The 56354-nt window shown below is 35.6% G+C and overlaps 4 protein-coding genes across 5 annotated transcripts; 1 reads left to right on the forward strand and 3 right to left on the reverse strand.

Annotated features, from left to right (window-relative positions):
• Nucleotides 1–969: 969 nt before the first annotated feature.
• Nucleotides 970–40760, reverse strand: LOC6049479 (Y+L amino acid transporter 2). Its single transcript, XM_038258568.1, has 6 exons — nt 40490–40760; nt 16260–16899; nt 13253–13597; nt 13029–13197; nt 1632–1832; nt 970–1568 (listed from the first exon to the last, which is right to left on the reverse strand). The coding sequence occupies exons 2-6, from the start codon at nt 16691–16693 to the stop codon at nt 1173–1175; spliced, it is 1545 nt and encodes a 514-aa protein (XP_038114496.1). The 5' UTR covers nt 16694–16899; nt 40490–40760; the 3' UTR covers nt 970–1172.
• Nucleotides 28315–29582, forward strand: LOC119768570 (probable helicase with zinc finger domain). 2 transcript variants are annotated; one of them, XM_038258574.1, is made up of 3 exons: nt 28315–28328; nt 29174–29483; nt 29558–29582. In XM_038258574.1, exons 2-3 carry the CDS (start codon nt 29194–29196, stop codon nt 29580–29582), a joined length of 315 nt encoding a protein of 104 aa, XP_038114502.1. In that variant the 5' UTR covers nt 28315–28328; nt 29174–29193. The 2 variants fall into 2 exon arrangements, with proteins under 2 accessions (XP_038114502.1, XP_038114510.1); XM_038258582.1 differs by lacking the exon at nt 28315–28328 and having other exon boundaries at nt 29151–29483; nt 29561–29582.
• A 9129-nt stretch (nt 40761–49889) lies between the features above and the next one.
• Nucleotides 49890–50942, reverse strand: LOC6049482. Its single transcript, XM_038266513.1, has one exon. The coding sequence runs from the start codon at nt 50940–50942 to the stop codon at nt 49923–49925; it is 1020 nt and encodes a 339-aa protein (XP_038122441.1). The 3' UTR covers nt 49890–49922.
• Nucleotides 50943–53643: 2701 nt separating this feature from the next.
• LOC6049483 (deubiquitinase OTUD6B) lies at nt 53644–54756 on the reverse strand. The gene is made up of 2 exons (XM_001866201.2): nt 54689–54756; nt 53644–54632 (listed from the first exon to the last, which is right to left on the reverse strand). Exon 2 carries the CDS (start codon nt 54620–54622, stop codon nt 53705–53707), a length of 918 nt encoding a protein of 305 aa, XP_001866236.2. The 5' UTR covers nt 54623–54632; nt 54689–54756; the 3' UTR covers nt 53644–53704.
• Nucleotides 54757–56354: the final 1598 nt, after the last annotated feature.

Below are 56354 nucleotides of genomic sequence, written 5' to 3' on the forward strand. Positions count from 1 at the left end.
TAAAAGAAGTTGGAACCGAGTTTCCAAGTTACCGTCCGATGTAGTTGGAATCCAGCATGCGATCAGCTTGTCTGCTTTTTTGCTTTAAAAAAAAGTGTTAAGCACGTGGTCCAATCACGATGGTTGGCGCAATCGGTGATCAGGTGCCTCACGCAAACCTGTGGGGGATGATGATGTTGAATGGTCTCTTTGGGTTGGGTCGCATTGGATCGTAGTGCGCATACCGGACAGCTTTCAAGTGATCTTTTTTTTAGTAAAGGGTGAGTTTTTGTGGTAGTCGATTGTAGGTCCGGATGAGTTTGAAGTTCTTTGATGTTTGTTCATGATATGTTAAGGGAATTTTCGAACGAAGAACGAAAAAAATTATTAACAAAAAATGGTACTCTTAAACGATTTCACATCTCAAACATGCTTGTAACAGTTTCAGATCTTTTTATTTTTATTGGTTCATTATCTCCTTAAAGCTAGCTTATATATTACACATTAGGCTGCTTCACGTGCATGAAGAAACTCGATTTACATCGTTATTCTCCACACAGATGCCGCTTTTCGAGACGTCGCGGGCTCTTAACTTAAAAAATCTTAAAGCTAGTGCAATTGCCGTTTGTCTGATTTGTTTGTGATAATCTAAACTAAGATCACTGGATGGATAATGTAAATTGTAATGCAATGCAAAGGGGGAAAAATCGTCGCGTTTCTTATAAAGAAACGCAATTCGTTGCTTGTAAACTTATTGATTTTTCGAGGGGAACTAGATGTTCGCCTACTATTTCAGATAAAGATTAAGTACTTTGAAAAGAAATGTCGAGCATTCAAAAGGGTTTATTGTTTTGTGGAGATTGTAGAATAGTGAAAATATTGAAATAAATTTGGCACAATGTGGTCGTTTTGGTTTCGAAAATATATATTATAAAAAGTAACACTTTTGATTGTTGAAAATAAAGGAAAAAAAGCATAAATAATCGTTTGAAAATTTGCACAAAATATTACGTAATGCTTGTCCTTAGGGTAGAATCTCATGAGATGTGAAGTGTTGTAGCTTAACCTAACTTCGCTTCGTCATACCGGATTCCAGTGCGTTCCGTTGCGCTTGGCCTGCGCTTGACCTGACCTCTGTCGTGACCGCGTCACAATATTGTCATCCATAGAAAAAAATCCAACTCAAACTACATTTACTCTTCAACGTCCACCTCCTCCTTCGCCGTCATGAGCATCTTCTGGCAGAACTGCGTCACGCTGCGCAGCGCCCGCTCGAACGATTCCGGCTTGTCCTTCCACGCGACGCCGATCCAGTACACGGGAATGCCGGCCAGCGTAATCAGCACGCCCATGCCGACCTCGTACGGCGCTACGTAGCACGGCACCACGATCAGGAAGGCGCAAATTATCACAAACACCACCGGAATCCACAGCTGCACCTTGATGGGCCGGTTGATGTCGGGCCGGGTGTACCGGAAGTACAGCACGGCACTAACGGAAAGCATGATGAAGAACGACTCGACGATGCTGCTGTAGGTGATGAGCACGTACACGTCGCTGATGAACAGGTAGAACAGGGACAGGATGCACTGAAAAACAGAGAACTCAATTATTCAAAGCCGTTTCTTACAAAAACCTAAAAAGCAACTCACCAGAAACACCAGCGACGGCATCGGCGTGTACCGGTTCACGTTGATGTGCGACAGGATCTCCGGCATGTGGCCGTTCCGGGCGCCCACGAAGCACATCCGCGACGACGTCATGATGTGGACGGAGAGGCCGCCGAAGGCGGAGATGGCCACCAGGATGGGCATCACGAAGGCGCCCCAGCCCATCGCTTTCTGGGCGAAGGTCTGGGTGGAGAGGAAGAATAAAAATAATAATAATTAATTGAATGGATTTTTGAATTATTTTTTTTACTATTTTGTTCAAAAAAGATTCAAACCAATTAGTTGAATAGTATAGTATATAGTCAAAAAATAGTAATTTATGCAACAAGTTGCAAAAAAAGGATTTTTTCCGCACGAGTCGTACATTTATCACAATCAAGTTTTGCAACGAGTTCCATACAACATTTTTTGCAATTCCAAAAAACACCCATTGAGTGAAATTTTAAGTCAAATTTTCTTTTATTTTGTCAATAAATCGTTTAAATCAAAAAAATGTTGAAAAGTGTTACTTTAGGAAACAAGTGCTGAAAAGTTCAACTTTTCAGGACCCATTTAATTTATTTTGAAAAGTGTTGCTATTCGATTCTTTTATTTTTGGTACAGAAAAGTAGGCTATTTCGTCGTTCAAGAATGACAAGAAAAGTAAGTAGTTTCACGACGGAATTGCAAAAATAAATCTAGAGTTTTTTTAAAGGTCCTATAAGCTATTGTCAGGGTGACCACTAAAATCCCATTTTCAAATTCCCGACTTCTACCCGACTTTTCCACAAAGCTCAAATAATAGGCATTTCTTATCTGGAGAATTATTTTAAACAACAAAATTCTTTATAAGAAGAGTCAAAAAGCAAAGTAGTCCACTTTAACGACCCCCGGGTCTTTTGTGGTCTCTGTTGCAAGTTTCTGCTCATTTCAAGGCGTCCGAAGGTTATGTGTGGTGAGTCACCCAAAACCTCTTTTACGCAAAGAAGAAAGAAAAGTCAATACCAACCAAAAAAACTAAAATTTAAAATAATCAAGCTATTGGAAATTTTTGTAAACACAAGAAATTTACAACAAATTCCTAAAAATTACTTTAAAAAATGGATGCTCATTATTTTGATTGAGACTAGAAACATAAACAATTATCTTTGAAAAATAATCGAAATCTCATCAATACTCCCGCCCGTGTGGATCAATCGGACCGCGCACTGGACTCACAGTCCAGAGGTCGCCGGTTCGAATCCCGCGGCCGGCGCTCTAAAATTCTATGTGTAAATATGGGTATTCGGCGCCGTCGCTCCGTGCCATACTTTCATACACTTAGGAGCCCAGGGCGGCGAAGTCCTTGTAGATTAAAAGGAAGACACTAGTGGTTGGTACTAGCAATGGTGGCCGACAGCTATAAAGTCAACTTCGTTTTTTCAATACTTAAAGTTGCAATGTTTATTTTTTATATTGGCAAATGTATAGTTGTTGATACTTCGTTTCAACAGGAAATGACAAAAAGCTAGAGATAATCGAATTTGAAATTTAATTCATAATTTTATTTTATTTTATTTTAAATCAAAGAACGCTTCAACATGGTTGCTGTTTTTATTCCTTCAAAGAATTTAGAAAAATATCTAAGAATTCGTTAAAAAAATGTTTTTTTTTTTAACCAGTAGCTTTTTAAAATTTTGTATTAATGTTGATTTGTCTCGTTGTCAGTATTTAAGGAGCGGTCGTGGCTGAATGGTTACGATGTTCGCTTTATAAGCGAATGGTTCTGGGTTCGATACCCATCTGCTCCCAACGAGAAAGTTCTGGACTCATTAAATTTGGAATTAATGGAAAATCATGAAAAAGCTCACGGCGGGGTTCGATCCCCTATCCTTAGGATTGGCAAGCAAAATGCTTTCCACTTAACCGTGGAGCATTGGTAGCTTGAGGAGGAATTAGACTGGTATAGTTGAATCCAAGAATCGGACAAAAGAATCAAATTGAATGCAAGTTGAACATCAGAACTCAAACAAGATTGCATGCAAGATTGCAAGCGCAGTTGAAATTGAATCTAAAAATACCTCGCTATAAATAGCCTTGGCGACTGATAGAATTCATCCAATAAGAGATGAGAAGAATTGAAAGCATTCCCATTAGAAATGAGAACACACGAAGAATTCGAACAACAATGCAAACGGTCGTTACCACTTGCCTAGGGTGGCTCCTCAGACCATTCACCTTCCCAAAAACCGTCCAACTCCAAGCGAAACTTACTTGAGGATACCGTGGAGATTTTCCCTTAATACTCTGAAAAAAGTGGAGCATCAACACTTCCCGTCTTCCAAATCCCTATCCTTGTCCCTGGTGCGCGGTGGAGATGGGAGCGGCCGGCAATGGACGGCCACCATGGTGGTGAGAATCTGGTTCAGGTGGAATTGGTTCTATTCCCAATTATCGATTCCTAGGCAACTTGGGCTTAGACAATCATCACATCACATGGCGAAAATCCAGTCTGCAATCCGCTAAAATCACCGTCTCCTAGCGAAGCGAAGCGAAGCGATTTGTCTCGTTGTTAGTATTTAACTGATTTATTAAACAAAATTCAATTAAAAATTCAGTTTGATAAGATCCCACTTATTTTGAAAGAAATGTTTGAAAAGACAAATTATTTAAACAATTTTGCAGTAACTCAAAACTTCTTGAAATTATTTTATTGTAATTCAAATATTTTTTTGAGTTTTCAAAATGTAAAAAAGTTTTTCAATTTTTTTATTCAAAACGAACAGCGATTAGATTTTATTCGATCTTAAGTTTTCCGATAACTAAAAATCATGTTTTATCTATAGTAAATTCACATATTCTCACAAAAAAGTTCAGAGCAACATTTTGATTTTGTGTTTTGAAATTACGTTATGTATTTGGCTAAAAAAAATAAAAATACCATTGCCAATCTCAAGTTAGAATCTTTTTTCAAATATTCAATTAATGTGACGAAATGAAACAGTTTTTATTAAGTTTACTTCTTGTTTGATAAGCAAAAATTAAAAAAGATCATTTGATTAATAAAAAATACCATGAAAATTAGTTTTTTAACGGTATCCAATATTTATTTTAAAAGATAAAAAAAAAGAAAAACAAATATTTTTTATGTCTTAAATACCCTTTTCATTCTCAACTTTATTGAAATACAAAATGAAAAGAACCTTAAATTTAAATAAGTTACTTAAAGCAGAATTGTATGAATTTAATTTGAAAATTGTACAAAATATTACGAAATTATTCAAAAGTTGAAAAATATTTTCAAACATGTATGCTTGTAAATCTCGACTTTTTGTCAAAAATCATAAATTCCCGACTTGAGTGGCCACCCTGTTTAATTATTGTGTTTCATAAGTTTATAGGCCCTTTGACAAAACTCTGGAAATTCAAAAAAAAAAGAAGCAAAATTTTATTTATGACCTTTTTATTGCATTTTTAATGTCACAACAAACATTGAAATCTGATTAGGCCGCTGCAAATATTTTATACCACGGTCTGGTTTAGGTCGAGGGGTGGTTGAGCTTAGTTAGAGCGACATTTTTTTAATAATTTGCAAATTATGAAGAGAATTGTTGTGAAAGGATTTTTCTACAATTATCTGTCCGATTTTATTCAATTTTGGTCTACTTGGATCAGATGGCAAACACTCAGTTTTGACATCCTAACATTTAATTTAATTATTGTTGATGTTGAACCACCATTTGTCATTCTTCCTTTTTCATAAATTGTATTAGAATTTTTAAACCCAGGATAGCGGCCAAAATGGCGGTGATGAAATTTTGGAAAAATGTATTTTGTTATTTGATAGGCAATCAACTATTAAAATTCTCTCATGCTCATACTCTTAATAGGCAATCAACTTTTAAAATTTGACTAAAATGGGATCACAGAACTCGAATTTGACGTTAAAAACAAGAAAAGAAAATTGACTATAAGAAAAAATCGGTGATTCTCAATTATCCGAAGTCTCATACAAACCTTCGGATGATCGAACTTCGGATAATCGAGTCAGGACTGTACCGATATTTTTAGCAAATATTATAAAAAATACCTTTTTATTTATTATATTTCTAAGTCATCAGTTTTCAAAAAAAGTCGTTTATGGACGTTCCCAAACTAATCATTTCCTTAATTTTTAGAGTTTTTTTTTTAAAGAATTTTGATTTTTGTGCTTTTTGGGTTGTTGTTGTTAATTCATATAAAAAATTAAAATTTTGTCTTTAAAAAACTCTAAATTCTCCAAAAAAGCAATTTTCCGTCACACATTCGACTATATATGTTTTCATATAAACTTGACGAGTATGCAAATGCTATGTTAATGTTAAATCTGCATCTTGAAAGCAATTTATTGATCGATTTGGTGTCTTCGGCAAAGTTGTAACTGAAGATAACAAAAACTTGAGAAAAATGGGTAAACTAAAGTAAAGAGTTATATTTTTGAAGAGTTTTTTTAGATTTATTTTTCTTACACAAAAAAAAAAAAACGAAATGCGCAAAATACCATGTTTGTTTATTTTATACACGCAAAACGGACATTAGGTATAAATTCCTAATTTTTAGTATTTTTTGAACTTATGTTCTAGCTTGTCAAATTATACCTAAAAATTAGTATTTTTTTCTTCCTAAAATTTAGTATTTTTTTAGAACACTGAAGTACTTCTTCAAAATTCCTAAATTTTAGTATTTTTTAGTTCAAGAATTGTGATTCACGAATTGACATGTCAATGTCAAAATAATTTCGCGGCTGTAAGTTTGTGTTCCATGGTGCTGCTGTTAATTTTCAAACTGTGGTAAGTGGCAAGGTAAGTTTTGTGCTGGGAACCGATCGGGAATGCATTTTGAGTTGGCCGACGAAACTTTCCACGTGGCCACCTGGATCCGGTGCAGCCCCGGCTGGGTCGGTAGAAACGCAAAGCCGTACCCGACCAGCCAAAAGTTGTCGAACAAGTTCAAACAAGTCGAACCGCGGCAGGCGACACTCTGTCCCTCGCAGTGTGCTGGACCCGAACTGGACGCTCCCCTTGCAGAACAGGTTCGGCTCTTCAAAATCCGACGCGTGGCACAGTTCTCCCAGGATGGGACAGAGGTTCCGCCGGGGCATCGCTGGATTTAGTTATGTAGCTTTTATTTTTGTTTAAGGGAACCACTTTTTGAGTGCCAAGGAGAACGGAACCCGGAGCATCTTAATTAGAGGAAGTGTGGCTCGCGTGTTTGTGGAAGAGGAGGAGGAGGACGGAACCTTCAACTCCCGGCGGATTAAAGCCGCGTCTTCCCTCTCCTGCCCTAGAGGACGGATGTTTGCGGAAGAGCTGGAAAGGGGAAGTATAAAGGAACCCCAACCGGGGGAATTGTGCGACCCAAAATTGTATCCAGTTTGAGGTTGGCGGTTTGGTTGGGCGTAGCGGGTGTGTGTCTGTGCGTGTGGGTATGTATGCGTGTGTGAAAGTGCGTTTGTGCTCGTGTGTGTATGAGAGAGTGATAGGGTAGAGGAAGAGAAAGAGAGAGAAAGTGGGAGAGAGAAGAGGAGAGGGAGAGAAAAAGGAGGGAAAGAGACAGAAAGTGGGAAAGGGAGAGAAGGAGAGAGAAAGAGTGAGAGGGAGAGAGAAAGTGGGAAGGAAGATGGACCGAAAATGTGGGAGAGAGAGAGGGAGAGATAGGGTGAGGGTAGAGGAAGAGAGAGAGAGAGAGAGAGAGAGAGAGAGAGAGAGAGAGAGAGAGAGAGAGAGAGAGAGAGAGAGAGAGAGAGAGATAGAAGAAGAGAAAAGAGAGGGGGGGGGGAAAGAGAGAAGGAGAGAATATGTGGTAGAGGGAGAGAGAGGGAAGAGCAAGGGGAGAGGAAGAGAGAGGGTGAGAGAGAGAGAGTAAAAGTAGGATAGAGAAGAGAAAGCAAGCGAGATATAGAGAGGAAGAGGAAGAGAGAGAGATAGAAGGGGGATTTTTAAAAATCTTCAATTTCAAACGTTCTCAAACTAAAAAAATCAAATATTCTGAAATTAAAAATATTTAATGATTTTTATATTGAAGTTGCAAAAATATTCAAATATTAAAATAATAAAATATCAAAAATAAATAAATATGAAAATATTCAAAACCTAAAAAAGTTAATTATTACAACATTAAAATATTAAATTATTAAAATGTTAAAATATTAAAATATTAAAAAATTGAGGTATTTCAATATTAAAATATTAAAATATTAAAATATTAATATATTAAAATGTTAAAATATTCAAATATTAAAATATTAAAATATTAAAATATTAAAATATTAAAATATTAAGATATTAAAATATTAAAATATTAAAATATTAAAATATTAAAATATTAAAATATCAAAATATTAAAATATTAAAAAATTAAAATATTAAAATATTAAAATATTAAACTATTAAAATATTAAAATATTAAAATATTAAAATATTAAAATATTAAAATATTAAAATATTAAAATATTAAAATATTAAAATATTAAAATATTAAAATATTAAAATATTAAAATATTAAAATATTAAAATATTAAAATACTAAAATATTAAAATATTAAAATATTAAAATATTAAAATATTAAAATATTAAAATATTAAAATATTAAAATATTAAAATATTAAAATATTAAAATATTAAAATATTAAAATATTAAAATATTAAAATATTAAAATATTAAAATATTAAAATATTAAAATATTAGAATATTAAAATATTAAGATATTAAAATATTAAAATATTAAAATATTAAAATATTAAAATATTAAAATATCAAAATATTAAAATATTAAAAAATTAAAATATTAAAATATTAAAATATTAAAATATTAAACTATTAAAATATTAAAATATTAAAATATTAAAATATTAAAATATTAAAATATTAAAATATTAAAATATTAAAATATTAAAATATTAAAATATTAAAATATTAAAATATTAAAATATTAAAATATTAAAATATTAAAATATTAAAATATTAAAATATTAAAATATTAAAATATTAAAATATTAAAATATTAAAATATTAAAATACTAAAATATTAAAATATTAAAATATTAAAATATTAAAATATTAAAATATTAAAATATTAAAATATTAAAATATTAAAATATTAAAATATTAAAATATCAAAATATTAAAATATTAAAATATTAAAATATTAAAATATTAAAATATTAAAATATTAAAATATTAAAATATTAAAATATTAAAATATTAAAATATTAAAATATTAAAATATTAAAATATTAAAATATTAAAATATTAAAATATTAAAATATTAAAATATTAAAATATTAAAATATTAAAATATTAAAATATTAAAATATTAAAATATTAAAATATTAAAATATTAAAATATTAAAATATTAAAATATTAAAATATTAAAATATTAAAATATTAAAATATTAAAATATTAAAATATTAAAATATTAAAATATTAAAATATTAAAGTATTAAAATATTAAAATATTAAAATATTAAAATATTAAAATATTAAAATTTTAAATGATAAAATATTATAATTTTTAAAATATAAAAATGTTATAATTTTAAAATATTCAAATCAATAAAAAAAAATTTATAAAAAAGTTGAGTTTTATGTAAATAAAAATATTATTATATCATTTAAACCATTGTTTTCTTCTGCCTTCATATCTCTTGATTAATATCTAAAATGATCTTTGATTATTTCTAAATATAAGATATTTTGGATTCCTTACTTTTCTAGAAAATATCTAAAATTTAGGCATTTATGCCTAGAATTTAGTAATAATCATGGTCCGCCATCTTGAATTATACATGAATATCAGTAATTTTGGATCCCTTACTTTTTCCAGAAAATACCTCAAATTTAGGTATTTATTCTTAGAAATAAGGAATATTCGTGGTCCGCCATCTTGGATTATACCTAAATATCAGTAATTTTGGATCCCTCACTTTTCCAGAAAATATTTCAAATTTATGTATTTATGCCTAGAAATTAGGAATAATCGTGGTCCGCCATCTTGGATTCTTCCTGAATATAAGTAATTTTTGATCTCTCACTTTTCTAGAAAATACCTAAAATTTAGGTGTTTATGCCTAGAAATTAGGAATGATCGTGGTCCGCCATCTTGGATTATACCTAAAAATAAGATATTTTGGATCCCTGACTTTTCCAGAAAATACCTAAATTTTAGGTTTTTATGCCTAGAATTTTGTCATAATCATGGTCCGCTATCTTGGATTATATCTAAAAATAAGTTATTTTGGATCCCTGACTTTTCCAGAAAATACCTGAATTTTAGGTTTTTATGTCTAGAATTTAGTAATAATCATGGTCCGCCATCTTGGATTATACCTAAAAATAAGTTATTTTGGATCCCTGACTTTTCCAGAAAATACCTGAATTTTAGGTTTTTATGTCTAGAATTTAGTAATAATCATGGTCCGCCATCTTGGATTATACCTAAAAATAAGATATTTTGGATCCCTGACTTTTCCAGAAAATACCTAAATTTTAGGTTTTTATGCCTAGAATTTAGTCATAATCATGGTCCGCTATCTTGGATTATATCTAAAAATAAGTTATTTTGGATCCCTGACTTTTCCAGAAAATACCTGAATTTTAGGTTTTTATGTCTAGAATTTAGTAATAATCATGGTCCGCCATCTTGGATTATACCTAAAAATAAGTTATTTTGGATCCCTGACTTTTCCAGAAAATACCTGAATTTTAGGTTTTTATGCCTAGAATTTAGTAATAATCATGGTCCGCCATCTTGAATTATACCTAATTATAAGTAATTTTGGATCCCAAACTTTTCCAGAAAATGCCTAAAATTTAGGTATATTGGTTCTTCAATTATACCTAAAATTTAGGAATTCTCGTACTAAAACGCGACTAGTAATTTTATTACTAATAGCCGACTAGTAATAAAATACCTTATTGCAGTCAGGTTCGATTATACCTAAAAATTAGGAATTTATACCTAGTGTCCGTTTTGCGTGTAGGCACTGCAAATATTATTTGGCAGTGTTGCCAACTTTAGGAAAAATCTGATTTCAAAGGAGAAAAAATAGGGTTTTTGCAAAAATTGTTTTTTTTTTGCATTTTTTTCAATAATAGGGTTTTTGCACAAACACAAAGTGAAATCAAACAGAGTATTTTTTTTAAGTGTGGCTATTATTTTTTTCTAGATGCCTAGTCCAAGTTAATACTTACAGTTTACGTTCTGAATTTGTATGAAATGTTGTTTGGACGAACAAAATATCTTCTTTAGACAATTGGTGATCATAGCAAAGGGCCCACAAAGTATTAACCAAAGAAAATAAATGGCAGATTTTTTGATTTTTTTTTACGGGTTAAGGACTCGGTCCTATTTCTATCCATTTTTGAAATTTCAGACCATTTTTTCGAAAACATTTGAAATAAACTTGTTGGCTCACTTATTACTGTGCTATTTGATACATGATTCCAAAAAAAAATATATTTTACAACTGTGATCGAACCACAAAGTACTGAAACCGCCACATTTTAGGTGCAAGATGGAAACACGTGTTACTTTTTTTTCTAATGAGACCAAATCGATCCCAAAAACCCTTCTCAAGATGAAGATTTTTTTAATATTAACATACAGGGTTGTTACGGGAAAGTCGAAAAAAAATCCGCGCCAAATCCGCGCCGACCGAAACCTCAATCCGCGCGAAATCCGCGCCATATAAAAAAAAATCGCGATCAACATTCAAGAAATGTGATTTCCCAAGAAAAAAACTAATACAGAAAGTATTTGATAGAAAAATGAAACTCGTTTTATGTTTGAAGGAATTAAATCAAAATACCTCAAGAGACGTCAAGAAAAGTGTCACAAAAAAAGTCTTTTTGCAAATCAGAGGGACACTACAATAACTTTGACCAATATAAACAAAATAGAAAATTATAAACCAATATAAACAAAATTAAAAAAATCTAACAAATTAAATTTTACTTCAAAAATATAGGCTCAAAATCTAAAATTTCATATAATTAAATTTTAGATTTAAAAAATCTAAAAATTCAAAATCTATGAATTTTAATACAGATTGTATTTCAAATTCCTCACTAAAATTTCATTCCGAAACAAATTGCATTTAAAATATTTGAAATATTTTCTTCTAAAAATTTAAGAATTTAAGAATTTAAGAAAATTTTATTTGAGATTTTTGAGATTTCGGTTTTTTTGTTTGCAAATTTTTTTAAATTTAATATTTTTTTGTTTGCAAAATTGTTTTAAATTTAATATTTTTTAGTTTTAAAATTTTATTTTTTTAATTCAGATTTTTTTTATTTTGATTTTTTTTAATTTTGAATTTTTCATTTTCAATTTTTTAGTTTTTTGGAGTTTTGAATTTAAAATTTTTAAAACTCTGAATTTAGAAATTTCGGATTTTTTAAATTACGATTTTAGAAATTCGAAATTTTTTTAAGCTGAATTTTAAAAATTTTGATTAAAAAACTATTAAAATATAAAAAAAAGTTTCGAATTTTTGAAATTTGAATTTGGAATGATGGAGCATTAATTTTTGAATGTTCTGATCTTTTTTTCGTCAAGAATGTTTAAATTTAGAAAAAATATTTCTACGGGTATATCCCATCTTAAACTCAAAGGCAAATTGAATATATCCACTATAAAATTAAAAATAAATAAGGCTAAAAAAACCATTACTCAAAACTCAAAAGGAATTACATATTCAGAGCCAATATAAGCAAAAATAATTTTATTTAAGAAATTCTCAACCATAGATTTAAAAAATAATCTCTACATAATCTTCATCTTAATTTTTCGACGGTTCGTATTAAGAAAATACAAACAAACATTTTCAGAAAAAAATCTATTAATAAGAAATTGAAATTGCACTCAATGGAAAAAAAAAAAACAAATTCTCGTAATTCTTGATAATATTTTTCTTAATAACTTGAAAGTAATTCTATCTATTTATCTATTTATTTATCAAAATTGCCATCCGCGCGAAATCCGCGCCTGAGCAAAATTAGTCAGCAAATCCGCGCTATCCGCGCGATCCGCGCCGTCCGTAACAACCCTGAACATAGAATCACAGACAGTCTTTGAAAGCTCGTTTTGTTAAATAAAATTTTGAGTCGTTGACTTCTTTAAATTATTATGCATTCCATATTCAAGCAACAACAACAACCCTTTTAACGATCAATTAAATTAAAATTGCTTTGACCAAGTGTTAAGGGCACAATCAAGTGCACCCCAACAATCAACTCGGTCATCGCTCGGCGACAAGTTGTCTACCGAACACAAGCTCCAATCAAAAGTGCCACATGCCAACAAGCTCGTTGTCCGATCAATCTTATCTGTTGCCAAGTCGGCGGGAGACACCGATTGATCTTGTACTTGTCACTTACCACAGCAATTGCATCCGAGGACAGAATCTGCTGGGGAGTCAGCACGGCCACGTATGCCATGTTGGCGAGCACGTAGATTCCGGTGACCAGCGGCAGTGAGATGTAGATGGCCCGGGGGAGGTTCTTGTAGGGGTCTTTCAGCTCTTCCGTCATGAAGTTGAGGTAGTTCCTAAAAATAATAGATATAGTTATAAGAATTAATTAAATTAGAATTTTCAACAAACCATCCAGCGTAGGAAAAGATTCCGGAGTAGAACGCCACCGACAGCTTGCCCGGATCGGTTTCCGTGTTTTCAAAGGCGTTTTCAAAGTTTTCCGTTCCGCCGAGCAGCATCCAAACGACGCCCACGATGATGACCAGCACGAGGGCGCCAATTTTGGTGAACATGAAAATGTTTTGCATCTTGGTCGTCACCCGGACGTCGTACGCGTTGATGTAGGTGAGGGCACAGATGGTCACAGCCGCGAACAGCTGCAGGCCGATCGTCGGCACGGAACATCCCGCAGCAAAGAGCGGCTGGAACACGTAGCTAGCGAAGGTGAGACCCATGATGGCGTTGGTGCTGGGACTGAGGGAAAGGGGAAAGAATGGAGAAGAATAATTTTAAGATTTTTGAGCACACATATTTTGTAAAAAGCAGTAGAATCTACCGAATTCAAAAAGTTTTTTTTTTTTTAAAGCGGCGCACTAATCGTAATCGACTTTGGTTAGTTAGGTTTGTTTTACCATTCAAACTTTATATCCTTTTTGATAACTTAGGTTTTTAACCTATAAATTGACATAAACTACTTCAATAACATTCGCTAATATCTTTCAAAATTCATCAAAAATAATAACAAAACTCCTTCTTAGGTGAAAACCAGTAACATTCGTGCTAAAACATAATTTCAACGAATCATCCCTGCGATTAATTTCACGCAGTAGGCCTGGCCAGGCTGTTAAACAATTCGAATTGAATAGCATTCTCCGAGGTGCTTCCAAAAGATAGTTAAGGTTAGATCCGATTAGAAAAACGGCAAATCTGTAGGCCAGCACCACAAAAGGACGAATGACGATAGCCCTGATAAAAAAAGATCCGAAAATCAGAGGGAATTCAATTTATTTTTCAAAGAAATTAAAATTTTAAATGAATTATCGCTTCGCTTCGCTTCGCTTCGCTTCGCTAGGAGACGGTGATTTTAGCGGATTGCAGACTGGATTTTCGCCATGTGATGTGATGATTGTCTAAGCCCAAGTTGCCTAGGAATCGATAATTGGGAATAGAACCAATTCCACCTGAACCAGATTCTCACCACCATGGTGGCCGTCCATTGCCGGCCGCTCCCATCTCCACCGCGCACCAGGGACAAGGATAGGGGATTTGGAAGACGGGAAGTGTTGATGCTCCACTTTTTTCAGAGTATTAAGGGAAAATCTCCACGGTATCCTCAAGTAAGTTTCGCTTGGAGTTGGACGGTTTTTGGGAAGGTGAATGGTCTGAGGAGCCACCCTAGGCAAGTGGTAACGACCGTTTGCATTGTTGTTCGAATTCTTCGTGTGTTCTCATTTCTAATGGGAATGCTTTCAATTCTTCTCATCTCTTATTGGATGAATTCTATCAGTCGCCAAGGCTATTTATAGCGAGGTATTTTTAGATTCAATTTCAACTGCGCTTGCAATCTTGCATGCAATCTTGTTTGAGTTCTGATGTTCAACTTGCATTCAATTTGATTCTTTTGTCCGATTCTTGGATTCAACTATACCAGTCTAATTCCTCCTCAAGCTACCAATGCTCCACGGTTAAGTGGAAAGCATTTTGCTTGCCAATCCTAAGGATAGGGGATCGAACCCCGCCGTGAGCTTTTTCATGATTTTCCATTAATTCCAAATTTAATGAGTCCAGAACTTTCTCGTTGGGAGCAGATGGGTATCGAACCCAGAACCATTCGCTTATAAAGCGAACATCGTAACCATTCAGCCACGACCGCTCCTTCCATTAAAATTTTAAATGAATTATATCTTTTTTTCAGAAAGAGTTTAAAAAAATAACTTATTTTAAATAATGCAAAAAGATAGAGTTATTTTAGGTCGGTATTCAAATTGGGTCCTAAAATGAAGCTTAGATTGCTGATATTTTTGTTTACAGCGATAAAGCTTATTTTTGTGAGTACAATGACCCTTTGTACGACCACAAAGAGTTTAAAATGGATTTTTAAATCAATTTTGAAAAATTAACCTCGCGGTCCTTCTTGACAGAAAAGCTCCTACTTGACAGCTCGTTCCAAGGGGACCATAGTTGATCCATCGAAAAAATGTTGTCTTGTCAAAAAAATTTTTTTGAGTTAAAATGAAAAAAAAAAGGATCAGAAATGGTTTTTAATCGTGTTTTTTACCGTTGTACATAAAAATTGACATAGGGCTTTAGTACCCAATTGGGTACGCAGAGTCACAGATACTAAAATTTTGTAAAAATCATTAGGTTTGCTACAAAATTAATAAAAAAACAATATTTTTGAAAAGAATTGTTCAGCAAAACATCATGCCCTGTTTGGGTCCTAAAGCTCTATGTAAATTTTTATGTACAACGGCAAAAAACACGATTAAAAACCATTTCTGATTACTTTTTTTTCATTATAATGTAAAAATAATAATGACAAGACAACATTTTTTCGATGGATCAACTATGGTCCCCTTGGAACGAGCTGTCAAGAAGGGCCGCGAAGTCAATTTTTTTAAATTGATTCAAAAATCCATTTTGAATCCATTGGTGTCGCTTTGGGTCATTGTACTCAGAAAAATAAGCTTTACCGTTGAGAACAATAGTATCACAAATTTAAGCCTAATTTAAGGACCCAATTGATTTTTTTTCAATGTTTCTGAAATTTCAAAAAGGAAAAAAAAATCGCCTGACTAAGGGAAATATACCCATTTTAATCACTCTAAGCCGATCGACCAATTCTCATCACTTTTGCCGTTTTCCGCTATTAAATCAACATTTTGAGATGTATCAACATTGGAGAGTTGCTTGCTCACTTTTATTTGAGCTATTTATTACTTTGGAACAGTCAAATACACTTTATGAAAGCTGTAATTCATGAAAAAAATGCTTATCCGTCCTTTTCTCTGTTGCTCCTGATTTTTAGCAATCGCAATTATACTTTAAACAGAACATTTTTTGCTTATTTTTTCAACAGGTCCTACGTACATGGGTTGATCTGAAAAAGTAATCTAGATTTCAAACAAATACTCACACAAAGATCACCGTCGCATCCCACAGGTACAAAAACGCCGGCAGCGGTCCGTAAGCCTCGTAGATGTACGCATAATCTCCTCCCGACTTGGGTATCGCCGTTCCCAACTCCGCATAACACAACGCCCCAATCATGGACAACACACCGCACAGTACCCAAATCACAAGCGACGTTCCAACGGCACCCACTTCCATCAGCACACCCTTCGGCGAGATGAAGATTCCCGATCCGAAGATGATCCCCAGAATGATGGCCACTCCCTCTAGCAGCCCCAGTTCCTTCTTCATTTTAACCTTTTCCGGTTTGGCCACATCCGACGCCTCTCCGGCGGTGCCATTCTCCAGCGGCGGTAAACTCTCACTCCCGGGACTGACGAGGACGTCCTCGGTTGGCGAGTGCAGCTCCAGAACCGGCCCGCGCTGTTTTAACACCATTTTCGACTACGGGAGGATTCGATTTCAACCGACTACCGATCGCGGTCGCGCTTCAACTGCTTCTAAACGATTGTGTGGCGGTTGAGGTTGGCTGGACTCTCGCTCCTCTAGCATCGGCCAAGCGCGGCCGGCCACCTGCTGCTTGCCTCCTCCGATCGGGTTCGCGCCGGCGAGTTTTGCTTCGCGAATCGAAGGAAAAACGAGACCTGTAGACGAAACGAAACAAGAGAGAAGTAGAAATATTATGGATGTGGCATTGAGAAAAGGGGTAAAATGGTAAGGGGATGTAAATTTGGAAAACTTTAGTTTCTTATAATATCTGTCATCCTTAAAAAGGAAGTTTTTTTTTTTATATTTGTTGATGTTGTTAAATTAGTCCATCTTCTAGTTATTTCAAACGAAATATCAGAACATTCTGTCAGCGATCATTTCCGAAAACGAAATTTGATAGCTGACACACAGCGCCTACCATGATCGTCATTACTTGGCGACGGTCGGTGAACGTAAACACAAAGACGAAACGAACGAAAAATGAGCACCACTCAAGCAGCCACCCGAATAAGACAATGCACAGTGGTCCAGATCGCAAAATTAAGTGGAAAATGGATTTTCCGAAAAATGGTTAAGTTTTGGAGCTTTGGTGTCTTGAGAAGAGTTGTTGCATATGGAAAGGGGCAACTTTTGGTTTGGTTGAAAATTAGGGTGGTTCACGATTAGGGTGATTTTGGAAATCTAACTTTACAGGAATATTTTTGGGAATTTTTTCGTCTTCTAGAAAGTTGACGGGCTTGCCAATCCAAGCAACTTTGTCGAAGACACCAAAATTTTATCTCGTAATCTACGTCTTCTACGACCAAATTTATAGAAAGCATCTGAGCAAACCTTCAAAAATCGGTTTTTTTAACGTGGCAATTTAAGGTTAATTTTTAGAGAAAAGTGGTATTCGGCTCTAAAAAACAAACAGTTTTATTATCTGACAAGTCAATTTGGACTTAAGGGTCAAAAGTTACAGCGATTTTAAGGTAAAAAAGATGCAAATTTAAAACTTAAATATCTCGAAAAGGCGCAAGCCAAATTTTAAGCACTAGGTTGCATTTGAAAGAGGAGATCCAGCACTACAAACGCTGAAAAAATCTCAGGGGTATTTTTCTTTAAACTCGAGATATCTTCATTTCAAAAAGTCTAATTTTCAAGGGAAAACCTTATAGGACCACCCTAACGAATTTCGAAAATTGTCCAAATAAATGTTTTTCCATGTAATTTTGCCCGCTGAATCTGAATCTGCCCTCAGAATTGACCCAAAGTGTCGAAAAATCGATTTTTGGTCATATTTTGGGTTTCCATGTAAAATTATCATTTAAATGTGCTCTCGTTTTTGCCCCTCTCTTCCATGTGTTTGGTGCGTGGTGACAGAAGTCATTTGAATGCAACCATGGAAGAAATGATCGGTATCTCGATAGAATGTCAAACGACCGTTCTCTGAGCGAATGTACGTCTAGAGGGAAGTCAATGACTGTGTGAGTGACTGCGTAGCACTCATTCGTTTGTGTAAGAAACGAACGGAAGTAAGTTGTCAAATTAAGGTTGCTGTGGTGAAGACGATTGGAGAGTTCTGTCACTTATCATAAAGTTGAAAATTTGGTCACTGGTTTGAAAATAAACGAAAGGGACAATGGTTAAATCTCTTAAAAAATAAAAAAATAAATCAAATTTAAAATTAAAAAGGATAAATCAAAAATACGAGCAAAATGTTGAAAGTGAAAAAGGTTAAATGACTCTTGACAAGAATATCTATCTTTTTTCGTAGATGTAATAAATTATTTTTTTTTAAAACGTTTTTTTACATCATATTTTTTTAAGTTTTCGAGATACAGTCGCTCTTTTCTTTTTTTTGCCCACGTGATACAGAACTTCAAATACATAACATTTTAGTGTGGACATTTGCCAAAAATTTAACGAAGATTAGGCTATTGCAAAAAAAAACATGTTTTGTCCCCTCCCCCTTATTGCGGATATCATAGATTTTGCAACAATCGTGAAAGTTGAAAAAAGCTCTCCAACAAACTGCACACCTCAAACTACAGCAGAAAAAAACTTTCCAAAACACTCCTCTGTCTGAAACTTGCAAATATTTGGTGTGCAGATAATATTTGCAAGGGTGGAGAATTTGGTGCAAAGTTTGCAATAAAACTGCAAACAAAAAAACAGAGGGCAAAAATATATTTATGGCTGAAAATTTAAATTTCGCTCAGAAACTTTTACTTGTTCTTGTAAACTATTTAAAATACATTTTAATCCAAATGGCACCTTTAAAATTCTTATTTTTTTTAAATTCACAGATCGGAAAAAGACATAAAACTTTAGGAAAACGAAAATCTTTTTTTATAATTTCATTGATATTTTGCAAATTTCGGTAGTAGCGTAACTGTAATAATGCATAGAGCAATTTGTTATAATTTTTGCTTCAAAATATTGACAGTTTAGCTTGAACTTTAAATTTAGTTTCTTTTTGCATTGTTTTTTTGTTTTCTTAAATTTAGTTGAATTAAAAATTGTAAAAAAAAATTCCATATAAATATCTTGATTTATCAATACCAAATGTAAAAAAATGCTATAAACGGCATTTTGCCCAATTTTTTAATGTACCCATTTTCCTTTTGCTAAAGCAATAAAAATACGTATTTTCCTCATTTTGAAAAAAATAGCTATATATTCAGATATTAAGAACTCAAAAAAAATAAATAAAAATAAAATGAGTTAACCCTCTACAACCCAACCCCGCCTCTATAGACGGGCTTCGATCTAAAAAATCGCCAAAAATAAATTTTTCAACCAATTTTTGATTTTTTAAAAAGCATTGGAAAAAAGAACTCTTAAAATTGAGAAAATTAATGGTCTGACTGGTTTTATGTGACTTTGCCAATGATTTTAAAAATGTCTTTTTTTTTTAGGGGTCAACTTTGGCCGTGTTTTTTTAACAAATATTTCCTATATTTAAGTAAAATGAAGTATGCGATAATTTTTGTAGTGTGCTATTCTAAAGCAGAAAATGTGAAAAACAAGCAAAAAAAAAAGTAACTGTAAAAACATGAAAAAATTAGAAAGGCAAAATGTAATGATAGAAGATGGTAGAATAGACCAAAAACTACCAAAAACCAAGATAAACTAAACAAGATAAATGCAAATTAAAATACTAAAATTAAACAAGATGAACATAAAACAAGAGAAGCAAAGTTTTTCGTAGAACAAAAGTTGCTCAAAATGACCTCCTGAACACGGATACCTATATCATGGATTCTGCTAAAGAAAAATAACTAGATTTTTTGTTAATAGTCCTATAAGCTATCGTGTTTCATATTTTTATAAGACCTATAAAAAACTCTAGATTTATTTCTGACACAACATTCTGTCAACATTCCTTGATGTAATATTACTTTTTTTTTACTGTGAATTTTAACCTGAATTAAGTTCAAACAACAAATACAAGTGAAATTCGTTTCCGATTTTCGTGAAAAATAGCTAATCGCATAAAGTGAGTTTTGACGGTTTTGACAAAATTTAAACCCACGGTTAATTTTAAAATTTGTGAAAGAATGGCAAAATGAGCACAAAATGCAAACTTTTGAGCTTTAAAACGAATTATTTGATTATTACCATTTTTTGCCTTCCTCACTGAGGAAAAGTTATAATCCTGCTCTTAAAATAAACTATTATTTATTTGTTAAACCTCTATTTACGTGTGATAAGTACACAAAAAAAGATACAAGAAGATTTATTTTTCTTTTTTTTACAACAATAAATACAGTCAAAATTAGCATCTCCTACCATAGCAAAAAAAAAAAAAAAAGTCAAGGTAGTTATGTCACAGACATAACCGGAATGGCGTAGACTTACGTAAAATTTAGATATGTGGACATGTGGGTTTTCCATATATTAATTTGAAGAATCAGCTCTATATATTGGAAGGAACACCCATTCGAACGGCAAAGAGAGGAAAGAAAGAGACGAAGGAATTTTAGCGAGCCGAATGGGGGAGGAGAGGGGACATAGGGGTTGGGGGCGAGAGCAGCCTCAGAAAGCTGTGCAATCCGTCGCCCCCGAAGACCAAAATTTGTTCCTGAAATTTAAATTCAAATTAGCTCGCTGCCTCGTCCCGGGTGGGACGAGGGCAACTCTTTCAACACTAGAATTTGATGAGACGTAAATCTTTCAGAAGCGCTCGCCGCGAATGCGACGAGCTAGTTGGATGTCCCGATTGTTTAACAACCAAGGCTTGACCCACGAGAGGCTTTTCGGCGGAAGGCAGCAGGCGCGCGCCTCATCTTGTTGATGCCTCGTCCCGGGTGGGACGAGGGATGGGGATTGAAGCACCTCCGAACCACAGCAACCACGAAAGATCCTAACGGTCCGGCCATCGAGAGGCAACTGGCTGACGGAGACGACGAGAAGGCGATGCGCACTTCTTTTCCAGTTCTGGTCCCTCTCTCCTGCTGCTGCTGCTCTGGTCTCTCTCCTGCTGCTGCTGCTCTGGGCTGAGCTTTCCTGCTGCTGCTGCTGCTGCTGCCGGTCCGACGTCTGAGACGTGAATGATGGAATGGGCTCTGGCGCACGTTCTTATGTATGATTTCGGCCCGCTACTTCCCCTCCTTTTTCGCGACCGACACTCGGTCGCGTTGCTCGGATGATTTTCCCCTCAAAATAGGTACTTGACATTCCCGTCCGTGAGTGGGAAGCGCTCATTTTGCTTGCAAAATCTCTGCATTTTGAAAACATTTTAAAACATTCAATTGTTTCAATTGTTAAACTATTTTGCCAACAATGAAAGTTTTATAGCAAATTGCTGAATAATTTTCGAATCGAATGGCACATAAATCGTGTCGATTCGATTAGAGGGAAGGAAGATATAAGCGTTTGACGGATGACGCAGTAATCCAGGGCCTTCGGCCCGGGTTTTTTGGAATGACACCCCAGTACCTTCGACAAAGACGTAAGTCTACGTCAAAACAAAACCCCAACTAAGAAAAAGAAAATTTGCAATACTTTATTGCTCTGCTGCTGGGGATCTCACCTCCGAGGCTCGACCAGATCAAGCCCACAAACGATAATAATAACGATAATTCTAGTTGTGAGGATAGGCCGTTGGAAGTCAACGCTGTACACAGTAAAAAAGTGTGTAATTTTGGATGGTTGAATATTATCTCTTTTGTGATGTAATTTTACATGAATTTTAATTGAAAAAAAAATAACACATGATTTTGTTTTACTGTGCAGCAAGGGTGAATTCAGTGAAAAAAGAGTCAAGTTTTGCTGCCATCGGAATCGGAGTGGGACGACGACGATGAGCAGTTTGCCTTATTGTGTTATTAAATTCCTGTCTGACTTAATGGATTTATTATTATGTGCGCAAAGAAGGGATTTAAATTAAAAAAACGATTGAATTGGACATTTCAAAAGAGGATTCTCAGTGGGAATGTGAGCATTTTTTCAAAATTTGTTGATTGCAAATTAGCATGATACATTGTTGCGATTGGATTTTTTTGTTCAGCTTCATGTATTTTATGTCTATAAAACTGAGTTTATTGCAATAACTATAATATTTTCAACTGCTTCCAATTCTACCCTACAGAATTAAATCTAAAACAAGTCATTCTAGCTAGCTCTTGCACAACAAGGACAGAGTCTCAGAACAACCACTGCAAAAAAAAAAATCACCCTCGACTTGTGTAGGCTTAATTACACTTTTCTTTCTTTTTTTACTTCAGAGTTGTTCTTTTCCCGCGGTTCCAGTTCTCACAGTTGGAGCAAACCGCACCATCACGCAATCGTAGTCGATATTTATTAGTAGATCTTTTTTTCTGTTTCTCTCATTATCAGTCTATTCCGCTCAATTAAGGCTTAAGAATCATGTTTTTTTTTCTACTTGCAGTCCGTTTTTGTACGTGAGGTAATGTCCTAGACCTACAAACCACCACCATCAGTGGCATGGGAATGAATCCTAAGTTTAAAGTTTACAAACTTCTACCGCTAATCAGTTCGTTCACGTGTCTAAATTTAAAAACATCAAATATACCTAACCTCTACTTTCCGGTTCGCTATCAGCGCAGCAAAATATGTTTCCTTGACCGATTGTATAGGCATACAAATTGTTCAAGGCCACCGGACGAATCAGACCGGAAAGATTTGTTGGATGTTCGCAAAATTATCACCAAAAACAAATAAAGCAGCAATCAAAAGTTTCAAGTCACTCTTAACAGCAGATTAGTTAGTTGTCAAGGAGTTGAACACAAAACTGTGAACACTAGATAGAAAGAGACGCTCGAAACTGAAACTGATCTTCACACTGAAATCAACCCCAATTGAGAGCGATTGACCCCGCGGGTCAAGACCGGTAATTAATTCATCTTTTGCTGCCAACACCAGTAGGCTGCTGTTTGTTGAATTTAGTTTTGTTTTTTTTTCTGATGACAGAAAATAATCATGAAAACGGTTACTGTTTTGTAGTCTCCAATCCTTTTTTGTATTTTTTTCTTCGTTTTCATGCAATCGAATGTTGAAAAACATTTGAATTATAAAAAAAAATCATCTGTTTTCATCAATATTGGCCATTGAGGTTTTGCAGCGCGACTGCGTTTCAAATGTAGGTGGCGCCAAAATGAGGTTACTTGCCTAAAGTCGTATGCCTTTCTGTCGATTAAAGAACAAAATCGCTTATTTGTCATGATTCCCTGCATCAATCTTCATGAAACTGGTTGCAAAAGACGAGAAAATTTTTTTGTTTCAAAATAATGAACATCAACTTTTGGGCGCGCAAAAATTTGTGACCTTTTTCTTTAAAAAACATGTTTTGGAACACGAAAAAAATAGTTTCCCCGTATATATCAATGAAATAAACCGTTATATAGTTGATAACAGATGTGTTAACGTATATTCAACAATTTGTATTGATTTTTGACAGACTTTCTGGCCAAATAGTCCAAATTACTATCTTTTTCTAAATTTACAGTTTTCTCATAGAAAAATCAAACAAATATTGGAAAGTTATACATCAAATTGTTGGAAATATTTTTTCTCATTCGAATCCGGCATAAGTTTTATAAAAATGTTGATTAGGAAGGAAAAAACACATTTTTTCTAAAAATCATAGGTTTACGCTATTTGTTCATAGGTGGCGACACGCGTCTTTTAGCTTTGCTGCAAATTCTCTATTCTGTAACACATTATGTCTTTGCAGAAAATATCTGGCAGCAAAACATCCAGCAATTTTTTGTTGCTGATTCAGCCTGATTTTCTGCTATTCTAACTGCTGGAAGTGGCAGCTGTAGAAATGACAGTTGTTATTTTCGCCTCAGCAGCGGTTGATTGATCTCAGCCTGCGTGGTGCGAGTTCTGTCGCTGTTTTCACACCAGCTTGAACTGTCACAATCACCCTTACCAAAAATCACGATTTTCTGAGTTCAATATCCCACTTCTCATACGATTTTTTGAGTTCAGGTACTATACAACCATAAAAATGGTTAAATGGGTTGAACTGAAAAATTCATATGAAAAGTGGGATATTGAAATCAGAAAATTATGATTTTTTGGTTAGGGTGATTGCAGCGTATCAAGGCTCTAAAAACTAATGGTATGCCAGATTTTTTAACCAAAAATATGTTTTTTTAAAAAAGTTTCTTTTATATTCTAAGTATGTTTGAGTTTTTATGATCTTTAGGTGTGAGCTATTAATTTTAGGTATGTAAAGCTTTCAGGATGACCACTCAAACCCCATCTTCAAATTCTCGACTTTTCCAAAAAGTCAAATAATAAGGCTTTCTAGTCAGCAATTTACCAACACATTCAAAGTATGTTTACATTACAGCTGAACGTTTGTTTGCATCAGGTTTCCTATCTCTTTCTAGCAAAAGTTTTTTGTCAGGCGACTTCTAGCTGGTTTTTTGGACTGACCGCCCGATATGTCAGCCAACATACTTCCCAGGGCTGTGACAGCTCGAGCTCGATCATTGTTTGCATCAGGACACTGTTACGAAACGTTCGACATTGTTGGGTTAAATTACTTGTTTTTTCACTGGGCCTAGAAAGCCTTATATCCATTTCTTATCTTAAAAATTATTCCAGACAAAAATCAAACTGTTGACAATTTTCGAAAAATACAGAAACATAACAACAAATTTAAAAAAAAACTTAAATTTTGATTCAGAGCAGAAACATAACTAATTGTTTATGTTGCTACTTTGTGTTTTACTCTAGGTTTTACTACTGTGTTTTTTCTTTGAAATTAACTGAATGCTTAACAATACTCATAATTTCAAGGTTTATTTTTAAAATTGCCGGGACCGTGGTGTAGGGGTAAGCGTGATTGCCTCTCACCCAGTCGGCCTGGGTTCGATCCCAGACGGTCCCGGTGGCATTTTTCGAGACGAGATTTGTCTGATCACGCCTTCAGTCGGACGGGAAGTAAATGTTGGCCCCGGACTAACCAAAAGGTTAGGTCGTTAACTCAGTCCAGGTGAAGGAGTCGTCTCTCTGGGTCCTGCCTCGGTGGAGTCGCTGGTAGGCCGTAGGACTAACAGTCCAAAGGTCGTCAGTTCGAATCCCGGGGTGGATGGAAGCTTAGGTGTAAAAAGAGGTTTGCAATTGGGTCCTAAAATGAAGCTTAGATTGCTGATATTAATTTTTACAGCGATAAAGCTTATTTTTCTGAGTACATTGACCCTTTGTACGACCAGAAAGAGTTTAAAATGGATTTTTAAATCAATTTTGAAAAATTATCCTCGCGGTCCTTCTTGACAGAAAAGCTCCTACTTGACAGCTCGTTCCAAGGGGAACATAGTTAAAATGAAAAAAAAAAGTGATCAGAAATAGTTTTTAGTCGTGTTTTTTACCGTTGTACATAAAAATTTACATAGGGTTTTAGTACCCAATTGCCTCAACAATCAAGCCTTCGGACACCTAGTTTCGAGTAGGAATCTCGCAATCGAGAACGCCAAGGCAATGCTGTAGAGCGAATAATTTGATTTTTTTTTTATTTTTAAAATCAGTAAACGTATAGGATACTTTGTTTCCACTGGAATGGCAAAAAGTTAAAGATAATTTAATTGAAAATATTATTTTAAATCAAGCAACGCTTAAATTATAATTACTGTTATTATTCAATCAAAGAATTTAGCAAAAAAATATCTAAGAATTCGTTTTAAATTTGTTTTTGCCAAGTTCTAATTTTATTTAGTAAATTTTGATATTGAATTTTTAAATGTTGAATTGTTGATTTGTCTCGTTGTCAGTATTTAACTGTATATATTGTTTTTTTTTTTTCAAAATGTTTGGAGAGACAATTTTTTTAAACATATTTGCAATAACTAAAATCAAAATTTCTTGGATTTTTTTTATTGCAATGTCAATATTTTTTTCATTTTTCCAAAACGTAAAACATTTTTTCCTTTTTTTTTCATTCAGAATTAACAACGATTGAATCTTATTCGTTTTTTTTTAATATTTTTAAATAAAAAAATGTTCTGATGACTGAATATCAAGATTTATCGATATTAATTTAACCATACTCATAAAAAAAAATTCAGAGAAACTTTTGGAAAAAAAATTGATATGACGTAATGTATCACAAAAATAAACCTTATGCTGGCCATAATAGTTGAAATTAGGCTCTACATTCGAATTAAAAAGCACTCATGCGTCAAATCCAGTTGTCAAACTGATGTTGACGTTTCAACACCATTGTTCGACAATTTCCAAACACGTGGTTTCAAGCCTTTGACAACTGTCAGTCGTTCCAATTAGCGAATTTGGATTCGCTCATTCGAATGCAGTTCCATTCGAATTAGCGAATCCGCTCTGTATTTCAATATTAGTTTTTTGTTACATTGTTTTTGTTTGATAAACTAAAATTACTAAAAATCTTTCAATTAAAAAAAATATTTGAAAATCTGTGTCAAATGCATCCAATATTTAATAGCCTTATTGCACACTTTGCACCAAATTCTCCACCCTTGCAAATCATAACTGCACACCAAATATTTGCACACTTGAAATCCTACCCCTTCTCCCTTCTGGTGCGTGTCTCGACTAAGTTTTGTTGCTTTCGACCACTTTAGAACAGTTTTAAACTAGGGTGTGTGTCTTGGATAGTTTTTTTTTCTGCTGTAGTTTGGGATGTACACTTTGTTGGAGAGCTTTCCACAAATTGCACGATTGTCTAAAAATCTCTGAAATCCGCAATATTAATGTCTTAAATAACCTTTGCATTATCAAATAGATTGACAATGTAAAAGGAACCTTAAATTGCAAGTAAGTTACTAGAGTAGAATAATTTATTATTGAGTGAAACCAATTTGAACATTGTATAAAATATTACAAAATTAGAACACAAAATTTCAAACAAGTATGCTTGGGATTTCTGACTTTTCCCGATTTTTGGCGGATTTTGACGAATTCCCGATTTCCCGACTTGAGTTACCACCCTGGCCGAAAGTTTGTTTATGTTCAGCTTGCAAAAGACAATGAAGTAGACTTCATTATAATTTTTGTTATTATTATTATTTTATTTATTTTTTCTCAACAGCATGTTGAGATCTAAGTGGTGCGAGCTGTCAGTTATGGTCAAGATTTAAGGGGTATACGCACTTCGGAAGGAACCGGTCAAGAAAAAAATCAAATGGGCAGCAGCGGCAGCGCAAGCAAGTCAGAGAGGGTGAAGAAAAGCTTCCTCTCCTTTGTTCTGCTGTTCGTGAAGCTGTTTCTTGACCCCTTTCCTTCTGATCTGCATACTAGCCTTTAAAGAAAATCCTGGTATGCTTGATATTATAATATAATCTTTATTATTATTATCTATATATATAAAAAATTTCGACGGTTTTGTTCGAACGCAAATCAGTTCAATACGGAGCGTCGGATTGAGGTGCTCTTTGTTGCGTTGGGTTCGTAAAAGCCCAAGGAAGGTTCTTACGCAAAAAAGTTACAACTTTGGCCACTCTGGAACCGATTCCGGAAAATCGGCTGGTTGTATGGGAAAAGTTACGTAAACTCAAATTTAGATCACAGGAGGCTGAATTAGCAAACAATCAAGAAACGTCAGGAAACCAAAAATGGGCAGGACGAAGTTTGCCGGGTAAGGCTTGTATTATATAATATAATATTAAATTTAGTAAAAATATTATAATATTTATTTCATACAAAGTATCTTCATAAGCAGAAATAATTTATTGTTAAACTCCATATTTCGTCCATCTTTTGCCAAAGACTAAGAATTGTTGCAAAAACTCACAAAACATCGTTTTTGAAACAATTTCGTTGGCCGAATTATAATCATTAGTAGGAACAGTAGTTGTAAACAAAAACAATAAACACAAAACAAAAAATAAAATAAACACGGAGAATCAGCATTACACTTTTTGCAGTTCGATGTTACACCACCGACTAGTTTCAACCCTCGAACTGAAAAAGGTGTAAAATGCGAACTGCAAAAAGTGTAAAAGTTACACCTTTACCAGTTCAGGGGTCCGAACTGAAAAAGGTGTAACTTTTGGACTTAGAAAATTTTTGAAGATTCTGCGGAATCGTTTCACTCGCTGTCAAATCGGGACTTAGTGCAATTTGGATTCTGGTGATTAGAGGAGTTGAAATGGTAAGTTTTGTGCCAATTTGGGAACAGTTGCCGGAAAAGGCAACATTCCGGTTCACCCCGACCGGAAAACCAAGAATTACGGGCCAGTGAATGTTTTTGTGGCCGGATTCGGCCGAATTCTTGGTTCTTCGGTCTGGGGGAAGCGAAATTCTATCTTCCGGCAGGAACTTGTACAAATCTGTCGGTTGCGGCAGGAAAGTGCAAGATTTCGGTTCCCCCAGACCGGATAACCAAGAATTACAGACCAGTGAATGTTTTTATGGCCGGATTCGGTTGATTTCTTGGTTCATCGGTCTGGGGGAAGCAAAATTCTAGCTTCCGGCAGGAACTTGTACAAATCTGTCGGTTGCGGCAGGAAAGTGCAAGATTTCAGTTCCCCCAGACCGGATAACCAAGAATTACAGGCCAGTGAATGTTTTTGTGGCCGGATTCGGTTGAATTCTTGGTTCTTCGGTCTGGGACCGACAGATGTGTACAAGTTCCTGCCGGAAGATAGTATTTCGCTTCCCCCAGACCGAAGAACCAAGAATTCAATCGAATCCGGCCACAAAAACATTAACTGGCCTGTAATTCTTGGTTTTCCGGTCTGGGGGAACCGAAATCTTGCACTTTCCTGCCACAACCGACAGATTTGTTTAAGATCCTGCCGGAAGATAGAATTTCGCTTCCCCCAGACCGATGAACCAAGAAATCAAACGAATCCGGCCACAAAAACATTTGGGACACGCCCTCAAAACGAATTACCAAGAATTGCTGAATGCTGTTCTGGAAGAAGTGCAAATCTATCTTCCGGCGGGATTTTCAAACTTCAAACTAACCTTAAATTATCTCTTTTTTATTATTAGGTGCTGCACTCCATGGCGCCATGGAGTGCGAGGCGATCATGCCGTTGACGCTGGCGAAGGAGAAGACGCGCATCGTGCTGGCCGGTGACCACATGCAAATGTCCCCGGAGCTGTTATCGAACTATGCCAAGGAGCGCAAGTTGGACATTTCGCTGCTGGAGCGCCTGTACGATCACTACCCGAACGATTTCCTGTACAAGATCTTGCTGTGCGAAAACTACCGAGCGCACGAAGCGATCATCAAGTTTACGTCGGAGCTGTTCTACGAGCAGAAGCTGATCACGTCCGGCAAGCAGCTGAAACACGAAAGGTTGGTTTGAAATGATTATTTTCGTAAGGATTTTTTTTTCTAAACTCAATCTTGCCTCTTCCAAAACTTGTCAGCAGATTCGTCCCCAGATGCACCTGAAGGCCAGGGCCGACCGTTGATTCCACCGCCGATGAAGAGTCCGGTCCAGCAGCAGCAGCAACAGTAACAACCCAGCCAGCCAGCCCTTCCGAACTACGGCTCATTCCCACCCCACCACCAGCCCCAACATCCACGCCATCAGCTTCACCAGAACCACATTCGCCCGGTGATGGGCGGCGGCGGTCCCATCTGCCCAAGTTCGTCTACCGACTTGATGGCATCGATTACGGCCTGTGCCGCTTCGCAAATGCAAATGCCCCCTCAGCAGCAACAGCAGCAGCAGGTTGTAGCGGCGGTGCAACAACAGCAATTGCTGCTTCATCAACAGCAGAGCCTGCAAAAACTTGGAGCGCTTCGGATGGATGACGGACGGCAGCAGCGGCACGGTGGGCTTGTCGACATGGCCTCGTCACCTTTTTTTTTTTTTTTTTTTTTTTTTTTTTTTTTTTTATTATTAAAACCGAATTTCGCACTTCACAGCGTTGATTGCTGGAAACATTCACCTACTCTTTTGAAGAGTTAGGCTCGGTAGCTACGTATTTTATTATTTTTAACAATCATTACTGTTAGCACTTTGCAGGTTGGCAAATCCCAGTGAGCTAAGCTCTTTTAAGGGATTTTGTTGCCATTAATTACAACTAAATTATTACTATTCTTTAACTATTCTACTATGGTTGCGTATATGGTGTGTTGGGCGACTGTTGATGGGTTGTTTGCGGTGGGTGGTGGGTGGCGGGCGGTGAGTGGTGGGCGGCTGGTGGCAGGCGGTTGTTGGTGGGCGGCTGGCGGCGGGCGGTGGGTGGCAGGCGGTGGGTGACAGGCGGTGGGTGGCGGAAACGAAAAAGCATAAAATTCTTTTAGTGTGAGCTTCTCGGTAGATAAAGTAACACTTTCGACTTGAGGTGAGCGCGCAGGGTTTTTTTAAAGTTGATAAATGTAGGTGAGTCTTTACAGGACTGTGGGAGGGCGTTGTATAGCTTGCTTCCGATGAACGCTATCTTCTTACGGCCGAATTCGGTTCTGGCTCTGACCAAATAGAAGTGTCCAGCTTGTCTACTCGCACGACCTTCATGCATTCTTTGCCGGACAAGTGTAACGTCGGGAGAGTTGATGTTTTTCCGAATGTGCAATAACATTTGGAACTCGTGCATTGCTCGTACAGGAAGTATGGAATCTTTCGGATCATTGTACAAAAGGCGGGTAGGATAGACCTTCCAACAACGACAAGAACCTCAAAAGCATATTGAACGCACGCATCCCGGGCACGTTCATGAGCAAGAAGATCACCAACCAGCTGCAGAAGCAGAAGTCTGCCCAAGTGATGCGAGGACTTTAACCAGAGCTGTTCGTTGCTGTTTCCGTTCGAGACGCGCTAGCTGTACTTTAATTGCACGGCTTTTGGCGCCTCGCGGAGTATCGTTTGGTCGCAGTCCCAGCGGGATGTCAACCTGGAAAGCAACGCGCTCTCGGGCTTGGTCCACGCCACGCCGACCAGCACGAACTTCGTATCATGGTACCGGAAATCTACTCAAGTGGACCCAGCATGTCACCTATCTGAGATGGTCGTCGGGCTCGGCAAGGTCTACGAAGTTATCAAACGTGTTCCCGTTGTACCGGATGTCTCCGAATTGAACCATGCGCTGCAAGCCCCACTTCGGCAAGACTCTTGAGGGGATGCGTGCGTCGTACCAGCTCTCAAATGTAAGTTTTTACAAGATTCAGAAATCACGAAATTTGTAACAACCATCCTCTTTTTAGTACTTGTTAACAACATCCGTTCCTTAACGCTTCGAAACGGCCCAGAAATGTCGCGAACGGAACGGCAAACTCAAGGACACCGGTGGCACTGGTCCTTCCCCGCCAAAGCTATTCGTGTCTGAGTATGAGATTTTGATCACAAAGATCCGACCGAATATGGCCAAATGTTGACATTTCCACCCCCTTGATTTTGTTCCCTTCCAACAGGAGATGGCATCATTTAGACAACTCCGGCCGGAAGAGGCTAATTTGTTTTGTTCTTTTTTTTTAGGTGCAGCAATATCCGCTGCTTGTGCAAATCCGGCTGCTACGTGTCGTGATCGGAGCTCTTGATTCCGCAACTTTCGTTGGGTTTCGGATGGAAATAAAACGCGTCTTTCCGTGCCGAAACAAACTACAAGACTGATTTATTTCTCTCACACAAACGTTTAACAACTCTCTCTTTCTCTCACTACACGCTACTCGTATTTAGAACAAATTTCTTATAATTTATCCTTTCTAGCATACGAGCCTCTACTGTTACCCACTCTCAATTCCTACATTCTCCTCCTCATCTACTCTTAAATTAATAGTTACTAATACACAAACAACAAGATAATTATAATCTCTCCTGTAAATTACGGCACTAAATATGCTTGAAATGATATTTTCATTTTATTTTTTTCGGCAGGAAAGCCCGTCCGCATAAAACCTGCATCTTTTCAAAATCGTTATAATCCTTACATCATTTATACGCACTCATCAACAATATTTATAATACGTTATCCTCCAGCGCCAAATGTTGAGCTTTCATCCACATCGTGATCCTTGTTGTGTCAGTTTGTTGAAGAACCATCATCTTTTGATATCATTTGTCTCCTTTCATGTAAGTTTCCGGTTCTGAGGGCTAGCTGTAAAATAAACTATTTTTTTGTATTATCTGAGTTTAATCCATGTTTTTTATTAAATTCATCAAAATTCAAACTAAAATGTATAAATTCAACTACTAAAATTTCTATTTTGACCAACATAACTCAAACTTATGAAATATCGTTTAACTAGCACAACAAATTAAAAGCGTATCGTTCTTTAAAAAAAAATCAGAATTTTCCAACCTTGTTCTCATTACCCACATTTTAAATCTCACATTTAATTCTGCAATCAAAACCTAAACATAATTCTACTTCAATATTCAGATTCCAACTAGCACAACAAATTAAAAGATTAGAAATCAAGTTAGTGCTGGCAGGCATATTGTTCTTTCAAAAAAAATCAGAATTTTCCAACCTTACCCACATTTTAAATCTCACATTTAATTCTGCAATCAAAACCTAAACATAATTCTACTAAAATATTCAGATTCCAAATTTCTCCACTTAATCCAAGCTTCTCACTTAAATAACATTGTTCATGTCTGCAGTGCAATTTGTCTGTATTTTCTGTACGACAATAATAAATCTTTTTAATTGATCTATGTTTTTCACATTACTTCTGTTTCAAACAAGTCATGTAAATCGCAAGTTATATATTACAAACTAAACTTCTAAACTTTATTATATTATAATTATATTCACTTGATATAAGTTTTTGCATATTACCTCTATTTTAAACAAGTGATGCAAATCCTCAAATCATCTATTACAAACTAAACTTCTAAACTTTCAACATTCAATCAAAGTAAACATTATTTTATTATCAGAACAAAATGAAAATTCATTGACAATTTCAAAATTTTCCCACCTTGTCACAGTAACCATATTTAAAATCTCACATTTAATTTTACAATCAAAATATCAAAAATTCTACTTCAATAAAAACATTCTAAAACATTAAGTATTCAGATTCCAACTTTCTCCTCGTTAATCTAAGTTTCTCACTTTAATAGCATTGTTCATGTCTGCAGACCTACAATCGTAGGTTCAAATTATATCCAACATATCAAAGTTAAAAAATATTTTACATAATGTACGACAATAATAAATCTCTTTACTTAATTTAATTGTGTTTCACGTTATTTCTGTTTCCAACAAATCATGCAAAATCTCAAATTATATATTACAATCCAAGTTTCAAAACTTTCAACTTTCAATAAAAATAAAAATTATTTTGTTATCAGGAAAAAATAAAATTCGTTAACAATATTCCTACATTTTTCACATTACTCATATTTCAAATCTCACATTAAATTGTGCAATTTAAACTTCAAAAAATCTTTTTCAATGATAAAAAATGATAAAACATCCAAGATTCAGAATATGCTCCAGTTTTCAAAATGTTTTTCGAAATTTAACCAATATCTTTTATTATATTAAACCTAAATACCAAGTTCTTAAAAAACAAACTAGCAAAATAACTAACAATTTTCTTATATACTTCAAATTATATTTAATGAAATAAAGTTCTAGGCTTCTTTTTTCAATCATCAAAGGTTATTCAAACTAACCTTTTTTTTGTTTTCTATACTTTATTCATGTTTTCCCACTATTAAAATTAAAAAATCTCTCATTATATTTTACAAACCTATAAATTTACAACAATTTAACAACACATACATTACAGAAAAACTTATCATAGGCTATGCTTTTCTTCAACCCACATTATACCATACCAACACAATCTAACAATGCAGAATTGTTTTGATCCTAAAATTCGTGTTTTTTTCCAACAGCAACTGGTATTATATTTTAACAGTCGATTAGTTCTTCCCTTAAAAAAACCTACAAAAAAGAATAGCTTTTTCCATGATAATAAAATGTTGACCCTTTTTGAACCTATTCAATCATAGAAAATGAACTCCCCAAACACACCGATGAAGAGTCTACAAATGAGAAAATCAAGGTCACCAATTCCGGTTTAAAATATCAATTCCACTTGAGAACTAATTTTCATTAACGTGAAGCATAATTTTAATTCCTCTTTGGAAACCACCATAATCATCATCCTCTAGGGGAAAACATTTGTCCTCTCAGGGAAATCATCGTTCTCTCGGGGAAGTCATCATCATCCTCTCAGGGAAGCATCATCATAATCATATTCATCATCCTCTCGGGGAAAACATTTATCCTCTCAGGGAAATCATCATCCTCTCAGGGAAGTATCATCCTCTCAGGGAAGCATCATCATAATCATATTCATCATCCTCTCGGGGAAAACATTTGTCCTCTCAGGGAAATCATTATCCTCTCAGGGAAGTATCATCCTCTCAGGGAAATCATCATCATAATCATGTTCATTATCCTCTCGGGGAAAACATTTGTCCTCCCAGGGAAATCATCATCCTCTCGGGGAATTATCATCCTCTCAGGGAAATCATCATCCTCTCGGGGAAATCATCATCCTCTCAGGGAAGTTTCATCCTCCTTTCATTCTTATAAGAAACCCACTGACAGGAGTTAGGATGGAATCAGACGGGGCAAGGTTTCATAAAATGTTCAAGATGGTGGCCTTGTTGCTTCTCTCGGAGAATACGTCTTCACACCCGCTCCCATCAACACACATATGCTCAGTCCCGGGATGCCTCCCTCGGGGAGGACACCTTCACAAAAGAAGCACACCATTCGATAATGGGGAACAAACGCTGGAAGTCACTGTGAAAGTTACAAGATGACGGCCTCGATGCTTTTCTCGGGAAGAACGCCTTCGCACTCACACCCACCATCACACACATGCTGGTCAACAAATATTAAATATTTTCAGGGAAGATGGCCGCTGTCACGTCGAGTGTCACGTGCCATTCCGAAAACCTGCCAAAGCACATCAAAAGTACGCAGCATCTTCACTGCGAAACATCAACCCAACTCGGAAAAAGGGGCCAACTTGCAACGAACGGACAAAAGACAACGATCTAGCTGCAACCGCCACACACACACGTCCAAAATTTCTGCCAGTAGAAATCAAAGCCAGTGATGGCGTCTTTTTCCGCAGCAGAACTTCCACTAAAAATGTCCATTTTCATCTGCAGTCTCGCCGAACAATTAAACTAAAATCACTTTTTCTTCCGAATTCGCGTAGGTGATACCAATCCGCGCCATTGTCGTGATCGGAGCTCTTGATTCCGCAACTTTCGTTGGGTTTCGGATGGAAATAAAACGCGTCTTTCCGTGCCGAAACAAACTACAAGACTGATTTATTTCTCTCACACAAACGTTTAACAACTCTCTCTTTCTCTCACTACACGCTACTCGTATTTAGAACAAATTTCTTATAATTTATCCTTTCTAGCATACGAGCCTCTACTGTTACCCACTCTCAATTCCTACACTACGTACTTCGCCGGCCTCCGTCGTCCAGGCCCCGGTAGTCCTGCCGTACTGATTAAGGTACGGGGAATCTGGGCAACCAATGGTCTGCGCTGCTACGTCCCTCGTTCGAGCCGCCGTCGTTGCTGATTAAAAAGCGACCTCCTCCCTGGAATCGACCACCAAAAAAGTGTCAAAAGGTAGCGATCGCTGATGAAATCGTGTATTGTTTATTTGAATTTATTGTAATTTTTGTTTGTTTTTTTTTAAGGTGCTGGGATCTGCGCTGCTACGTCCCCCGTTCGAGCCGGCCAAAAAAACTACATCCTCCGTCGCCCAGGCCCCGGTAGTCCTGCCTTACTGATTGAGGTACGGGGAATCTAGGCAACCGACGATCTGCGCTGGTCCCTCAGTGGCGAGAAGGTGGTGCGTTTCCCGTTCCGGTTTCGATGTTCTCACAGCGAAGTGGCGAATCAGCGCTTTCACCTAGCTCTGCAATTCCTGGACCGCCGGCTACCCCAGCTCACAGCTAATTGGAAGACGACGTCAAGGAGTACTGCAACTTAACGATCAATTTCTACCTGTAGGAGGGCATCGGACAACAGCTTGTCGCGTTCCACTGCGGCTTCTGCGAGGTGTTCCCGTTGAACAATCTGACGGCAATCCGGAACATGCTGTGCAGGCAACCCGGAGTGGGCCCGGGAGGACATTTCGACCTACACTGAACCAAAGCAAGTCTTCCAGCAAAACTCGGGCCCGTCTGCAGACCAAACAACATCCAAGTAGGTCCGAGGAATGACCACGATGGCCACTACCCACACCAGCAATGACGTATGATCTCGTCCAACAACACTTTGCACTGAGTTTCCACCGGAATTGTATCCGATTGCCAAGTGTTCCGACCGAACTTGGAAGACCAGTTTTTGTTTTAAGTTTTTCTCTCGAAATATGGAATTCCATTTAGATATATCATATTAATTATGTATTATTATAATTTGTACTTAATCTTTGAAATAAAGCTTGCATAAGAACTCTTTTTATGAGTAAATTTATTGTTTTTCTGAACAACAAAAAACGATATATAAATACGCCCAGATATAGGCAATTTCTCACCCTGTGAAACTTTTCGACCAGGTGAAACGTTTCAATTTCGATTTTACACGATTTTCAGTTCGACCTCTCTTACACGAAAGTATGTAATCGTACTTGAACTGAATTTCGTGTAATCGAACTCGATTTCGTGTAATGCCTATCCTCCGTGAAATAATAATAAAAATTATAATGAAGTCTACTTCATTGTCTTTTGCAAGTTGAACATAAACAAGCTTTTCGGATCTCTCTCGGAAAAGATCCGGCAGCAATTTTGTATGGTTTGACGTTTGCGGAGGGTACCAACATTTCACTATTTTTAAGGAAAATTACCAATCCACGAACTGCTTGTTTTCCACCGGCAAATAAGCGTGCATCTATGACTAATATTACGCGCAAATATGTGAGCTCCTCAGCTCTCTTCTACTGTTTGTACCAGCCCTCTGTCACTGCCGCCATGTTTATGAAACCAAAATATATGATGACGAACATCAAGAAAACAAAGAAGAAAACGAAAGTTTCTGCTGTCAGATTTTGGAAAATAAACAAAGCGCGCAAACAATTCTCAAGTTATGTACTTTTTACATGTTGAATTCTCATTCTTTTAATGGCCCCGGGCATGCGGTATTCCAGGGCCATTAAAATAATGATTCTTCCGCGTAGATTCTAAGATTTTTTCAATCTTGAATTCCTCGATCCATTCGAGGGTTTCCTTTAAATTGGTAGATCGTTCAGGTTACTTGTTCCACGCATCAGAGCAGCTTTTGTCGGATTCTTGCCCCCAAACAAATAGGAACCAGTTCCGGTTCCGGTCTTCGGAAGAGGTAAAATCACTTCCGCTTTTCCGGCTGCTCGTCCCACCAGCCGATTCCTTTTTCGTTTCCAGCCATACACACATGTTTCACGTCCGGAAATATGACCAAGATAAATGTGACCACTTGCGTCGATTTTTTAAACAGTTTATAACACAAAAATATTATTTTTGATTAAACTCTTTCGCATCCGCCATTTCCCTATTTCTATGTAAACAATCAGACGACACCAATACTACTTTATTCAAGGCTTTGTTTATGGTGGGCTCTTCACACACACTAATCCAAAACGTTGTTTATGGTGGGCTCTTCACACATACTAATGCATGGGCTCTTCAAGGTTTTGGTGACTGTCAAACGTTCTGGGCATTTACAGTGGTGCCAGGGGGCTGGTTTGTACATAATATTATTTATACAGCGATCCCTTCTGGTCTTGGGCCGGACCGAGGTTTTGCATCGGAACTTGTCGAGGCGTGAAGCAGATAGAGTGCAGCGTGTGCGCAGTGTGTTATTACCGGTTCCATGACAGCTTGAGGGCCGCGATTGTCTATCATTTGACGACCTTGAAGTGAGAAGAGTTGCTTCTTTTTATTTGAAAAAGAAAAATGAGTCTTCATCGACATGGTCTTAATTACTCATCTATGCAGTTACGAATCACGGAAAATACGGAAATCACAGAGGTGAGATAACGTGGTAAAGCTAATTATCACAACAATTGTTCATGGGTCAGTCAATTAGAGAGAGAGTGAGTGACTCAGACTAGATAGTGATGGTCAATAGAGGGAAAGAAACTCTCACCGAGGAAATTCCAAAAAATCAACAAGGAACAAATCATCGATTAACATGTTGGTGTAAATTTGACTTCTGATAAAGAAGATTCGCCGACAAGCTCCAAATCCATCTTCTTTTGGGTTTTATCATGTGTGAAGAACCACTCTCAATTTCGCTCATTCAACAATCCAATCGGGATAGACGAAAATTTTGAAGCTTCAGTGACCTACATTTCGTCAAATCGTTTGTCGAAGAAGACGTCGAGCACGGAATGAAACTCCGTTAAATTGTTAAGAAGAAATTAACGAAATGAAGAAGACAAACAAAAGACAAAGGACGGTCGTTTAAATGCGTTTTTTGAAGGAGGGGAAATATGTAAATTGCAGGTATTTTTTGTTTGTTTCTTTTTTTTGGGTTGTCAAAAAAAAAGCAAAAGATCCACTTGTAGAGTCAAACGCGACGAAGGCAAACAATGAAACAGCTGTGAGTGACGCACATAAAACAACTTTTGAGCAAACGAGGGACGCGAATGTTGTGACGATGTCGATAGAGAGTGGTGATCTGACGAAAGATAATATTGAATAAATAATTAATTAAAGTCATATTTTCATAACAGATATCTGAAAGCACCTAGAATCCGTGCTTGAGAAGGGTTTGCCCGATCATTTTGGTGTCTTCAGCAAAGTTGTAAGGTATGAATAGTACTTAAAATAAATGTATACACGAAAAAAAATATTTCTGGAATTTTTTGGATTTATTTTTATTACAAAAACTTGATTTGAACAAATTTTACCAAGTTATATTTTTTAAGTTCTGTTAAAAAAATAACGGCTTTTCATAAATAATAAAATGAAACAACTGCTAATTTTTTTTCAAGAATAGGGCTTTCTAGGCCAAGTGAAAAAAAATATAATAATTTAACCCAAAAATGACGAACTTCTCGTCACAGTGTCCTGATGCAAACAATGATCGAGTTCGATCTGTCAGAGTCCCTGCGAAATATGTTGGCTGAAATATCGGGCGGTCAGTAAAAAAAATCCAGCTAGAAGTCGCATGAGATAAAACTTTTGCTAGAAAGAGATAGCAAATCTGATGCAAACAACCCCGCAGCTGCCATGTTAACAGAGTTTTGGATGTGTTGGTAAATTTCTGATTAAAAAGCCTTGTTCACAAAAACGTAGATAATGGCAATTTTTTTAATAAATTATTAAAAATAATCAGTTTTAACTAACTTTCAAATGAACTAAAAAAAATATTTATTTTATTCCTAAACAAATATTTAAGTAGAAAGTAGTTTTTGTTCCTCTGCTTTAATATTTTCCATTTCAATTATTTTTTCTTGATCACAATGAGAGGCTATCAGCACACTAAACGAAGCATATCGAACTTGATTCTTTCTTCAACCCACAACCGACGGTTGATAAAGAAGAGTTAACATCGTACACGCTCATACTAGCTCTACACTATAGATCCCACTATAAACAGTTCAAAAGTCCTACGCACACCCACGACAAACTGCGTGTTAAAAATAGACAAGTAAATATCGACAGCATCTGATCATAGTAGCCACACACGTCATGAAATGATTAAAATTTCTCTGCCGGTGTCATACGATTTTCATCCGAGAAGGATTGCATCCCACGGAAAACTGCACCGTCAGTTGAAAACCACGTGTTTAAATTTTACGTTATATATACTTCTACAAATTTTAATTTATAATTTCAATGTAACTTCCTAGCCGGCCGGCCGGCCGGCAAAGAACAATTAGAAAACACTGTTGCATACTTCGTCTACTCGACTACGTCAACAACGCAGCCTCCTACGCTTCAAAAACGTGTTTCTAGCAAATCGATATTTACGACGACGACGTTGTCGTCGCATGAAGTTTACGACTTTTTTTTTCTCTGAGTGTACACACAAAAGTGCATCCTGCTGTCAGAAACGTAAGGATATTCCAATTGGATTGAGCGTCCTTGCCGCGGACTGTCTGACGCAATCTGGGCTAGAATTTCGTCTGGATTTAGAGCCAGAATCAATATTTTTACTGTATGAAATGTTTAACAAACAGTTTGTGCGAAAAACAAAAACCCTGCAACGGCGTTTGTGTCAATTTTGTGCACGGTAATGAATGACAATCTTAATTTAATTTAGGACAAGCCGCGTTTGAGGTTATGTTCGTCCGGGAAATAAAGGAAGGAAAGTTTTTTTCGCGATCTTCTTGTCGCACCTTTTGACTGATTTTTACAGAGTAAAAACTTACCTTTACTGCGCGATTTCTGCAACAAAAGCCGGCAACTGTTTACTGCTCACTTTACTGTTAAGTTTCATTCACTTTTTCACTTAAAAATCGCCCAACTTTTCCCCTTTTTCATGCACGAAATCCGCACTACACGAGTTTTGCCGGAAAAAACCTCTCGCACGTTTCCTTCACTCACTTGTCACGAATTTCACTCTCGCTCTTTCTCTATCTCACACACGAAAAGAAAGATTCCCGATCTGCACGGCGCGACGGTCGCGAACGAAGTGAACAGTAGGCCGTGCGGCGACGGTTGTTTTTATTTTCATTTTCTTCGTGCGCGCTTTCACTAATACTTACAACGACCGGTTTGGGACGTCTCACGCACACATGTTTGCGTTGCATTCAGGATGCAACGGAGAGTGCATGCATGCGAAAACCGTTTTTGTTGACGGTATTTGACAGTTGTGTGAATGGAGGATTTTGCGCGCTTGTCGCGATGTAAACAAATGGGGAGAGTAACGGAAAAATTGATGGTGGGTGATTCAGAGGCATTTGGTTGTCGATGGAAATTTTCCATGGGAGAATAATAATTATATTTTAAATTTAATTTTACGATCCAATTCAAATTAGTAAATTTGACATTTTTGGAACGATTGACATCGTCAAAAGTTTTAAAATAGGGGAAGGTGGGGCAAGACGACCATATGGGGCAAGAGGAACAATCGCTCGTAAGGCCGTAATTTTTACAATTTTGATTATTTCCAGTATGAGGAATTGTTGCTAGCAATGCAATTATCTGTTTCTACTACCACATAACCGCCAAAACGACGTAAACGTCACGGGGCATAAGATTGAATGAAGTTTTTTTCAAAACCTTTGTTTCCTTATAATATTTGGAAAGAAAAAAAATAAGGCTGAGGGTTCGTTTTAACGCTCATTTTATCAAAATGCTATTTTTCCTAGATCAATAGTGTCCCTACCAATGACTTGCACGTATTATAAAGTATGATTTATGTTTTGGTTATTTTTATAGAGAGCTTTTTAAAAATCTTGTTTAGGTGGGGCAAGTGTACCATATGGATTTTTAGTATGGAAAAAAATACGAATTGCTGCAGCAACATATTTTATTGTGAAAAAAATACATAAAAGTTCTTAAAAACTGATAAACAATCGTTTAAAAAAATTCCATACACGATATAATAATATCATGAAAATTTACTATTTATCATCTAAGTAATATTTTTTTTTTCGTAAAAACGGTCAAATTTTTAGTAAAATATTATTTTTTAATCCAAAAATGAAAGAAACGTTTCAAATACATCCTAATCTGATGTATCTAAGTGATAATAGTTCAATTGTTAGTAAATTAGCATGTTTTTTCATGCATTGTTCGTCTTGCCCCACTAGTTGAGTAGAACGTAAGAAAAATCAAAAAATTTAAAATCATTTTTTTACATTAAAAAACAGATTTTTTTAAAAACTTGTTCTATCAAAGTCTCAGTCAAGACCTGGAATAAGATGATTCTAAAAAATCCGACAGATTTTTTAACGTATTTAATGGTTTATAACGAGCATTTCCTTAGCTTGTTACACTTGCCCCACTTTCCCCTACGTGCCCTGAAGTATGGTTCAGAACAACTGATTTTGACGTTTGAGTGCTGATTTTTACGTTCGAATTAGCGAATCAGAACTGTTATCCAGATACAAACTTGGCTGACTTAGCAAATGTTTCTTTTGAAAATTTTAATTTACTACAAAAATACAAAAATACAAAAATACAAAAATACAAAAATACAAAAATACAAAAATACAAAAATACAAAAATACAAAAATACAAAAATACAAAAATACAAAAATACAAAAATACAAAAATACAAAAATACAAAAATACAAAAATACAAAAATACAAAAATACAAAAATAAAAAATACAAAAATACAAAAATATAATAATACAATAATACAAAAATACGAAAATACAAAAATTCAAAAATACAAAAATACAAAAATACAAAAATACAAAAATACAAAAATACAAAAATACAAAAATACAAAAATACAAAAATACAAAATACAAAATACAAAAATACAAAATACAAAAATACAAAAATACAAAAATACAAAATACAAAAATACAAAAATAAAAATACAAAAATACAAAAATACAAAAATACAAAAATACAAAAATACAAAAATACAAAAATACAAAAATACAAAAATACAAAAATACAAAAATACAAAAATACAAAAATACAAAAATACATAAATACAAAAATACAAAAATACAAAAATACAAAAATACAACAATACAAAAGTACAAAAAAAATACAAAAATAAAAAAAAATACAAAGCTTCAGGAAAATTAAGAAATGGTGACAGGTGTCAAAAAAAGGAATAATTTTACATCATGAATTGGTAAATATCTGGGTGCTGAAAAGACAGAATATGTAACGTGATTTTCGAAAGCTCCCCACTGCTCCTCACTAATACAATAGCACTACAGCTGTAAACTTAAAGAAGTAGAAAACTATGTTCAAGCTCAAGCGTGACATATTTTTTGCTGCTGAAGTGAATTGTTTTGAAACATTTTGGATCTGTTGATATTGATGTTTTCGATGAAAAATTAAATGCATTCCACTTTTTGCTTCGTATACTAAACGATGGGCGGCCAAAAAAGGCCTTTTTTTGTTTTTCACGTGATGAAAAATTGTGTCAAAAGTGGGTGGAATTTCGTGAACCAGAAGAGCAACCGAATGGAAGTTTTGAGATTATGTATCTTTGATGTGCAGTGATAATATCGGAGTAAGATTATCCAATATTATTTGGCAGGTACCATTCATAGTTATTGTTAATTCGTCGCTAACATTTCAAAAAGCGTAATAAACATAGGTTTTGCGTGATACATAGCGATTTTAAAATGTTAGCACGAATCATGCCAATATCGATCTCAACCCTCTGCTTAAGATGTTTTGACTTCGAATACCTTAATAGCTCGACGCCATCGACTTTTTCTTCCTGACATAATAAATTATAGATCGATCACAATACTTGCCTCTTCTTGGTATTATTTTGCGAACAGTAAATTGGTTCCGCTTTGACAGTTCTAAATTGAGGCCGCTTTGCGGACAACTATTCTGCACCCAGGTAAATATTCTTCAGTTTCTGATGAATTATCATCAGGTTAAAATGTTTACTCATTGTTTAGGTAATATTACTAAAAAAGGGGTAATATTCAACCAACCATATTTTCAACCTTCCAAAATTCAACTTTTGTTTTCTGTGTGTATCGATCAACATCATTCTGTCAACGGCCAGCCCTACTGCGTAAAAGTTTACTGCAAGGAAGATTCGTTGAAATGAATCTCCAGAGAAGAAACAAGATTTTAAATTGCATTGCTGTAGCATTCAACAAGTATTTTATGGAAATAGCTTGCACTAAACAAACATGTTTGTTACATCAGCTGTAACACGTTGCTCAAGAAAATTCTGCTAACAAGAGAAGCTTGTCATGCATTGAATATTACTATAGAAATTAAATAGTTAACTATGTGGAGTTTAAGTAAAACGTCAACACTTTTCATACTTTTGCTGCTAACAATATCAAGTAATGCATTTCCAGCTGAAATTTCCAAACAAACCGAAAAGAAATGCCAAGTTTCACAGGAGTTCCTCAAAAATCTACAAGCAATGATCACAAACGCCGTAACAGGCAGTGCGCATTTTCCACAAAACGTAAACACTTCCGGCCACGGTGACTGCGAGCCGGATCTTAGGGTGATCGTGCGTTCGCTGGCGGAAATTCACAACGAAACGGCACAGATTAAGGCGGGCGGAAGAACGACCGAGGAGGTGCAGGAGCTGAAGGATAATTTCGAGCAGGAGGTCGAGCAGTTGGCCAAGGAGCGGGACGTGTTCGAGTTGGATTTCAAGCGGGAAGTGCTGACGAGGGAGGGCGAGATGTACGGAAGGATTCATGAGCTGAAGAAGAGTATTCAGGACTTGAAGCAGCGGGTTAGGGAAGCGGAGGAGGAGTTTTACGAGTTGGCGTTCGAGCTGGTTGGGATAAGGGTGGAGACGAACTCGATGGACGGGAAGGAGGATTGTTACGCCGGAATGATTCCCAAGGGGAGATTTGGAGCGTTTTTCAAACACGTTGTAGCGAATCATGGTTACGGAACTTTGCTGGACGCGATGAATCTGCTGCAGCGGATCTACGATCCAAAGGACATATTCTACGAGTTCATGGAAGAGTTTCAGGAAAGTCCATCTTCGGCACAGATTGAAAATCACAAAATGGTCCTAACTTTCATTTGTTGGGCCACCAAACGGGATGGTCGAACCCTCCAAAACTTTGTCAGTGACTGCAATCTATACCATCTCTACAAAATGACGACCCAATTCTTTCCCACCTCAAACGATGGGCTGCAAGCTGTGAGGTTGGCGGAACTTGTGCTGAAAAGCATACCCGGAACTTGTAATGGTCAAACTATAAAGTTTTACTTGACGGAATTTACAGTGCAGAAAAACAAGGAAAAGCACGAAAATTTGAAAAGGGCCGGCAAATGTGATCAGCTTCTGAGCTAACTTTTAACGTTACCAATAAAAAGTTTTTTTTCCGTGTATCTTTCAAACGACACAGTCGCTCAAGTTCGTTGCGCGGTTTCCAACGCAATTCGCGCATTTGACGTGCGATTGGCGCTGATGCGTTGTGCTGGGTTATTCGTTTTCAGAGTTGTTATTACTATTTACTTTTAAGTAGGTATTGTATAACAACGATTTGTTTGATAAATCTGTGCACGTGTGCAAATAACGGTGTTGAATATTATCAGAAAGCCGCATAATAAAGTGGTTGCAACATTTTGCAGTTCAGTCTATTTCGAAATTTGTCATAAATACATCAGAACATGGAATTTAAAATTATTTCCCTCAAAGTAATTCTGATAGTCTTAAATTTCCATTTTAGCAATGCATTTCCCATTCGCTCAGAGTCAAAACGCACGTGCAACGTGGATAAAGCTTTTTTCGACAATTTGAAGAAAGCCATTTTGGACGTCATCAAAAGTAAAGAGGAAATCTCCCTTGAAACCGCTGGAAATTTCGGCGATTGCCAGGAAGACCTGCACGAGATTGTTTCCACGTTGAAGCAGATTCACGCTGAAACGACGCTAGCTAGAAAAGATGGTGGCTCAATTGAGGATCTTGAGGACTTGAAGGAAGTGTTTCAGGAAAAGATGGCCGATTTCGTTCGCGAGCAGGATATTTTTCAAAAAGATTTCAACGCAAATCAGTTAAAGACTAAGGGCAAACTGTACGATAAGGTGCACCAACTTCGCGTTGAGATTCGCGATCTGGAGGAGGAAATTCGGAAAACTGAGGAGGAGTATTTGCACACTGCATTCGAGTTGATTAAAACCAGCTTGGAGAGTGGATTCGACGGGGAAAAGGCTTTCAAATATGCCAAAACGATTCCGGAGGAGAAATTTTTTGATTTGATCATTTACGTGCAAGAAAATCAAGAAACTGTAAAGAAAGCATTAAATTTGCTGGCGAAAGCTAACGCGAGTAAGGATATCATGCCGGCAATTCGGGAAAGTATCACGCTTAATTTTGGAAAAATGACAAAAATTACGTACGAAGCTGTGTTTCAGTGGGCATCAAGTCGTACCCGCAAAAGTTAAGTCAAAAAATGCGATCGGATCTTCTCAATATCAATATTGCTCCAGCTAAATTATATAAATTTCAAAATTTAAATTTTAAATAAAATTTTCAGTCCCTTCAACAAGCATGCTTTGACTTATCGTTCTATAATTTGATACCTCCCCTTCTCGACGGTCCCTTCAATATCGACAACGAGAGAAACCGTTCGATTGAACTATTCAGTTTCATTAAAAAAAAATAATAAACTGAACTACGCCATATTAGGAATTTTAAATCAAATGTTATCAGAAAATAGTCCAGACTCGATCAAACGATCTAATCACGAAAAAACATGTTTTTTACATTGGCTTATTTTTGATTGTCGATTTTAAGTACGATCCCTAGACTACTCTAAAGTGATTGAAGACTTTTAAAATCCAAGATGGCGGCCAAATGGCAGAGATGAAGTATTCCCTTCCAAATTTAACCTTCTACTGCTCAATTTTCTTTCGATTTTTTTTATTTTTTTCTGTGTTTAGGAGGTTATTTTGAGTAACTTTTGTTCTACGTAAAACTTTACTTCTCTAGTTTTGTGTATTTCTTGTTTTATTTTTAGTATTTTAATTTGCTTTTATCTTGTTAAGTTTATTTTTATTTTTGGTAGTATTTGGCCTATTCTACCACATCCTATAAATACATTTCGTCTACCTATTTTTTCATGTTTTTACAGTCACTTTTTATTTATTTTTTGCTTGTTTTTCACATTGTCTGCTCTTGATTGGTACCATTATCATTTAAATTGTAGAAAATGCGTAAAGGTATGCCTTTACACTACACTACAAAAATTACTGCAAACTTAGTAAGCTACAAAATAGTAAAAAGGCAAAGTTGACCCCTAAAAAATACATTTTTTAAAAACACTGGCAAAGTCACATAAAACAAGTAAAATTTCCAACCCTTAAATCTCTTAAAATTTATAGATTTTTTCTTCCTAATGCATTCTAGAGGTTTTTTTTTCAGATTTTTAGTTTTTGACCGATTTTAAATTAATTTATGATAAAAATTACCAATCCAATTACAAAAATCTTTAATTTAGGTTAAGCTCAAATTAGACTTTTGAAACACATGAATAAAGTTTTTTTTTTGTGTTTATTTTACTGGCCTCTGTAAACATAGTTTGGCCAAGCGTTACTTATATCTACAAAAACAGTAAAAAAAACATTTCAATTATTCGACTGGCGTAGTCCTCCGTCAAACGGCTGGCTTCCACAGTCTTCTTTTCGGCGTTGTTTGTGGTAGAATTTGTTGTTCTCGATGTCCATGGTCTGAGTTGATTAATTGCATTTATTTGTCTTACTGTAATTTTCTTTTTCACCTGTTCTTTTTCCGTTACGGATCCCAGCCCATGACTACATTCAAACGATTGCTGTCACCATGCATGAAAGAGACAAACAAGAAACACAAAAAAAAACTGCCTGAGTGTCGAGCTCGGCATTCATTCGTGTCAACTTCGTGTGCGTTCATTGGCGGTCTTTTTCTAATGACAGGGTGGCCACTAAAATCCTTTTTTGAAATTGCCGACTTTTCCAGAAATGCAAATAAAAGGCATTTTTATCTGAAGAATGATTTCTAACATAACCCGCTTTATTAAAAAAAGTCATTGTTGACCATTGAAAAAAAAAACATCTAGTTTCTTAAAAAAAAGCAGAAACTTATCACAAAATACTTTTAAAAAAATAATTTAAAAATGGAAACACTATTTATGTTGATTCAGAGTAGAAATATTAACAATAAGTCTTTGAAAATGAATCGAAAGCCTAATAATACTTATATTTTACATTTTTAATTCAACTGGAAATGGCAAAAAGTTAGAGATAACTGAATTAAAAATTGTAGTCTATGTTTAGTTTAATTTTATTTTAAATTAAAGAACGCCTTATCAATGCTAACTTTCATTATTCTTTCAAATAATTTGGAAAAAAAAATGATTTAGAAATAAGTTTAAACAATTTCTTTGCCAAGTTACCTTTTTAATTTCGTGAATTTGGATATATAGTTTTTAAATCAATTTTGATTATCTAGTTGTCAGTATTTAACTGTTTTTATTATTATTTTTTGAAATAAAAATATCAGTTTGATAAGATTCCATGTATTAGCAAACGAAACGAAACTATTGGCACTACGCCCCCCGGGGCATGGCCTTCCTCTAACGTGGGATTTCTGCTCCAGCGCCTCTGACGAGACAGGAGAAACCGGGACCGACGTTTTACTTCACCATCCGATAGAATCTCAGTGGATAAGGCGGGAATCGAACCCGCGTCTCATAGCATCATCGGGATCGGCAGCCGAAGCCGCTACCCCTGCGCCACGAGACCCCCATGTTTTAGCACTTATTTTGTAAAAAAATATTTTTTTTTCAAATATTCAATCATTGTGACAAAAATAAAACTGAATCATAACTATATGATGGACATAATCGTAAAAAATTAGATCTATTTTTGAAATCGTTTTTCATTAACTTTTGATTCATAAAAAAATATTTAAAAAAATATGTTTCAAATGCATCCAATATTTCGACGGTAACATTTCAAAAGGCATCATGTACATTTTGACACTTTCTGGGTTATTGCATATTCTGAAAGTACTCCTAATAAGCTACCTCTCCACCAAAAATGAGCAAAAGTTACTTCAGTAAAGTCTGTTTAATCATGATTTTAAATAAAGTAACATAAACAAAATCTCTGCCATCAGCAGTCCCTGTTTATATAGCCCTGTCAACCTGTCAAACAAAAGACTACATAAACCTCGTGACGAAAAAAAAGCATCATGAACAAAGCGCCATGTACATTCGGAGAAGAAAAACGAATCATAACAAAGCGCCCCCCTCAATGACAGCAGGGTGATATATACGTTGGTGATTTCAAAAGAAGTTATGTTTGTTTTTCTTAAATAAAACGACGGAAATAATGTTTTATTAAATTTGGATGATCAAGTATCAATGAAAGCAACGTTTTTCATCGTTTGTTACTATTAGAACATCTTATTTTGCTTTTATATTAAAATGGGAATGGATGCTCAACATTCAAATGCGTTTTTCTCAAAACGCATGGTTTGTACATGATGCTTTTTGAAATGTTGGCGTCGAATCAGAATTTTCAATGTCTTAAATAGAATTTTCATTCTCAATTAGATTGAAATATTCAAAGGGACCTCAAATTTAAAGAAAATACTAAAGAAGAATTGAGAAAATTTGAAAATTGTACTAAGTATTACAAAATTATGCAAGAGTTAGACAATAATTTTGAAACAAATATGCTTGGGATTCCCGACTTTTTCCCGATTTTGGCGCATTCCCGACTTGAGTTGCCACCCTGTAATGACGATCGTTCTAGACAATCACTGTCGTTTCGAGCATTGGTGTAAAATTCCAACATTTTTAAACAATAAAAAAGATTTTTTTGTCCGTAGGAGGTTTATGGGTGGATGTGTCATTTATAATTAATTTACGAGAAAAGATTAGATAATAAATATTAAATTTTTCACAAATTATTATGAGAAAATCCATTGAACTGTTTGGCACCCACATTGCAAAGTTTTTTTAAATAAATAGTGTAGAAGTCTGATAAGGTTGTGCTAAAAATATTTAGTGACCAAGTTAGTGGCTATATTAAAAACAATTATTCGAAATATGCAACGACTTTCGTAAGAAAAAGAATAAGTTTGAAGTGAAATCTACTCAACGCATACCACTGTTCGGTATGAATTTCTCACAGTAAAATGCACGCTGAATTGAACACGTTTTTATTGTGTATTTTCGCACTACTCTTCATCACATTTGCTGAATCGATTCAAACTTTCATACTTTTCCTTGTTTTCCGTCGTGGTAAAGTCCTTCATGTAATAGTTTACCCCTTGGACCAAACACGCGTCCGGCAGCGCCTTCAGAATAGGTTCCGCCACTTTAACCGCTTCCATTCCATCCTGCGAAGTTGGGAAAAACTGCGTCGTCATGTTGTACAGATAGTACAGCTCGCAGCCCATAAACACATGCCTCTGTATTTCATCCTGCTGATTCGTGGACCAACACAGAAAGGTGAGGACAATTTTGCGATTTTCGATCTCCTGCCGGGATGGCCTCTCCTCGAACTCTTCCAGGTACTCGTAGAAGACGTACTTGGCATCGTCCACGTACTGCAGCAGATACATTGAGTCGAGGAGTGTGTTGTAGTTGTGGTTTTCGAGGATGTACCGGAAGAATTCCCCAAACTTGGACCGCGGAATCGTACTTGCGTAGTGCAACTCCTTGCCCGTTACGGCGTCCTGGCTAACTTTGAGCGCAACGAACGTGATCACCAGCTCGTAATAATCGTCTTCGGCATCCCTAATTTGCTGTTTCAAGTCCAGAATGCTTCGCTTAAGTTTGTGAATCTGCTCGTACATTTCCCCCTCCTTTTGCAGCGTTTCCTGCTTAAAGTCCAACTCAAACAGGTCCCGCTCCTTGGTCAACTGTTCGATCTTCCGCTGAAACGTCTCCTTAAGTTCCGCCACTTCGTCGAGTGTCTTCCCCCCGGACTTGATCTGCACCGTTTCGTTGTGGATTTCCGCCAGCGATCGCACGATCGCGTTAAGATCCTGCTTGCAGTCTCCGTGATCTCCGGTGGTGTCAAGGTTAATTTTGGAACCTTCACCGCCTTTGATGGCGATTGTGATGGCATTTCTCAAGCTGGTGAGGAATTCCGGCGAAACTTGGCACTTCTTTTTAGATTGTTTGAAATTTTCAGTGGGAGTTATTAGAAATAGAAGAATTAGGAGTGCTGAAACCTTCTCTAAACTCTTCATCTTTAACTGATTGACTTCAATGCATTGCTTGCAAGGAGTTCTGAGCGAAAGCTTTTGCGACAGATAATGTCTTGTGTAACGAACTTCAGCTGTAGAAACAAACATGAGCAAGTAAAGGTAAATACAGAGTCATTCATATACTAAGGTAAAGTTATTTTAATTGATACTTGTAGAACTTTAACTTTTTTCACAACATCGGAATAAAGAAGGCTAAGGACTTTTTAAAGGTGAAAAATTAACATATTCGGTAACATGGGGATAGCCTGAAAATTAAAAAGGATAATGTATACGATTCACTGAAAAGCCCAACTAATCATCTTTCTTTTGTAGTTTGGAAAGTTAGTTTATGAAAATTGTCGAAAATAGTTAATTTAGGAACCACCCTAACACGCTAAAACCATAAGAATTGACAAACAAAAAAGCAGATCTAAGCATTGACGTTAAAGAACTCCACCAAAAATAAAAAAAACTAAAAAAAAGTTGAACAAAAAATAAAAATAAGGTATTTTGTGAGAATTAAAGTACTGTGACAGTCCAGACTTGATAATCCAAAGTTCGATTATATGAATAATCGAATCACTAACACAAAAAAGCTATTTTCAAATTTTTAGATTTTCTTTTAACATCAAGTTCGAGTTCTGCGACCCCATTTTAGTCAAATTTGATTAGCTGTTTGCGAAATAAAATTACAAAATGCATTTTTTAAATATTTCGTCACCGCCATTTTGGCCGTCATCTTGGATTTAAAAACTATAGATAACTTTAGCGTAGTTACTCAGGCTCGACAATCCAAAATAAGACAAATAAAAACGTGTGATTCGTTTTTCCGAAGTATTTTTTTTCCAAGGCCAAGAACTTTACAAATAGGATTATGTAAATTTTAGTATTTAGTACATTTGATTTACACCGAAAACTCTAAGGGAGCATAGTTTTATTCATATTTTGAATGCGTTTTTCAAAGATTTTCGAATATTTTCTCTTGATGTTTGATGCAGCAAAATTGAAAAGACATTGCAAATGTTTTAAAATATCTCTGTTATTTTTTTTTGTTTATTTCAAATAAAAAAAAAATATTAAGTAGGCAATTTATTCAAAAAATTGTCGGTTTTTTTTATTTATTTTATTTTTATAATTTGTAATTTAAAAAAACATGTTTTTGAATGTTTGTTAAATTTAGGTTTGTTTGCGATTTTGAATAAGTTTTTTTTTCTAATTATTTTAAATGTTCGATTTTTATTTTATTTTTGAAAATAAAAACAAAGCAAAAAAAGACACAAATAAGACAAATACAAAAATAAAAGAACACAATTTTGTAATTTTTGTTTAAATTTTATTTATAATACCATTATTAAATTTTTAAAATTAACTTTCATGTTTTGTAAAGCTGGTTCAAATTTTATTCAGACTGTTTGTCCCTCGGCTTTGGTCAAGGTCAAGAAGGGGTGGGAGGCCAATTATTTCTAAATTTTGAAGCAAAAAGTATCACAAAATGCATTATATATTGTTACAGTTATGCTTCTACCAAAAATTAGCAAAATTTGTATAAATTTATTTAAATATTATTTTGTGAAGCTTTATTTCATTTTCCGATCAGTTGTCCCAAAATTCAAAATTTTCAAAAAAAAGGTCTATTTGCTCAACAAAAATACAAATGTTATTTTTTCAAGGTCCTATGAACCATTTTTTTTTTGCTTTTTGGGTGTTTATGACCTTGAATATTGACTCAAGGCGGATTGAAAATCACCCAGAAAGCGAAAAAAAAAATGTTGATTAATTTTTTTTTTAAAGTGGCTTTTTAAAAAAAATCTTCAGAAATAAACGTTTAACAAAGAATTTTAAAATGTTTACAATTAATAGTACATTTTTTTCTAAAAAAATTTATAATTTTCAGCAATAAGTCAAAGACGTTGCAATTATGTTTCAAAAATCACCTCCCTTCAAAATCGACTCAAAAAATCAGGATGCAAAAAAAAATTCTCCGAAAAACTTCAAAATGTTATTGGACACTTTTATATATATTTTTTTTAAGAACCAATGATTGCAAAACAACTGGTGTAAAATGCATTTTATAGCACTTTGTTCATCAAAATTTATAAATATGGCTTGTAATTTAAATTTGTGTGTGTGTGTGTGTTTTTTTTTATTTTGGAGTTTTGAATATTTTTTCTAATTATCTGTTTTAAAAAAATATTTTTTAATGCTTTTTATTTTCCGTGCATTATTCAAATTTTGACGGGGTCTCAAACTGGTCCCAAACCAGAAACAAAGTGAAATACCGATGACGAGTATCGTGGTGGGCTTGTCGTCGGGTGCACAATTGTTTTGCCTCCGTGTTTGCCCCCAGCAGTGATGATGCCCTAACTGGGCTGAACGAAAAATTTCGAGGGGAGAAATTAAAAGTGGCTCAACAAAATGTTAAGAGCAGACCCTTTTTTTTGCAACTTAAAAATTAATTCATGTTTGTTGAAATAGATCGATCATTTTGATTTGTTATAGTTTTTTGACGTTTTGACGGTCAGTTACCGAAAATGCACGGCATTTAACGAAAATTAGGTAATCTATGTGTTGTTGAATTTCCCTTGACCGGTCTCTCCGTAAATTGTTTTTGTCGACAAAAAAATAGTCAAATGTGAAAAATTAAAAGTTTCAGTTTGAATTTTAGTTGTAAGAGAATTGTGATATCCCTAATAAACCACACTCATTTCTTCTTTTCCACAATTCATATATATTACACAAACGATTCAAAACTTTCCAACTTACTTTCATCCGTCGTCCTCCTCGCCATCCTCTTCCGCATCCTTCCCTGCAGCCACCGCATCGACCGTCGAGTTGTAATGCTCCCCCAGCCGGTACATGTGCCGATGATACGTCAGCACCAGCTTCCTCGCCGGATCCTCCCCCTCTCCGTGCACTGGCGACGTCCCGCTGGCCTGAATAATCTCAATCGGACACTTCAACCCGCTCGACAGGGCCTTCACCTCGATCTCCCCGCCCCAAGACTTGGTGTTCCGCACCTGGTGGCAGTACTTCCGGAACTCATCCTCCCCCAAAATATCCCCCGTGTCCGGATTGGTCATGTAAAATATAATCGATTCCTTGTTGTCCTCGATGTAATCCGCCGCCATCTGGCGCAAATCCCCCGTCTCGTACTCGTACGCGCCCAACCGCGACTGCAGCTGATGCTTGACCGCGTTGTACAAACAATCCCCATCGGCGGCCACCGGGAAGCTGGCCAACCCGCGAGCCGCCAGCAACTCCGCAATCTTGCGATCCTCCAACACCCTCGGCGAACTGCCACGATTCGCGGCCTCCTCGGCCTTAATCTGCGCCTGCCGTTCCTTATCCTCCTGGGATTTCTTCTCGCGCCTCCGCTGAGCCTTGGACATCTTCATCGGCTCGTCCCCCTCCTCGCCATTAACTGCCGGCGCGGCCGGCTCCTCCACACTAATCTTCAACGCATTCAACCGGTTCAACTCATCGGCATGCCTAGCTTCCAGGTCCGCCTCCAGCTGGACGATCTCGTCTTGCAGTTCCTTCTTTTTCTTTTTGTCCACTTTGGCCTTTTTGAGCGACTGGATCTTTGCCTGCAGCTCCTTCTTCTCCTTCCGGTGACGTGCCGTCAGCGTTTCCTCGTCCTCGGTGGGAGCGTCAACCTCCGGACGGGCGTCAGCGTCGGCCATCGTGGGGAAGCTGGTGGAGAATTTTGTTGGTTTTAAAAAGAAATTTTGTGCAATTTGAATTTTTACGTTTTCGAACTCGCGACCGGACACTTTGCGGATAAACAAAAAAAGTGACGTTTAGATCAAGTGCCCAGTGAGTTTCATGGTGACAGGAGGACAAATGTGAAATCTGAATCTCACACTAGGGTGATCGATCAAAAAAAGTGCAAGAATACAAAAATAAAACACGAAATTGTTCACAAACAACACAAAAGTTACAAAATTGACAAAATTGCCAAAATTGAAAAAATTGAAAAAATTGAAAAAAATGACAAAATTTCTAGAGTTTTTTTTGATTAGGTCCTATCAACATATGAAAGACAATAGCTTATAGGTCCTTTTTAAAAAAAAACTCTGGATTTACAAATTTGGAAAAAATGACAAAATTGACAAAATTGACACAATTGACAAAATTGACAAATTCACACAATTGATAAAAATAGACCAAATTGACAAAATTGACCAAAATGACCAAATTGACCAAATTTACCAAATTGACAAAATTGTCAAAAATAACAAAATTGTCAAAATTGACAAAGTTGAAACTGTCAAAATTGTCAAAATTGACAAAGTTGACAAAGTTGACAAAATTGACCAAATTGACCAAATTGAACAAATTGACCAAATTGAAACAAATTACCAAATTGACAAAAGTGACAAAATTGACAAAATTGACAAAATTGACAAAAGTGACAAAATTGACAAAATTGACAAAATTGACAAAATTGACAAAATTGACAAAATTGACAAAATTGACAACATTGACAAAATTGACAAAATTGACAACATTGACAAAATTGACAAAATTGACAAAATTGACAAAATTGACAAAATTGACAAAATTGACAAAATTGACAAAATTGACAAAATTGACAAAATTGACAAAATTGACAAAATTGACAAAATTGACAAAATTGACAAAATTGACAAAATTCACAAAATTGATAAAAATAGACCAAATTGACAAAATTGACGAAAATGACCAAATTGACCAGATATACCAAATTAACAAAATTGTCAAAAATAACAAAATTGTCAAAATTGACAAAATTGTCGAAACTGTCAAAATTGTCAAAATTGACAAAGTTGACAAAGTTGACCAAATTGACCAAATTGACCAAATTGACCAAATTGACAAAATTGACAAAATTGACAAAATTGACAAAATTGACAAAATTGACAAAATTGAAAAAAATTAAAAAATTGAAAAAAATGACAAAATTTACAAAATTGGAAAAAATTACAAAATTGACAAAATTGACAAAATTGACACAATTGACGAAATTGACAAAATCCACAAAATTGATAAAAATAGACCAAATTGACAAAATTGACAAAATTGACCAAAATGACCAAATTGACCAGATTTACCAGATTTACCAAATTGACAAAATTGACAAAAATAACAAAATTGTCAAAATTGACAAAATTGTCGAAGCTGTCAAAATTGACAAAGTTGACAAAGTTGACCAAATTGACCAAATTGACCAAATTGACCAAATTGACCAAATTGACCAAGTTGACAAAATTGACCAAATTGACAAAATTGACAAAATTGACAAAAATAACAAAATTGTCAAAATTGACAAAATTGTCGAAGCTGTCAAAATTGACAAAGTTGACAAAGTTGACCAAATTGACCAAATTGACCAAATTGACCAAATTGACCAAATTGACCAAATTGACAAAATTG

This window comes from Culex quinquefasciatus, chromosome 1, assembly GCF_015732765.1.
Source record: "Culex quinquefasciatus strain JHB chromosome 1, VPISU_Cqui_1.0_pri_paternal, whole genome shotgun sequence".
In the NCBI taxonomy this organism is placed as follows: domain Eukaryota; kingdom Metazoa; phylum Arthropoda; class Insecta; order Diptera; family Culicidae; genus Culex; species Culex quinquefasciatus.

Bases quoted from the DNA above. Each gene is read 5' to 3' on its own strand.
- LOC6049483 (XM_001866201.2), bottom strand. From the start codon at position 54,622: ATGGCCGACGCTGACGCCCGTCCGGAGGTTGACGCTCCCACCGAGGAC.
- LOC6049479 (XM_038258568.1), bottom strand. From the start codon at position 16,693: ATGGTGTTAAAACAGCGCGGGCCGGTTCTGGAGCTGCACTCGCCAACC. The intron at 13,598-16,259 runs GTGAGTATTTGT...CCTTTCCCTCAG, and splicing joins GATGCGACGGTGATCTTTGT to TCCCAGCACCAACGCCATCA. The intron at 1,833-13,028 runs GTAAGTGACAAG...CTCTCCACCCAG, and splicing joins CCTCGGATGCAATTGCTGTG to ACCTTCGCCCAGAAAGCGAT.
- LOC119768570 (XM_038258574.1), top strand. From the start codon at position 29,194: ATGGAGTGCGAGGCGATCATGCCGTTGACGCTGGCGAAGGAGAAGACG. The intron at 29,484-29,557 runs GTTGGTTTGAAA...AAAACTTGTCAG, and splicing joins AAGCAGCTGAAACACGAAAG to CAGATTCGTCCCCAGATGCA.
- LOC6049482 (XM_038266513.1), bottom strand. From the start codon at position 50,942: ATGAAGAGTTTAGAGAAGGTTTCAGCACTCCTAATTCTTCTATTTCTA.